Source organism: Harpia harpyja, chromosome 15 (genome assembly GCF_026419915.1).
Source record: "Harpia harpyja isolate bHarHar1 chromosome 15, bHarHar1 primary haplotype, whole genome shotgun sequence".
Taxonomy (NCBI): domain Eukaryota; kingdom Metazoa; phylum Chordata; class Aves; order Accipitriformes; family Accipitridae; genus Harpia; species Harpia harpyja.
In genome coordinates, this window is record NC_068954.1 from 8,094,842 (window position 1) to 8,161,816 (window position 66,975).

The window sequence follows — 66,975 nt, forward strand, 5'->3', positions numbered from 1 at the left end:
ACCATGCTGGATTTATGCTTTTAATTAATAATAATAAATACTGATAATAAAATACCAAAGTGCTAATAATGGTGCCACATGCTGCCAGCCTTGTTTAAAATCATATGCAAATACCGTGTTGCTTCTGTCAATAGCAGAGAGCATGGTGCTTGCACTACAGTGTCTGTTTTGATGAGGATTTGATGCTGTTTGAAAAACATATATAAAAAGCAATTCTTTTGGGTAATAAGATTAATAAAAATTCCTTCAATGAATCCTCAAGATCAGCAGCTTTTGATTTCTCTGAGAGCTCAGCTGCTGCCTTTCATTAAATATTCCATTTCATACTTTTTCTTCTACTGCCTGTTCAGGGCTTTCAATGTCCCTGCACATGTAAAATGAAATAATAATTTGTACCTGCAAGACAGGGGGAATGGAAATCGAATGCCCGGAGGACTGTTTTGATGAGGTCTGCTCAAGATTTTGTTTGAAATGTAATATCAAAGGACAGGGAAATGAGTTCAGTTATATGAATGGCAGAGGGGGCAGCAAATAAGGCAGATGTTACCAGCCTCGTATTCTGCATCTGCGCTGGTTTTTGTGTGTGCTCACTTCCTATTTAATTTTTCAGGAAGTAGGGCATGAAATTAAGCCTGGAAGGTCATTTTTTTCCATCGATGCTGTTTAGAAATTAGTAACAAGAGCATATCTGATTACACAGGCAATGACAGTAAATTTTTTCCAATCCATTATATAGTGGTAATAATTATATGTACTGTGTTGATCGATGATACAATTAAATAAATTAACGCATTTGCAGTCAAATAAAGAGCTGAAGATTACATTTCCTTGAAGACTTAATTTCCCTAAGTATCACAAAGCACAATTAGTTTTCCTTTCAGATTTTTTTTAATGAAATTGGCATGAAAAATGTAATAATCTCTGCTTCCAACAAAGGTCTCTGCAGAGAAAGGGTGATGAGGAGCAAGCTTCATCAACCAGCTGTAATAAGGATTTTACAGACTTGATAATGGCCGGGTTGTACTGCTGAGGGCAAAAGGAAAGTGCACGGCAGCTCTGCAGATAGAGACGATAAGACTGAGAATGATCAGCTCTTAAAGCCCAGCAGGAACACGTTTGTCACTGGTAAGAAACCTAGCAGAAGGGGAAGGGCAGAGCAATGCCCTGCCTATTGCTTTAGACGCAGCAGAAGCTTGCCCACAGCAGGACCAAGAGATGATGGAGGGAACACGCGACCATTCCACGTATGCCGAGCCGATCCTTCACTTCGCTGTTCACTTTCGAGGCATTCAGGAAAGGTCCCAAACCAGATACGTTTATGTTTTTCTCTTTTTTTTTTTTAACGAGCAACTAACTTAAACGGGGCCATCAGTAGGAGCAGCTTTAGACCAGTGTGCTGAATTGACCTGTGTTTGACAGGCACGACAGGGCTACGTTACATTTAACGAAGACATTGACAGGAGCTCACATCTGCAACTGCTGCAACACAACCTGCAATCTGTAACCCAGTGCTGAAATCAAGACCAGTGACAGAGGCCAGGGCAGTGGCAAAGGAGGCTGGGACCTTTATAAAGAACTTGGGAGAGCTAGTGGGCATCATGCTGGCAGGTCTAATTCTCTATTTATTAACAGGAAATTAGCCTGTCCTAAATAAAAGAACTATTAGTGAAATGTGGATGTGTAACCTCGCTGCTGCAGTGATCCTAGATTTCCACCAAAAAAAGGGATCCCGGAAGGCCTTTTGTTTCTTTACAGAGAGGAGAGCAAGAAAAAATTTTCCTCCACCAACCCTTGGTGAATAACAGTCTGTAAGAGATGGGTTTTATGGGCTTATTAATTAACAAACTTAAATGCAGCTTTGTGGGTAAAATGAACATCTAGAGAAAGAAGAGTGTGAGCTGTACTCACCAGCCAGATTGCCAGTCTTGCTTCTCTGTGCTCCTTTTCTCTCTCATCTCCAGGAGGTAGCACCTGGAGGTGCCTACGTAGCTTTGCAGTCTGTCTGCTCATGCTAGCTGTGTTCTCCTTGCACAGACTTACACAAGGAAATAACTTACCACCTGCTCGAAATCCTTCCATCAAAAAATCCAATAGTGCAAACTATGCAAATAGTTTATAGTCAAGTTAAATAAAAATAACACTGTGACCCAACGATGCTCTTTTTTTCTAGAGCAGAGGGGAGAAATCAACTTTAGGCAAAGCAGAATAACAGCAAAGAGGCAGCTTTGCTGATCAGGTCCTGCTCCTAAAACCAGGTAAATGACAGTCTATGCATCTTCCTGTCTCCAGAGGAGGAACCAGCATTTTGTGAATTTATATAACCGTCAAATGAAATAAATATTGGTCAGCCTCGAGTGCCAGGAGCCCAGTGCACAAAGTAAGTTTGCAGGCTACATGAACAGCATCAGAAGATGCAGCCTAAAAAAACCTGGTGTGATCAGTGCCCACATCATCCCACGGTTCAGATTTGTTTTGTAAGGTGGATGCACATAATTCTGCTCTTCTCTAGCCTTTCTCAGCTCCAGTAGAAAATTTTACACTAGTTTTACTGTTGTAAAGGCACAGAACTGGACCAGCACTGCATGTCTTTGAGAAGCATCGCTTCCCATCTCTTCAGCTGCTAAATTTTGGCCAGAGTTGAAGGGCCACCAGCAGAGCAGGGGAGATGGAGAGTCAGGAAACCTCTCTGTCCCGGCAGCCCTTACTCACACGTTCCTGGTACCTCTGGTCCCGCAGAGATCTTCCACTGTGCCATCTGTAACAGAAGCAGTGCGTGGAATTACGTGTATTTCATATAAGAAGGGAAATAATTACAAAAAATGGGTTGATGATTGTTTGAAGAACTTCTTAGACACCAAAAAGAATTCCAGTGGCCAGAGGAAAAAACCAGGAAATAGAAACTGTAAAGTATCAAGATTTTATTGTTTTATATATATACTTTTAATTCTTAAATGAGACAGTATTTTTTAAAACAGCAGCAAGCAGAACGTACAAGTTGAGAAAAGTGGCAGCGCAGGTAACTCTGTTTGGCTAATGCCCGTTCATGTACAAGGTGTACATTGGATTTTTTTTTTTTTGAGCACCTTTTGTATATTTCTTTTCTTGGTTTAAGTGTACAGTAAGGCAGTGGTTTTTCAATAAGGAATATATATATATTTATATTTATATATTTTCAATCATCACTGTGAATTCTTCTCACATGCAAGTTAAATAAAATGTACAACTTGAAAATGTTACAATATGGTAGACATTTTTCCCAAAGCAAAGCTTCTAATAAAAGGCAAATACGGACACCACAAAGTTAAAAAAGAGAAGGAAGGCGTAAGAAACTGAACGGCAGGTGCTATTGACAGAACAGCTTGAGCAGGGAAGATGGGGATTCCAGTGAAGATTTCTCCCACTGCCGGCAAGGCAAGAAAGAATGGATGGTTATTAACAGATGTCTCCAGCCAACTCCCTCGAGAAGATTCACTCTAACCTGAGAAGCTCCACGTCAAAGAGGAGAGTAGCATTGGGAGGGATGACCCCAGGGTGGCCTGTGGCTCCATAGGCCATCTCAGGTGTGCAGGTCAACTTTGCTCTTTGTCCTAAGCTCATCTGGGTTTTGGACATTGGAGAAAGGAAAAGAGAAGACAAAAAAACAGCATTAGGAGGAAAACAAAGAACAAATCACTGTGTGGCAGATTTACAGAATTGAGGAGAGTTGGGACCATCGGATTCATCTTTCAGCTTCAAGCTGAAGCTGCCACAAACAGCGCAGACATCGGTCTCCTAACTCCTCTGACTTCTCACAGTAGTTATTTAAATTGCCAGAACCAGTCTGGGAGTCACACAAAGGCTTTTTAACACAGTTTGGTCCATCCTGCCTACACGGGAGCCAGCTGTAGGAGGTGTGAGTTCCTTCTGTGGCGTGCAGGGTACATGTAACACCATCAGTGGGCGTTAGGAAAAGGCTCTCAGTAACAGATAGGACCGGAGCTTTGTATTCATGAGAGATCAGTGCTGAAATGCAGTTAGGTTCAGCTTCTGAAAAGCATTCAGCAACATTTTTCCTTCTTCAGCCACCCCCAGGGACAACTTCAAAACCATTGCTCAAACGCTAATGCTGTAGGCACCCAACTTTCTGCTGTTGGGCAGGTGCAAAGCAAACACTAATGCAATCCTACTTAATAGAGGTGCTTATTTCCTTAAACTCAGCCCAAGCCAGAGGGCAGACATCTCACCTCAGGTGCTGCTTATTCTGGCAGAACCCTTGCCCCTGGGATGGACAGAAATGCTGATTTCTCTCACTCCAGACTAGCTCTGGAGGTGAGTGCTCACTGAGATTTGGGCTATCAAGATTCAAATCCCTGCTCTTCCAACAGAGTATTTTGGGGTGGAGCACCATGCACTGGTGATTGAATATTCATTGGCCAAGAAACAATCCCTGATTTAAAGCAGTGATTTTAACTCAGACCTCTCTCCCAAGATCAGGCACATCACTGCACTACAGATTACATGGTATCTCCTGTTAAATTTTTTTCAGGTTCTATAAAATATGCCAAAGCTAGAGCTTTGATCACTTAAGGTAGAAGAAAAATGTGCACAAGAACTTTTCCACATTCCGGGAGTATTCATACCATGGGGCTGAGACTATAAGAGCAGATGAGTTCCCCCAGTCCCGGCAGGGATTTGCGTGGGGCAGGCTGTCTGCTGCTCTGATGGGTCCCTGCAAGCCAGACAGCTAGTAAGTCATGCAGGGGTTTTAGGCATGGGGCAACCTTGAATTGTCAGAAGTTGAGCAGAGAAATGCAGATGCTGCTGACATCTGACAGTCCTTAAACCAAGGTTTGAAAAAACTACATGCTAGACACAGTGAACTGCCTTTTTCCAAGTGCCTTGTGTAAATCACACTCCCCAAACCCCTCGAAACCCTGGGGTGGAAGGAGACAGGCACAAGCTCGAGTTCAGACAGCAATCCACTAGGAGGAGCAGGAGGGCAGCGTGTTGCCACACTGATTACTGGAATGGCTTTTGGCCACTTATTAATTAAGGGACAGGAGTCAGGGAGCAAGCGCGGTCAAGGAAGGGATAAACCGATTCACTCAGTGCTTGTTGCCACTGCTTCATCTGCACTGGCTTCTGGTTTCTACAGCACACTGGGGTCCTGAACTCCTCTTAGGCCTTATTGCAAAGCAAATAATAAAGAGTCCAACTCAAATCCTTGAGAGGAAAGTGGGTATTTTTCAGAGAGTCTAGGATTCCTCAGATGGACTTCTACTTCTCTGGCTGGAGAGAAGGGAATGCTTGCATTGCTTTCTCCATAGGGCTGGAAACCATTTTCTTTTCCCTCCCTCCCTCTCTGGAAAAGCATGGTTGCATCATTCCTCAGTGGATTGTTTCTCATTTTGCATTCTTCCCTTCTCTCTATGTAAGCATAAGAAGTTGTCCCTATAATAATATTTCAGCAGTTTCCTCCTACACTGAGCTCTAGGAGCCCGAAACGGGGAGTCACAAGGAATATGCACCCTGATCTCATTCACTCTCGCACTTGAGCAGCCTGATCGCATTCCTCACTTAGTGGGCCCTCACAGCACTGCAGACAAAAAGCAAGAGCTGGCAATGAATTACACTGTGTGGCTCTTCTAGGGTTTTACTGTGTTGGCACTCAATCTGTAATTAATGGAAGGCAGTTTCCTTTTTCTCAACGTAGGGTTGGTCAGTGAACGTTAAGTTTTGTAGCCAGGAGCGTGGAGTCATAAAAATTTAACAGTGCAGTTTGGTACCTTATTCAGTAAGGGTCAAAATCTGCAGCTCAGTCATGGATGTCATCAAAACCAGCAGCTTGGACTTTTATGGAGTAGCTGAAAAGAGGCCACTCCATAAAATGCTGCCATCTGGAACATTTTAGAGGCCACTGTTGCCTATTTGTGGAGCTGCCCATGGGAAAGGGACGGGCTTATGTGGCACACTGGCACCTGGGGAGGGGACTTCACCTCTCCCCTCCCAAACACATACCACGTGGAACACTGCCTTGAGTAGGCGATGTCCCTGGATGGACGGAGGAGAACTACAGGAAATACTGTGCTCGAATGGACCATGCTTTTGGAAAACCACTCTGTATCCTACACTGTGATTTCCACTTGGCCTTGTCACCATTGCACTGGATATTGCTGTGCTCACACACCCCCTTCAGCTGGCTTGAAGTTCAGCCAGAATCATTTCTTTGTACCTGTGTAACACCTTCTTCAAATCCTTTAATGACTTCTTGTCTGCCAATCTTGAACCTGAAAGGCTTGTTTCTGTCTCTGGAGGAATCAAACTTCTTTCCATTCTGTAGCATTCCTGCCAAAACAAGACACAGAGTTTCAATCTGAGCTACATCTAAATTTAAGTGCTGGGGGAGAGGGAAGGAGTGAAAAATTAATGTCTTGGTCACATCAGCTGCTCATTTCCATTTTCACTTTGAAGCCTCATCCAAAACAGATAAGGCAGGGGAGTCAAATGCAGTGGTACCATATTGTTACCTTTGCCTTCTTTAGGCTCTAAAATGGAAATATATTATTCTTATTATTCTTAATGCAATAGGTTATAAGTCATATCATACCAAACGTTGCACAGGCATACAGAAGAGCTGTTGCTCGCACAGTGGAGCTTCCCAGCTAAGTAGATAAAAAGCAGGCAAGGAACAAGTGGGAAGCAGCAGAAGAGAGAATCCCAATGCAGGTGCCTGATTCAGGCCTGCTCCTGAACACAAAAAAGCTCCCTAAAACAAGTCTACAAAGAAACCAAATTTAAGACAAATTTGACTAGGTTTACTTCTCGTTAAATACTTACAATTTATTTTCAGGTATTTTTTTAACAGCGTAACGAACTAAAGGAAATAGTCCTTGACAAATATGTAACAGGGGGCTGTTCCTATGTGTGGCCCAAAGCTCACCACACTCAACAGGAGCTTTCCACCCACTTCAAAGGGTAGGGATGTAGATCCAGGTCTGGGAACTCTTGAGCCAAATTTGCTGCCAGTTGAACATCTGCAAGTACAGAGCAGCTCCTTTGACTTGTTCCTGCAAATTTATACCAGAGTACCTAGAAGGAATATTTGGTACCTTGGACTGTTTACCTTCCCTATCTGATTTACTCAGGAGTACTAGAATAACGTGCATTACACAAACGTGGCCATTCCACACCATGCATGTGCATGTGAAACTTCTACACAACATTACAACTGCATGTGTCTCCTCCTGCATTCAAAAATATGAAAATAGCAAGTACATTTATATGAATACTCTACTACCCTCATTCTTTATATTTTCACTGAGCCACAAGAGACAGTCACAGGAACACCTTACTCATTCCTTTTGATGGGCACAACACAACACTGTTTCAACCTATATATTATGAACACATGCCCAGATTCTACAGCAAATGGATAAATGGTCACAGAGTGGCTACATGATTAGGTGTTGTCGTTCTCTTTTCAATCAGTGGATAATTATGGTAGCTTTCAACTTAAAAGTACCTGGTAATTGCTCTTTCAAAATGCTATACTCTGGATATTGCAAGGTTGGGCTGTTAATAAATCCTTTCTTTGTAATGCTGTAGTGACAGTTTTCTGGGCATATACCATGACTCTCCTGTGCAAGGTGCTGTACAAAGAAAAGTTTATTAATAAGCAAATATCTGAGAAAGTTTCTGGTTGAAAACAACATTATCAAGCACAGCTTTGACAGAAACTGCTGAGAAATACTGCCTTTATGATCCAACATGAAAAACACAGTATTGCTAGTTTCTTTTCATTAAAGCAGTCGTACTAATAGACCAGCTTGATGCACAAGTTTTATTTTTCAGTGAAAACCATCAGTTATTGTCCAAACAACAACAAAAGGCATATTTTGCTTGCTTAAAAAGTCTGTGTTATGAATCAAAGGTAAATATAAAGACACGTGCCAGAATGAAAAACAAAGACTAAAAGGGTAGGATTCGTCTTACCAACCTTTATGCTTCTTAACGTGTAGTCAGCTACTTTTGAGCTAATTACTCTGCTTTCCTCTATAATCAAGTCAGAGAAAAATGCACTTTCAGGGAGCAATTCATCTAACCAAATCTAGAGATCTCCATTAGGACATAATGAATTGCATCCTAGCAGTGCCTATTTCTTTGCAATGAATATAAGGAAAGTCCAAACAACTAGCTCAGACATAGATGTCTCCAAATTCATTAGTAGTTATATCAGTGGTGATGGCATTCTGGACTTGCAGTAATGAGTACACAGTATTTGATTGTTCCAGTGGGGTTCTGTGTCGAGATATTTTACATCAATATTAAAACCAAATGACATATTAAGGCAAATCAGCTGTTGACCAAGTCCAACATTTGTCAAAGTTGGTACTTCAGAGACGTGCACACATGTGTATGTGTGTAAGGCCTTAGGAGGAAAATTATGGAATAACCTGCCCATAAGGTACGTTTCATAACCTTCACCATTAGTACTTGTCATATTCCTTAAGTTTTTCACAGTATAATAGCAAAGTATTTTATGTATGCTCCGATGCAAGTACATACACATATTATGCAATATATCGGCTCAGTGATATCCCTAAACCCCCTCCACGCAGGCTGGGAAGTCGCACCAGCTGCCTGCACAAAGCTTTCTAGTTACAGACAAACATGGGTTCATTTGTAATGTAGAAAACCAGCCTGCATATGGAGGAGGGCAGGCAGAGAGAAGCAGCTTGGGGGGGAACTCTTAGGCATATCATATAATCCTTTTTGAAGTATTTGATCTTAAATTTAAATGGCAGTCCTTCCTCACAGCAATTTTATTTTTAAACACATCATAAAACCTTATGATTCTGTGAAGTGGAAGGAGACTATTGCAGAATCCCAATATTTAATAGTTTTAATATTAAAACTTAGTACTGTCATTACAGTCTGCATGCTCAAAGCAGTATGCAAACATTAATTATTCTTCACAGCAGCCCAAGGAGGTAGAAGAAGATATTTATTATAAAATAGCCTGTCTGGAAGTTCTGATTCAGATGCAAAGTTCCACAACACTTTAGTATGCTTTCACTTCATTTTGTAACTAAATCCTATTAAAACATTTAGCTAAAAGGTCTGATGGTTTACTAAATACCACGCATCTAACTGGCAGCAGAACCAGAATTAACTCTTCAGAGATCCTGACAACAGCTACTGGACAATGTTTCCCATTTAAAATAATGTTTTTACCTGCCCATGAGCTTGCTGGTTTAATATAAGCTCAACATGACCCAGCAATGTGCATTTGCAGCCCAGAAAGCCAACCGTATCCTGGGCTGCGTCAAAAGAAGCGTGACCAGCAGATCAAGGGAGGTGATTCTCCCCCTCTACTCCACTCTTGGGAGACCCCACCTGCAGTCCTGCATTCAGCTCTGGGGCCCCCAACATGAGAAGGACATGGACGTGTTGGAATGAGTCCAGAAGACGGCCATGAAGATGATCAGAGGGCTGGAACACCTCTCCTATGAAGACAGGCTGAGAGACTTGGGGTTGTTCAGCCTGGTGAAGAGAAGGCTCTGGGGAGACCTTACAGCAGCCTTCCAGTACCTAAAGGAGGCCTACAAGAAAGCTGCAGAGGGACTTTATATAAAGACATGTAGTGATAGGACAAGGGGTAATGGCTTTAAAGTGAAAGAGGATAGATTTAGATTAGATGTAAGGAAGAAGTTCTTCATTGTCAGAGTGGTGAGGCACTGGAACAGGTTGCCCAGAGAAGTTGTGGCTGCCCCATCCCTGGCAGTGTTCAAGGCCAGGCTGGACGGGGCTTTGAGCAACCTGGTCTAGTGGAAGGTGTCCCTGCCCATGGCAGAGAGGTTGGAACTAGACAATCTTTAAGGTCCCAAACCATTCTATGATTCTATGATTCTATAATATATCATATAAAAACTGACTCCCATTTCACCATCGAAAGCCTATAGAAGATTTTTGTGTTAGGCCTTGTAGAAGAAAACAGGCTGCTTTTCCTATGTTTACAGCAACAACCTATTTTCAGCAACGGCTGAACATTCGTCAAGTGATGAACTCAGAAATGTAACCTCCTCTGTCATCACCCCACCTTACTGGTTTTGGAGGACAAACTGGGACGCCGAGTCAGATAGATGTGTCCATATTCACCAAAGCTCTGGCGGGAGGGTCAATTTTTATATGACTGCCCTTTAAATGCACATCCAGTTTAGAAATGAGTCAGAGTCCCCATGAGCCCTGCAGAAGTTCCGATCCGGATTTAGATCTGAACTTTAGATCTTTTTTATCCCTCTATTTCTGAAAGTTAGAGTCAACTATTCAGGCTCCTGGGAGCTAAAACAGCATAATGCTTTATTTTCTCTCTTGCTAATGCATCAATTGATTTTCTTTTTGTGAAAAAATTGATTTGGCTAATATTCTTCAACAAGGACGGATGCCCATCTTTGGCCTGCTAGCACCTTTATTTATCTAGCTAACAACAAGGAGAAAAAACCCCACAATCTGGGACTGAACAATGACATTGTTTTGCAAAGTCAGAACAATCAATAAGAGTTTTGACTGAGCAAGGACATCTAGATGCCTATATGCTTACTTGTTATAATAACCTTACATTTGATTCTGAAAGGTAAGAATCATTGTATTAAAATCATTAATTGTACAAACTCAGTTGTCAGAATATTGTGCGGATTTGAAACCATTCTGATCTACAAGGTGTCGTAATTAATAACTAGGTTTTAAAAATTAGGTGGCTGTAGAAAAGGAGATGTTTCAGATTGTGGGTCCTGCTGAATCACTGAAGTTCAGCTCATTGAAACTGAAGATCAAAGAGTAGATAAATCATATTGTTAAGGAACATGACTAGGGATCCATCTAAACTGCCAAAAATACAACGGCATTTGGGCTGAAACAGCAGTGAAAACAAACCTTCAGTCTAGGTTTAACACAACCTATTACTTCTTATTAAAACAGGTGTGTCTGCACTACTCTTTTAACATGAATTATCTAACTGAGGTCAGACAACCTCAGCTAAGATCACATCATTTAAGTCTGCTTCCAAAGGGTAGAGGGCTAATGACACTGTCTGTACTTGCCCAATAACTTTTGAATCTTTTAGCCAATTTCAACCAAGTTTGATGGAGGAGTAGGGTTCCTACTGACATAAAGATCCTATGCATATAATGAAAAGATATCAGTGTAGGAAGAAGATCCTGTAAGTGCTTCTACCAAGAGAAAGGCTCAATCTTTATTCATTACCAGAGAACCTGTATTACTGAGGAGAAGTCAGGAATGGAAAGACATGAATGCTGCAGCTGGACCACAGTCTTAAGTTTCTTTTTACCAGAGGGTTCCTTCATCTGAGAATGATTCAGCTGAGAATTCAACAAACCACATAACACAAAGCCACAGAGCCAGCCCACCTATTTAGACACCTAACTTACACCTATGGTCCCAACAAACCATGCCCCAAACCACGCCCAAGCCATTATCTATACAAAAGATGGATGGAGAGAGAGAACACCAAAGGCCCTCCATAGATAGCCTAAGTTTATGTCCCTGAATCTGGAAAATTCATGTGTAAAATTCCACTGCTAACATTAGCCATCCCAAAGGTAGAAACTGCATCTCAGCCTGTCATCTAGGCTACTTCTACAGTTGATGGAGAAAGAAAGGTATCTCCAAGAATTATTCATACCACCTAGATTTAGATGTTAGGACTGCAATAACCTCCCAAAATTGTTTATCATTCTCAGTCAACTAACTCACAAAAGTTAAAAAAGTTAACAACATTAACTTTAAACGCTAGACTGCCAGCTTTTTATAGGGCCCTAGTGAGGAGGTATTAACTCATCCATCCGTACCTAAATGAAGTAGACCAAATTGCATCCCAGGCTTCACTGGCTCCAGTGTTTACTGAATTATTTGCCTTTGCAGTGTTGACAAATTCTGGGAATCAGAAGACAGAGATCCTAATCCAGGACAAATCCCTTGATTTCAGTAGCTGCTCTCCTTTTATCCTATACAATGGGATTCATTTACCTCACAAGTATTAAGGGGATAAATTGAATAGGTGACCTTCAAAAAACAGTAACATTCATCTGCAAAGTACTCCATTACCTTATTTTTTCAAACTGTAGTTACCTACAGAATGTAAAGGCAATACATACACTTGAAGACAGCTACTTTCTGAACCTATGTTGGCAGCAGAAAGAGGGGCAGATATTCAGAAGGTGTTTCTAGGACACTGTCCTGTTTGATTTTATGTAGACCAGAGGTTCTTCAGGACAGGGACTATATTTTGATGCCCTTTAATGCAATCACCTTTCCAATTATGCCTTGTAATAAATCTGTGCTGTTAAAAACTTGTCGTTTGGTTTGGTTCCTAGGACTCCCAGAGGCAGCATTTGCTGCAGTTAGTGTTCCTGTGGGTTAAGAATTTTTGATCTCAAGTGTTTCTTTTTTTCCTTAAAATATATTGTTTCTATGTCAAAATATGTCAATGTTCTGTCGAGAGAATGTCACAAAGGCTGGAAATTCTGATTTCCCCCCCATTTACAACCTGTAACTATTACTAATATACACTTTTAGTCTGGAAAATATGTAATTGGCAAGTTTTTAGAAACTGTACAAAAGTCTTTGTGTCAAGATTGACACCTTCACAGTGTATAGAGGAAGACACAGCTCAGCAGAGCACAGGAGTTCAGCATAATCGCATAGGCGTGGTGGGAGAAAAACATCCATAAAGTCACAAATCACATCCCAGGTTGGTTTACACCAGGAGAACTCCACTGATTTCAGTGGTGTTATTCACATTTTACATTAAAATAGATCAGTTCTCTTCAGGACTCAGTCCTGACATGCTGTGGTAAAGCAGGACAACTCCTCCACGTTCAGTGGCATTCCCCCCTAGCTCATAGCTGAGTCTCATGCTAACACACCTGAAAATCTTGCGGTTTCCCATCAGGAACAAGAACAGTTCCCACGTGTCTTAGTGTTAAATGGAGAGATCTGGGCAACACTTTTCTAGGCAAATACAGTCGGTGCCTTGTGTTTCTGCTTTCCAGAGAAATGCCTTGAGGACCTAACATGCCTCAGCTCTCCAGCTCATTCCATCAGAACCCAGATCTGCATAAGCTGGATATCTCACACCTCTTACATCTTAATTTGCTGGTTCATTATTACCTCAAAAGGCAGTTCACAGTTTTACACCTTTTCATCATAACAACAGCTCCCAGTAATCTGTAGTTATACCTGGTCATAAGCCTCCTTCCAAACAACCACACAGTAAGTAGTGTATACTTCTGATTTCCTTGATATGACTTCCAAAGCAAACTCTTTTCTGGACAAATTTGGCATCTCATCAATTTTACTGATGAAAATGATTGTTGTAATGGAAATAAAGAAAGAGTGTTGAATGTGAGCTGGAGGATGCTTTCATTTCCTACACTATGTTTGAATAGTGGGCCATCTTACTATGTCCTGCACAGGGACTTTGGCAACTGAACTGAGAAGGGAAGCATGGCTTTTCAAGGGAACAGTTCAACAACAGAGGTTTAGTACCACTGTAAACACAAACTTAGTTTTTCCCTGCTAATATTTCCTCTGCTTAATATAAACAAAGCCTTATGAGGAAAAAAGGATTTGCTGGCTTAGACTGTATTTTTCTGACAGTTTACAGCCACTTAAGAAAAAATGATTAATCTTTTTAAGGGAATTTTCAGTCTAGAAGGATAACAGTTGAAGAGACTGGGGGGTGCATCTCTGCAGCATATTAGCTCTTCACCACAATTTTTTTGTCGTTGTTTAAAAAGGCAACAGCAATGATTTGAATGTGCCATTTGTTGCCATGACAAACAATCACTGACTCAAAGTATAGAAATGGGAAATGGATAGCGGTGGTGGTCACTTCTTAGTTCCTGTTACTGCAGCACACTTCAGTAACGGTTGATCTTTTCAATGCAGGCAGCCTTGCTGCTTCATTTTCTTCATGTATTATATACTCATATATCTTTAATGTGGAGTAAGAGCAACACAATCAATTATTTATTATGCAGCTGACAGCATGCAATGAAGACACAACAGACAACTATTCAATAATGCATTACCATGCACTATATATCAGTGTTGCGTACAACTACAAGACAATATGAAAGAGCCTTGCACTTAGCTTGACTTCACAGCCAAGAAAATTACATGCAATTGTCTAGTTCACTCTACTGAAAAGCATTATTCTGTCCTAACGGCTTTATAGATTTGCATATTTTTAAAGGAGAAGAAAAAGTAGATTTACCCTCAAGGCAGATATGAGGCTGAATAAGCATATTCTACATGAATTGAAGGAGACCAAAACAATTCCTCTGGTATCCTGTTGCCTTAAAGCAGTCATTTTATTTTAGGGTTTGATTCTGTTACCATTACAAAGTTCAGCTGTAAAATATACATGCTCTGCAGCATAAGGCAAATTTCATTTGAATAAGCATGGCAGAATCAGGTCAATCTGGGTATGCTAATGAGTAGGACAATAGATGTCTAAAGCAACATTTTAGAGATAATATATTACTACAGAAATACTTTGCATCTCTTGCACCTCTACTCCTAAATACCACTTCCTGTAACACAGGTTCTGGAGGGAGAGGGAACATTCCTGACTGGGCTAGGTCTTTCTGTCCCTGCCCTTGGGTACGAGCCAAGAAGCACAAAGAGCAGTTCAAGAGCACGACTGTAATACAAAGAAGACATTTTGCAAGATTTCCCACCTGAACACATGCAGCAGAGCTTGGCCAAAGAATTCTAGCCATCTAGTGCACCAAGATAATAGGACAATACAATTAATCTCTTTTTTTCTTCTTGGTTTCATTCTCAGTCTTATCCTATGCCACAATGCACACATGTATTTCCTTCCCCCCCATTTTTGTTTTATGATTGCTTACATGATGGTGGTATGGATTTGATATTTTAGCCTGCAGCACATATATGAGTGTGCAGATGACCTTCCACTGGGAAGTTATGCAGGGGGTTAAACCTCACTGAAACAGATGAACAAGACAGCCACTTGTCTTTCAGTGTATGGCACAAGAAGGGCCCAAGCTAGGTCGCCAAAGCTTCCGAATACAGATCTGAGTGCAGGGATCATGGAAAAACACTACAGAAAGCAGAAAAGGATCTTCAGACTTTTCTTGGTAAAGCTCTGAGCGTGGCTCTGAGATCACATGAGAGGGGTGTTGGGAGAGAAGAACCAGCTTCCCTACTAGTTAATTCCTCCTCTGCTCAGAGAAAGGGGATATTGAATGATCTGCCAGAAGAAACACCTTCCCAACCCAATATAACAATACTGCATCAGCAGTTAGGTGTGCTTTAATGATGAGCTGTTCCCAGATTGGGCATCCTTTGATTTTCAACTGTCCACCCTTCCAGCATGTGCCTCCATTTCCTTCTGAATAAAATCTATGCTGAAATCTTAATTTATCAGTGCAACACTTCTGATTCCCTTGGCTTAAGCTAGCAACAGCCTAGTGACAAATCTGTCCATCTTTAGCAGGGCATTGGATTAAGAGGCTATGCATACCCAGAGACAGTAAATTTGAGCATGAAAAAGTATATTCTTAATGTGTTACCACTTAACACCAAGATGTTAAAAAGGTATGTTGGCCTTTGGGGCATTTGGAACTGAAAAATAACGTTTCTCCCCACATCCCTTGTGAACGAATGCTCTTTCTCTCTCACAGGCACCTCTTTACCTGGTTCTTTATCACATCCAACTTTCTTAACGCATAGCATGGCTATACCTCCTTCACAGAGGGGTGTTTATAAAAATGGGTGTTGACTGAGCCATGTAAGAAGACACAGTCAATATGCCAAGATTACATATACTCTAAATAAGTCAGAGGCAGACACTGCCGTTCCATCATGATCTCATATGTACATAAAACATACATAATGCAGAAGTTAAGTGCTTTTTATCCAGGGTATCCAACTTTTTGATCCAGATTGGTCAGACATCCCTGTAATATGTTTTATTTTAGAGATGTGGTATGACCTTCCTGGCTGGCATTATGCAATATCCCCTCCCTTCACAAGTGTTCAGAGAATTCCTGGGGAATCGTCTCCTCCTGCCTGCAATTCCACACCGGAAAATGAGACATGACTTCATTGGCACCAATTTGGGGCCACCATGGGGCCTCACTTCAGCACAACACACACAGTTTCCATGGTAATCAGGTGAAACACACTGCTGTTTCACTCAAGGAATGAATCCCTTGCTGAAGAATGGAGAAGGATGGGTATCTAGATGCTGCACTCTCTGCATTGACATGGACAGACCACACACTTCTAGGTAGCTAAAGACAGTTGAGATTAATTCCACCCAAAACGACTTGATCACAGTCAAGATTAGTGAAAAAATGCAGTTTAAAACCAAGTTGCTTTTGATTTGCGTACCAAACGCCTTCCTGTGGATTATGTTGCCTAAGGTCCTTTAGACTCAGTGACCACAGATCTACCTAGATCTACTTAGTCACTTACTGTATAGTAATATATACAGTAAACATGCTGTAGAAATAACAGAAAGTAAAAGCCACTTCTAGTCTTTGAATGAACTCTGAGAAGGGTTTATTAACAAGTTATGTACTGGGCAGCCCTCATTATGTTGTCAGAAGTTCAGCCTACCATTAAGATCAGATAAAACCAGCATTTTGCTAAGCAGCCTTTATCATTTGCAACACTCCAGTGGAAAAATGTCTTATTCAGATACCATTATTTTTCTAGGCTGTCTTTTTAAAAGATACATGAGATACACTCATCAAAGGAACAAATCTTTCTATAGATGTATAGTTTGTTCTTCTCACCTACTAGGAATGCACCTGCTTTCACAAAAAAGAGCATTTTTGCAGTATTGTTTTCAATGTAAACAGTGTTTTACATGCTCCAAGGCAGACCCTAGCAGTGTCATAAATATCACTCTGCCTGCAAACTCTGAGAGTGTGTTCTGAAATAATACTAGCTACAAAATTCTTCTTTTGCCACATTTGTTTCCTACTTTTGTTCATTGTTCCTGGTGTTGCAGATTCTCATTGGTGTAAACTGGCACAGTTCCCCTGATACTAATGAAAGTACAAAAATATATGTAGCAGTTTAAGACCTGGATCATCGTAATTTAAAACTAAGTTGAATGATGCACTCGGGACTATTCTCCAGAGCAGAATCCTGCAAGAATATGGAAGAGTGTAGATTTGTGATCAGAACAAAAAGCTGGATGTCAAAAAGAACAGGTTCTGTCACCAGACAGCTGTGTAAGTGTAACTCACCTTCATTTTATTCCCTGTGAAACAATGACTGTAGTTTCACCAAGGTCAGAAAGACAGTCACTAGCATATCCAGCAATAATATTATTAATTAATATACTTTGCCTTAGGTATCTTGAAAGGCTTCATTCAGTAAGCCTTTAAAGTATCTTCAGAGCCACAGTGGAAAGGAGCTATTAACAGCGCAGTTTGTTATTATAAATAGGTGTTTTCCATCTCTAAGTTTTGATCTTGGTGATCTTATAAACGAACTATGGAAAAAGTGGCAGCTGTTATCTTGACAGATGGGTCTCAAGCATTGCTCTGCTGGGCATTAGACAGTCGTCTCTCTGGAGAACAATAGGAATTTCCAAGTGCCTGTATCTATTTTCATCTACTTAACAAGCCACTCATGTCTTGGACTAGTGAAGGGAAGAAGCAAGGAGAATGCAAAATAAATGTTTTAGGGGAAACATCTCAGAGCAAGGGGTGAGAATAAGATGAGTATCACCTATTAGTGACTTCCTCCTTGAGTTTTATTGAAGTGACAGACAGAAAAAGAATCAGAAGTTTCTTATAGAAGCAATGGAGATGATAAACAGGCACTACCAGAAAGCCTGTGCACTGAATGAAGTGCAGCCTGTAGTCAGCTAGCAGGACACGCTAAGTACAAGGATGCATCTCCATTTTCAGCTCTTCCTAGAATTTAGCATCATCATCCATTTTGGATGTAGAGCTTTAAATCTGATTTTAAGGACAGACACAAGCCTTAGAAAGGTTCATCCTTTTTAAAGCGTTGTTGGTAGAGAGGGTGCTGCTGCCCACCTTTTCTATCATAAACACTTGCCTAAAGCACCACAAGTTCAACACCACCTCAAGCCTGAATTTAAACCCATGTCCTTCACCTTTTCTGATAGTATTCTCATCATTGGACAACCAAACACTCAATGGGATCAGCCTCTATGCTACCCGCCTTGAGTCTGTATGGTAGCTGGAAATGGAGAATGATGAAGTTAGGAGAAAACTAAGCAAGTAGTAATTAGGGAGGTCAGTGGGATGGCCAGAGACCTGGATCCCAGTCCTTGCTCCCAGGACTTGTTAGATCAGCTGTGCCTGATGTTGTGTAGGATTTGTCCCTGCATTGTTCTCATTGACTTTAGCAGGAATTTGAGGATAGACTGCACAGACCGTAATGTTTTTTCCAAAAGCAAAAGTATTTTCACACTCAAGACTGCTGCAAACAAAACACATCATTGTAAATTAAGCCAGTTCAGATACTACGAACAGAAATAGTAGTCAGTCCATAGACACAAACAACAAAGATAAACATTGCCAAAAATACAATAGCACAACAGAGTGGAAAACAACACAAGTTGAGAGCAGACCAAACAGTGAAGCGTTACATAAACAAATGTATTATTACTCCAGCAATGAAAAGCCAGAAGATTTCAGACTCTACAGCGATATGGGTAATATTATCATCTGTAAAAGCAAAGACAGAGACAGTGAATACATTGCATAACTCACAGGAATTGCTGTAGACCAGACAGCTCTCTATCACAGGTCACACTATCTTTTATTATCCCAGTAAGTGTAACTGAAAAAGTAGCATCCCATATGAGTAACTTACTATAGGAAGTCAGTAACAATCTGTTCCTAACAATCAAATGGCAAAACCATACAAATCACAGTAACAAAGGATGTTTTTCTGCAGAAAAATAATGAATGTCCTGTTCAATTTTATCCAAAACTCCAAACAAAATACGATTCAGGGTTGAATGGAAAGAAACATTTTGCTTTAGAAAATTAAAAAAAAAAAAAAAGGCTTATGTTCATCTGAAAAATACATTGCTTTGTTTTCAGATGACTAATATGAACTATTTAAATTCAGCTTTGATGAGGTCTAGGGAGTTCTTGAACACCACCACCTTTCCAATTATTTAACACCAAGTATTGTTTAGCTACATCCAGGCTAAAAGACACCAGAGCTATTAAGGAGAAAACATAAAAGGAAAAGAGAAAAGTTAAAATTCATAAGGAGCATGCTGAAGGGGAGGCATATCAGATAAAACTAAAGTATCCAGACAGCCAAACCAGACAAAAGAAAGGCAGAACTGACCTAAAATTTGGATCAAAGAAGCTGAGATTTATGTGAGACAGATACATCTGGTCTAAAATAATCATTCACCCAGACACTCAGAGGTATTCTACCTCACTTTTAAAAATAATTGAATGGATCTTCCCTGATCAGGTAACATGGCTTACTCTGCAATCCATAATATGTAATGTTACGGAATATGAAAAAGCTCAATTCATTTAGGCTGCTGCTTCCATTTTCCCATTTTGCACAGCAAAGAAAAAGGTTTGAAGGAGTTAATTTATCTCAGTTTTGTGTACCATTTTAATGCTTAAACACCTATCTGCAGATTTACTGGCTGCCTGCATAGGGAGTTTCAGTGATCCCGCTCACAAGGGCAGCAATCACCCAGGCTACTGAGTCTTTGGAAATAATTCATTAGAATTGTAAGTATTCTGGCTGTTAATGTTATCAAACAGTTGCCAGGAAAAAAGAAATAAAATGGAAAATTACACAAAACTAATGAATTTAAGTAATCTAAGTTTCAAATATATTAAAAAACCCTTGCTGATTTGACTCAAAACTGACATGGGTACAAATCTCTCTCCTGGGAAAACAAGTTGGGGTTTTTTTTTTTCAAGAAAAAGGATGCAGAGAATTTAAATTTCTTGGTATATCTAATCTGTGTTCCCTAACACAACCGAATATCTGCGAGCTTCTGCCTGCTCACGTGACCAAAGATCACTAAGGACACAGCCAGGCACGCTTAAGCCATAACTCTATTTTAACAGGAATGAACCACATGAAAGCATGTTCTGCATCTCATTTCACATCTCACGTGTTCTGCACAGTCTGTGGGCTCAGGCAGTATCCTAGAGACACCGAGCACCATATATTGCATTCCTATTTTGTTTGTTATAAGCATCCACCTAGTACAATAAATATCACTGTGTAGTAAAAACACTGTTTTCACCAAATCGACCCACCAATTTTGCATCTTTTTATGGCTTTCAACTTATTAATCTGCCCTGAAGACAGGACACTTTTTGATTCCTGAGAACCGCCTCATCATCAGTACTTGGTCTTTATCCACACGTAATTCGGATGAAGACTTCTCCTGTATGTCCACAACCTTGGCTAATTCTCCAAATAAACCTGTGCTTTATAGCTTACGATGTGCTTGCAAATGATGGCTTTCAGATTTTTTGAGTCTTTCTTTGATACCAGAGTCTCTGCCGAGATCATTCATCAGCTGCATTTTCTTGTTCATAAGCTGAAAGCTGAGTTTTGGTTTTGTCTTTTTTCACATCAGTGGTTCCTCTCTCTTGTAGACATCATGGCGTGATGAGGGTGCTCAGGCAGTACCTGTGGCTTTTCCTGACTGCGGGCTTTGCAACAATACCACCGTGCAAGCTATCTTGCTGCTGCCTTGTGCAGCTACTTCACTCTTCCATCACACCCCGTATGTTTGGGAAAGCTCCATTTCTGCTACGAGCAAGGTTTTCAATTCTGAAAATGCTCAGTGGAGAAATTCATGTCAGGCACATTGCGGCATGTAATCATGTCTTCTGTTTCTGAGCTCCTTCTGCCCTACCATACAGGTTTCATGGATGGAGCGCAAGACCGCTAATCTCTGCAGGCTTGCAATATTAGCCTCTTCTCTGCCTTCAGTAAGGTCTGGTAAGTCACTAATGGACAGATACCTGATCTTATATATAGGGCACTGCTGCTTGTACCACATCCTGAATGTCAGCCTGAATACCTGGCAAAGGAGAGATATCTAAAGCTATCATATTATTTGCTGGATGAAAAGTCTAAGCCAGCCATAACAATTCTGGTAATTCAGTTCTTGATCTATGCATATTTCTTTAATTTTCGTGTGCTTTGCCTTTTTAAGTCAAAACATCATTTGCCTTCCTCATGCACTGTGTGCCCTAGTGTTTACCTTCTAGCAAGAGGATTATATACTGCCTTCTGTCATACCGAACTTCAAATTTTTTACTTGCTGTTCATGGCCTTCTTACAGAGGTGGTCACATGTTTCAAAGCCCAGTATGGTTGGTATTTAGCAGGCAATTCTCAAGGCAAAACCACTGCATATAAATTTTTGCACAGCTTGCGAATGAACCAGCAAGCCCTTCAGTGATCTGCCCTTAGTACTAAGGTGGCTTCCATAACGTAAACAGCCTTTTCTGCAAAGATCTGAACACCTGACTGTGGGGAATATGACACCAGACTCCTAGACAGCAAATATCAAATTAACATTTTGCTAAATAGTTTCAGAAATATGTCTTTCATCAGTGCTTTCTGAAGGGTTTAAAAGAAAGTGGTGTGATTTAAAAAAAAAGTGATTTATAAACCAGCTGCATTTGCATCGCAACATTGCATTAAGCAGAGAAGTAATTTTTGGAGCAAATATAACAGCTTGCTTCTGTTTAGGTGTAATATTTTTTCTACTTCTGTTACACCAAATTATGTGGATAATAAAGGCGCAGTGCACCTTGCAAGGAGCCGGAACTCAAACAGTGTTTAGTTGCATGTCTTTGAATGGAATTGCTTTATAGGACCGTGAAACCTAAATATTGGTGCATTGCAGATTGTCATTTTTAGCCGCTGCAATACAACGTCTTGTTTTGGTGCCTACTGCCAGATGACATCATCTTGTAGCAACTTTTTCAGTGGAGCAGCCAAAGCTGCTTCTCCCAGGATATTGTTGACTAGAAATCCAACAATACTGTATTTTCTTTTTTTTTTTAGTCTTCCTGCTGCAAGTAAGACTGGAAGGATGGGAAAAAAGAAGAAATTATAGAATCATATTGGCAAGGAAGATCACAGTGGCCCTGGGAAAGGCAGTGATGCAGATACTGTTGTAGTACAGCCTAAAGGTGGACCGTATCTACACCCAATAAACACATAAGCAGTATCAATTCTTCAGAACTGGTGCATGCATGGATAGATACAACTCTATTTTCTCACATTAGCTTGAGCTCTATCAGCTTCTCTATCCAGTAATCTAATAATGGCTAGAGGTGAAGCCCCAGCAGTGAAAAAAAAAACCAGAAAATCCTTGTTTGCCATGCTGCAAGGATGATTTCTGCTGCAAGAATGATTTCTGCTACAAGGATGATTTCTGCTACAAGGATGATTTCTGCTACAAATGCTTTACAGGCTAAGAGTATGACATCAGGCTGTCATGTAACATAGACTGCAGGTCCAGGCTGCATGTCTGAATATATTTGTCTTGGCCTCCATGTCAAGTTTGAATTTTAGAGATGCACTGTGCATGTTCAAATCAAATACCAAACTTCCTCTGGGTGTGCTCCAAGACTTGTGTTGACTCTTGGTATTGCTTAATAAAGAGGGGAGGCCAATTTAAACTACAGATTTTTGCCAATTTTTTGAGATGATATAATGTTTTGCACAGTCATAAAAATGATACCAATTTTCACACATGACATGAAGTTGACAGTGAGCATTTCTAGCTATGGCACAATGTATGTTTTTACTCTAAGAAGGCAGACAGACTTTCTCCCAGTGAGCAGGAGGACATGTTATCTGATCCCTAATTTGTTTAACAGTCCATAGAACCTTTTTAGGCTGGTGCCCAGATACGATCTTTATTTCTGTCTTTGTCGTGACAGTGCTACCAGACTAAGTGCATTGGACCATGTCTCAGTTTGGTTGCTTATATTTCAATTGTTTAAGCTCTCAGAAGAGAACACAAATCAGCGTCACCTGTATTTTTAAGGTTACAAGAACTTCTAAACCTTGTTCCAATCTCATTCAGAGCAGCTTCAACATCCTGCTTGCTCTGCTAAAGTGTTAAAGAATGCAAAGCAGGAGCGCTACCTTTTTATCTGCTTCAGAAGCCTCTATGGAGATTAGGAAGTGTTGCTCTGATCTCTCCCAGTTCTATGCCACCTTTCTATCTGGACACGAAAGGTCAGATTTTAAGCTGGGGTAAATCAGTTGAACCTCAAAAAGGTCAACAGAGCAATGCTAGCTTTTTCCAGCCGAGCAGAAATTGTCACTGAGCCACTTCAGAGATATGAGACTTGGGATACAGAGTTTTTCCCACCACACGCTTCCCTATAACCATCTTCTACTCGCCTATGCACAGTTTCTCTAGCTCCCTAGATATTCTGTTCAATTTCTTGCCTTTTTTTTTCTCACTCTCTGTATTTAAAGACAATTTGCCTTCCTGGAAGCCAGAAAATTAATATGTTCTAATCCTTGCACCAGTCACTTTTTCTAACATGGATTTATTCTGTTGGACCCAGGACTAATAAAGCTTGGTAGGATTGCAAAAGATACAGTGAGAATATTTACTCACAACTTCTTATTCTTAACAGTAATAAACAGCACACCTAGATCCAAACTCTTTCTTCATTTGTCCTTGCATCAAGAGCTTTCTGAGAGGGTATGAAGGACAAATGATACAGCCTCTCTCAGTTTCCTTGCATATAGACTTTGAAAGGACCAGAATTCAAGACAGGTCTTCGTGGTTTAAATTGTGTGAATAAAAAAAAAAAAGACCTGTGTATGAGACATGAAAATAGTTAGGTTTCAACACTTTTCACTGCAAAAGCAGAACATCTGATGCTAGATGGTCATATCAGTGGGGAACTGCAAGAATAAAGGAGGACCTTGTACAAAATTTCCCACCACAGACATAAAGACAAGTGTGTTGGCTGAGCACAGAATGAAATGAGTAAGTTTCATTATCTTAAGATAATGATTGTTTTGGGCTTGGGGTTTGTTGTTTTTTGGGGTTTTTTTTTCACACAAATTCAAAGCAAACTGAGCCAGGTTTAGTTTGGCTGGTTTTGCTGCATTGGTGTGACTTTGCTAAAAATAGGCAAATCAAACCAGAGCTCCCTACTCAAGTTTGACCCTATATTAATAGAAATATGCATGACCCTGAGACAGTCCTACATTAAACACTCTGAGTCAGGGCGTCTGCCCTGACTCATCCAAATTGCTTTTCTCATTTTGGGTAACTTGGAAATAACAGTGGCATAGATGTCGCAGGAGGGGCAGTAAGTGATACTTCTATTAACACCTTCATTTTTGGAAATTGGTGTGCCTGCTATAGACAGCTAGAGGAAGGAAGGAAAAAAATAAATAAATCAAACTCTGGCTTGTACACAGAGACAGCCATCCTTCCCTATGAGTGGGGAAAGTGCCAAGGAACAAATTGGATAGTGAGTACAAAAGGAAGAAAAAAACGTCTGTCCTGCTGTTTACTTGCACTGGTGCATGCTATTAAATGCATATGCCTTGGGGGAGTGCCAACCTACCCCCAGGAAATTCCGGCCCATCTTGAAGAGAGTCATCGTTTACTACTGAAAAAAAAGAATTAGCAGGGGCAGTAAGAGGCTAAGATGATTGGGTTTAACTTTCACTGGCCCAAAGCCAAATATGCAAGCAAAGGCTTAAGAGAACTTTCTTCTGATGCCTCTGTGCCAACAATAGATGTGGACAGGACAAATATTTACAGACCTAAAGTGGAGGGAGACTAAAAGGGGGGAACCAGACTCTGCCTGAAGTGCTTATTATAATGATTAGCCCATGGCAGCTTTATGGCCCTGAAGTGACTGCTCCCCACAGCCGGAGACAGGATGGAATGACTCGATGATGCCACCAGCACAAGATGTCTTTTCACACATACTGTACCATGCCGTCCTCCCTTTCCCTGGGGGTGTATTAATAGCAGCGTAGTCATACTGTACATACTACAGTATAACCACCTCTCTCTGAAGTGAGCACAGGCAAAGCTGCCAGTGGGCTAAAACACATACAAACCAAACAAAATTATCTTGGAGACCTGCTGGAGGTGTTGACTCTTGTGCTCCATGCCCTGAATGCTCTCTTTCTCTCTGAGCATCTCTCTGAGGCCACCTCCCTCTATAAGCGTCTCTCCTCAATACCCAAACGTGTCCTAACATTACAGAAAAATGAGTTATTAAATGATTTGGCTAAGAGATGTCTCTTACTTTATTTACCTTTGAAAATAGAAGGTAAATAGTAATATATATGTATATAGTAATATATATGTGTGTATCTGACTGCGTCCCGTCCTCCTCTGTTCTTTGTTGTTCACCTTCCTTAGCTGTCTGAGAATGAGAGTTTCTCTTAATCTGTTTTTTGCACAGTTAAGCACAATGGAGCTCTTGAATGATGCTATGATACAAACATAATCAAATTCTCTTTTCTCTGTTCCCGGAAACAATGACAATGCTATAAAAAAAATAATGGCGGGAACATCTATAGTAGGGGGGAGTGTTTGAGAGCAGAACTTTGTCCAAAAGCACCTGCACTGAAAGCAACCAAAGGATCATTAAAATAGTTGTTTAGTTGTGATAACTAGCTAGCTCATTCCTTATTTTTCCAGAGCTGAACTTGTCACTCCACCCTTAAAATTGCTGTAGATAAATTTGATCTGAAGATCTCCCCAGCTTTGCCTTCCTGAATATTTATGTCTGAAGCCCCAGAACTGCTGCTGGTTGATCACTGCAGGATAGATCTTCAGCAAAAAGGACCTTGAAATGAATAGCCACATCCTGTAGCATCTGCTTACAGGAATTTAATTGCATTATTTTCAACCATTTAAAAAGCAATTATTCCCCTTCTTCCTACACACCCTTGTTTACTAGAAAAACTGCAAACAGTCAGAGATGTGTGGGAAAATAGAGAAATTTTCTGAAAAAGCAGTTATGTAATAAAGAATTAAACACATCTCTTCAGTGGGAGGTTAATTAATGGAGTATCTTCTGTTTCTCAGCCACCTTGAGCTTTAATACAGGAGTCCTGACATCCAGTGCATGCCAGGGTGTGCAAATGAATAATTTTCTATTTACCTTTTCTCCTAAGGAAATAAAATCAATAATGTAACCCCACAAACCTCACAAACTGTAGCAACATGCAGCCTTCAAGAGGTAGAGAAACAGTCTTCCTATGTAGCCCTAAGGAGACCCATAAAGCAAACACAACCCTATGTCCTCATAGATAAAACACTGTTTACCTTGTGTGACTCTCACATTACATTGCAGAGTACCAGGAGGGTGTTCTTTGCTACTACTCTACAGTGCCCATTAAATGCCTGGCTTTCTCTCCTTCTGGCCACTACATGCAAGAAATTAGACGGGCATGTCCTGACCATCTGCAGAAGCTAAATCATGCATTGGAGGTTCTTGTCATCAGGCTCTTGGTCTGTCCAAAGTAAGAGTAAATAAAAGAAGTGATAAACTGCCCAGTGAGGCCAGCAGCAAGCTCTGTGGTTGGCTCCAGAGCCACGCTTAGATTTGCAAGTCGAGCGAATGCTCTGATACGCAGCCTGGATGCTGCTCCATGAGTGTTTTAGGCGGTGTGGTCAGAAAGCAGCTCCCAAACGCTGAATGCGTGTGTGGCATTGCTACTGCCAAGACAAACGTAATCATTCTCAGTCTAATCCTAAAACCTTTCATTCTTTTCCTTCTGTTTTGAGCTCTGTTTCTGTTCCCCAGTCAGAAATCTCTAAGCAGGAGCTGACCTGTCTGATCCCAGCTGGGGTCTGAGCCAACATGGATTATCACCAGTGGAGAGCTACAAAATCATGGCCAGGGCATGTTGAGGTCATGGATGTTTCCTCAGCTGAAATTGCTCTCTCTCTCTCTCCTTCATAGCTGTGTATCTTCGACCTAACTTTCCAGCTTAGAGAGCTGGCTATGCTCTGAGACTATGGGTATTTCCACATTGCGTGCTGGGGTCATCCAAAGGCTGCCCTCTGGATCAGACTTACTCTATATTCAGACAGCGAAACTACAAGTGCAACCCCAGGCACAGCCCAAGGGACTCTATGTCTAAGCCTGTCTGGCAGTTTAATATTCTGCCAGGCACCTTAGCAGACCCAAACAGGCAGTCTGCAGAGTGCCTGCAGGGCAAGCCTGTGATCAGAAGTGGTGGCTCACACAATCGTCCTGCTCCCAGCCCTTGTCAGCTATAATGTAGACATGGCCTGGGGTGGTGTTCAAGAACGAGAACGTGTTTGTCTCCAACACAGCAGATCCTCTGGAGCTAGAGGCTGAACGTGCGACATCTCCTAAGCCTGTGAATCGCACACATATATGTAATAAAAGGCAGTCAAAATCTTTATTAAATAAACTAATAAGTACTTAAAATTGCAAGCCAAATGGGACCAATCTTCATTTAGTGTGGCCAGAAATGTTTTATACTCCCGTCTCTATGACTCATAACATCAAAAGCCCAGTAAAAGCTGAGAAACACTCAGTGCCTGCTATAGAGCAGCACACGATCTTCTTTTAACTGCAAATGCATAGAAAATGCAGTATGTATTAATCAGATTAAAAATGTCATGCCTACCAGGATAGAAGAATGTAATGTCTGCTCTCACACACACTTCCTATCATAGAAAAATGTTGGTTGAAGATAGAAGTTTCTCTCAATACCTCTGCAATTCTCACATCATATATATCAACACATTCATGCCAGAAAACACAACACTAGCTACAAATGGCACAGTTTTTGCATGTAAACGCAGCATAAAGGGCAGATATTTGAAGATAATTAGGTGTCTAAAGATGCAGTAGTCATACTGTGGCCACTTCAAATGCATCTGGTTACCTAACTCCTTTGATTTCAACTAAATTATTTTAAAACCTTTTCAACTCTAAATATTTTCTTAAGTTTTCCCCAGACATAAAGTGTAACTATTGCAAAGCTACAGTAATTACCATCACTCCAAGGCCTAAACATCTCATTTAAAAAGTTCAACTTCCTAAGCTGCAATGCTGTATGAAAACATGCATGACATTTATCACTTAAACCCCCCCAACTCTTAAAAGTGAGGAAATGGACAGGCAAGAACATTGCAAAGTTTATCATGTCCACATAGTACAAAACATGTATTTTTATTATCTGGTATGAAGAACACATACTGCATCACAGCACACAGCCACAATTCTGATGTGATGATATTTGAAGCATTGTTCGTCTCAACTTCAGTGCACAGATATTTTAAGAAATACTGGGTAGTGGAAAAATATCAGTTAATATGTGTATTAATAAATCATTTATCATTATTCATGCTTACATTTTGATACAGTATTCATAAATACTAATTCTGAGTCAGCTTTGACCTGGCAATTCCCATGGAACAGACTGAGGTCCTACTTGGCTGAACTTGCTCACAAGGCACATCCGTCATTTTAAACCTAAATTTATTTCTGCCCTTGTCAACCTGCTATCTCATTATCTCACTATCCACTGACAAAAGAAATGATGAATCATGAACACTGGGGTACAGGGAACCAAGTACACTCAGTAAAATTAACCTCATTATGTCAGTTGTGTGTAGCATGATGAAACCCTCCGGTGGGACCTCTAGGGGTTACTGTAACACAAGTAAAGAATAGTTGCGTTGTAATGAAAACAATGATGAATATATACTTCAAGAATAAAATTCACATCATGACTGGTGCACGGCAAAATCAGAGCTACATGTGGATTTGCATTTGAGAGTTATTGCTGTGTGACATTCACAGAGAAGAGAATTTTAATATCTATCTCTCACAAAGGTTTTGTTGTGTATTTGGTTTGATCACTAGGCAACTCCCTCCAGAAAATACACGAAGTAGGTATCATTTTCTACTTAGAACAAAACTATAACAAAATCAAGTGAAAAGTCTTACACCCAAACCATCTGTGGGATACGGCTGTATTTTATCAAAACATAGGCTGCAAGGCTATCCCTGCATCTATTTTTCCATGTAATATCTATGACACAGGCCTACGTTGGGAAAGACATCAAGGTGCTCAGTATCGTCATGCACAGACTGCACCACTTGCCACTTGCACTGCCCGAGGAGGCTGTGCAGGTGATCCCAGGCTCCTGGTGCGTCCGCACAGCCTCCAGCCACGTTGTGGCTCCATCTACCTCTGCCTGCACCTTTCAGTGTAGTCATACCACAGGTCCTCCGGTGGCCCCAGGATTTGTCCCCAAACCACCTCCAGTGTTAGCAAGATTTAAAATCAAGGTGAACTTCTGTGCTAGGTACACATCATATTTTTAGATGGGATCATTTTATTTTACAGTCACTCTCTAGAGAATTTTTCCATGTGCTTTCCAGTGTGGCTATTCTTATTTTTACCATACGCAGATGCCCTTTATGCTTAAAGCACAAACTATGAACGCTGTTTGCCAACGTAGGGTTTTCTTGTAACACGATACAGTTCTGATGCGCGTGCAACATACAGAACCGTACAACCGCGCGCCCTGCAAGTGGGAGCACGCAGCAGAACGAGAGTCAAGCAGTCCTGCTGTAAAACAGGGCAGAGCTGAAGGTGGGACAGGGCTTCAAATGGCCAGCCTTAGCTCCTGAAAATAGCTGCTGCAGAAACTTGCTTTGCTTGTACTAAATGGATAATGCAGGGTTTTCCAGAATACTCAGTCAAATAAAGTTTTTAGAGAAAAGCAAACTAGTGGGATGTCAGTTAAATGAGACGCGATGACTGCAAGGGGATTTATGCAAACAGCTTTTGTTACCCTGAACAGCATGCTGGCTTGTCAATCTTTCTGAGCTGCAAATATTTCTGTGTATTGCAGATCACGACAGAAAGCCTCCCTTCTCATAGTTACCGCTGTCTTCTGCTAGGGATTTCTAATACTCACCTATTTTTATAGGAAGAGCTATTACAGCTATCTGGTCAGATTCACAGCACAGATCAAAGGTTTCTGCCCAGTAATCCCCACATAAAAGACATACCTTGACGTCAAATAGCCATCCGTTTTAATGTAACTAACTACTTTGTTTTTCATATACAAGAAGCACTATCGAATAAAAATCATATCAACCAAAGTGGTGTAAAAACATAATTAAGGCCTCTGGCTAAGCATGGAAAATGACTTTGAGTGAGACGTGATATTACGTTCCATAATTGATTAGTCATTTTGCTAATCGCCTTTTAATATGTTCCAATTACTTTTTAGAGAAGTGACCAATTCTAAGGATGCCCAATGCAAGCTTGTAATCAGAATGCAAGTGGAGATAAATGGTTCCAGAGGTCTGTACCAGCTCATTTTTCACGATACGGAGCATCTCCTACAAAATGCTGACTGTCCTCTGATGTCATGGCAGAGCATTTATTTGACCATCATAAATCCCAAAAGCTGAAAAAGCAGATAACATTTTGATCAACTCCATTTTGTAGTTTTCATCCATATCTATACAGGAAAACATATCAAAGATATGGACACACAAAAAATGAAATGCAAAAGAAAAAGAATAATTGACATGATTAAACCTAGGGAAGCAAATGAGTTGAAGTTCAAACGCTAGTATTCAGGGAGTCAGACTAATTGCCATCCCAGCCCTAAAAGCTATGAATCTAGGAAAGACCTGAAGCCTCCAGGACTAATCTACAAGAGGAAAAGACCACTGAACGAGAACAGAACCAAAGCTTCCAAAATACATGACAAAACTATTAATTAATGCACTTATATGCCAGAAGTGATCCTTGCAATCTCTTCATCTGACTTCCTACTTTAATGCAGGCTGTAGGATTTGCACTAAATAATTCCTGTTTGAATTAGAGCTGATTTAAAGATTTCTTAGGGTGATGAACTGACTGCAATTATTGATTGGTGTTCAATTATAAATCAGTATTTCCAGTTCAAATGTATTCCTTATTTTAAGGTGAACTTGTAAAATTTCACTTTCCAGCTATGATATCTTAATGTATCTTGGTGAACTAATAGAACAATTCAGTTGTCCTATCAATTTTTTGTTCCCCATGTAAGTGCCAAACCATCCCTCAACCTCTTCTGAATAAATACAGCATTTCATGTTCAGTAAAGTTTCCCAGCATTTCTACCACCCTCATGTCTCTTTCCAGCATTGTAGACTACAAAACTGAGCACACTATTTTTGAAACAGCCATAGCAGTGTGAGGCCCCTGGACCTCCTCCCTTTTCCTCAGTGCTCCTGTTTATATATTCACGGATTGCAGTCAGCTTTTTGGCTAAAGAATGGCTCCGGAACTTGTGTTCAGTTGATAATCAACCACCACTCCCTAAGTCTCTTTCAAAGTCACTGCTTGGCATGACAAAGTCCTCTTATCTGTAAGCACAGGCTTCTTTCTTTGTTCTTCCACCTACGACTTTGTAAAGGGTTTTATAGAAATTGGAAAGTATTATTGACTTGTGACCATTTTACATATTGATCCCTATTACTCTGTATCAATGACCTACGGGATGAGACCCTTTGTTTAGGATATATTTGTTAATTTTTATCACCTTGGTATCTTTCTCCATTGATAAAAATGTCACTTACAGTGGGGCTAACACCAGTCCATTTTAAGGCCTACTGGAAAGTCCTCTACTCAAAAAGCCAATTTTATATCTACTGGCATGTTTATCTTGTATCTTTTTTAGTTTCTCATTGAAAGTATCATGAATTCCTTGCAGATCATTATGGAAAACCTTATGACAGTCTGGAAACATTGTCCAGTCATCCATATACCTACTCCTGGAGAGCCTGCTTCACAACATTTGCTATCCATAACACCAAAATTGCCTGTCAGTATTTAAGAGGCATTTGCACAATGCCCTTAATAACATGCTTTAACTTTTGGTCAGCCCTGAAGTAGTCAGGAAGTTGGAATAGATGATTGTTGTAGGTCCCTTCCAACTGAAATAGTAATTTCTATTTCTATTTCTATTTCTGTTTCTGTTCTATTCTATTCTATTCCATTCCATTCCATCCTATCCTATCCCATCCTATCCTAAATCAGAATTTTGCCACTATTACTGACCAAAAACACAGATGAGAAAAACTGGATGAACAAGGTACAATATAACATAATAAATTTCAGAACTCCAATACTGAGTAAAAACAAGAATCAGAATTGATTTTAGAATGTTTTGAATATAAAAAAACCCCCACTCGCTTTGACCTGAAGTTTTTAACATTATGATCTAAGATCTTTATACTTCAAGAGTACACGCGCGCAACACACACCTGTATTAGAGATGTGTTACTCAAGAAATCCAAGAGCAGGAAAACAAATTGTAAAAATCCACACTAATCTACCTTAAGTATATAAATGCTGATCCCATATTTAAGCTAATACAATATTCTGTTGTATAGGATACACATCACAGTTTAAAAATACTTGGTATGCTGATTTCATTTTATAAAAAGTTGTCTCCCCAGCTCTTTGGCAAACAGCGGATAGAAGACCGTGCAGGAGTTGTGGCTTCTCGCTATAAAAAAGTCCTAAGAATTATCTTCCTCGTGCAGGAGCAGTCATCGACTCCATCCTCACTCAGCTCAGCCAAAAGAAGCATTTCTAAATTAGCAAATACTGCTTCATGAGGAGCAGAAAAAGAAAGGTTCAGCAAAACAGAGTTTCTTGACTTTTAAATCCAAGAGCCGTGAATCTTTTTTTTTGGGGGGGGAGAAGTAGGCAAATCATCTTGTGCAGCATTGCCACTATTTTGTGGTAAGTTGGAGTCTTTAAATACTTCACCCTGGTAGGGCTTGTCACATCCAAGTTGTTACCATTCCTTGATCAGGAACAAATGCAGTTCCAATGAATCCTGCTCAGTGATACGTTTATGCAAGTCATGTTCAGAAGTTACCTTGGCTAGTGACATTGATTTATTTTCTGATAAGAAGCTAATTATAAAGGCTTGAAATTTGCAATTGCTCAGTAGAAAGGCAACAATACTTCCTTTAAACAATGTACACTGTATTAATAAACATATTAATAACAATAATTCTTTCCCCATGTATAAATACCTTGTCTGCCTATTCAAGGTAAAATGCCGTCATTGTGAACCATAACCTCAGCCCCGAAATCATTGTCCACCCACCCACTAAACAACTGTGCACCAAAAATGTGCTTTAGTCCAGAGATTCAAGTAGGAAATTTTTTGTCTTCTTTTTTTGGGGAAAAAAGAAGTCAAACAAATTTATTCTCAGATCACTTATATAAACAAACAACAGCACCACTAAATAGCCCCCACGACAGCAGCATTAAATATATGAAGCATGCTAAAGAGAGAAATTTCTCCCAGTACATTATTGCAATAGAGAGATGGAGTGTGCTATGGGATGGTCCCCAAACTGTACACTACTGGGAAGTTTGACAGGTCAGAAATGTGAGAAGGAAACAGAAATAAGTATTTCCCCGTGTTCCCACAGGCAAGTTGTCTTCTCTCTTCTCTACAACCACTCTAGCGCCTTGGTTCCCCACACCACTGTAAAACTCTGGACCTGCAGCAGTGCTGGACTACAAGCGTTGCTGTTGCTCTTTCCATCACGCTGCGTTTCCATCCTGTTGTCCTGCTGTCCTTCACAACCACTTCTTCCCTCCTTCCCCAACTTGTTTTTCATTCATGCCAGATTTTCAGTCCAGTGCACAGTGCTGGCATTGCAACATTTCTATGCGCAGGATGGAGTGGTGCAAAGGTAGGAGAAAATAGCTGGGGACATTCCTGCACCCCGTTTCAGCCCTACCTATTCACATCATAGCACCTTTGGTGCCTATGACGAGCAAGTTATGCTGCAGAACAAGAAACATTTTCAAATGCAGGCTCCGCTCATGTGTTCTTTTGGATGTGTTAAAACTCTTCACTGCTTTATCCTCTGAGGATGCAATCAGAAAACAAGGCCCATCGTTTAATGTACTGCTAGAACATGATTAGAAGCTGCATGATGAATAACACTGAAAACTGTAATAAAACTTGCATGTGACTAAACAGACTAGAAAATTTTTCTAAGAGTCTATTACAACTTGTTGAAGTATTGAAGAAAAACTAGAAGAAGAAGGGTGGTCCTACACAGAGTAAGAGAGTAACAGGAGTGTGCAGTGGAAGGGGCACATTGAGGATATTCATTCATTCATTCATTCATGCTGCTGCCGGACAATGTCCGGTTTCTCTCGGATGGCAGGCTCCTTGACATCAAATCCAGAGAACACTTCACATTTGTCTGGCTTTTATCAGCTGACACCCTCTTGGCCTGTATTGTACATCAGTTTCTCAAGGGAAAAAGAAGAGCTAAGATAACTATTGCCCTAGTACCCCCTGCTTTTTCAACACAGCTACTTGTCCACAAAACGTACAGAGGTGTCCAAAATCTAAAGTAAATGTGGCAAGCACTGAAGACTGGGAGCTATTCTTATCTCGCTGCCCTCTATAAACACAATGGCTAACTATGTCCCTTACTGCCTAATACAGCTGTCATCATTTAAATGCTTTGCAGTCTACAAATGGGCCAGTCCTACGGTGACAGACTGAATAATAGAATGATTACAGGTTGTATAACTCCATTACAGTATGGAGGAATTTTGCAGTCAGTCAACGTTTCTTCCCACACTCATGCAGGGAAAAATCCCAGCCCAAGATTTCATTGCTCTTTTTCTACAAGGCAAGTAATTTCTCAGCTCTCCATCACCTCTGGCGCCTGTGTTTATAGCTACAAGCTCTCTTAGGTCCAGCCTACTTTGTTTGATACCATTTTCCCAAATGCTTTAGAAACTTTTGCATCTGAATAGGAGCTTTGAATGTGCTATGATAGCAAGTCTTAGGAAAGCACTTAAAAAATGGCTCTGCAGTTTTAGTGAATCAATGTATTGCAAGCTTTAGTTACTTTATTGAAATAAAGTGAATCGTTACAATCAAATCCCCTATTCTTTACAGCAACGAAGGATTGAGCCCTTAATCTGTTTACAATGCTTATATAACCAATCAAATCAGGATTGGTTAGAGAAAGACAGAAAACCTAATAAAAACTAAGGTACTTTGTGATTTTCCACCATTCATCTTAATTTAAATAGTTTGTTCTCAAAAGTTAAACACTTCCGAGGCCTGGAAAAAAAGAAACAGCTCTTCCACAGAGTTGGTACAGCCTATGTATATACAATATATAGACTGGTAATGTAATAGATAAATAGATAGGTAAATATAATAGATAAGGATTTTAAAAGCACATGAATTTCTACCCCCAGCTTTATCAGAAGCTTGCTGTGTTCCCTGGATGAATCATTTCCCCTCTGAATTTCCCTATCTTGTAAAGGGGAGTAAACAATGCTTTTCCCTTTCCAAAGGGGTTTATGAATGAAGGGTGTAGCACTTTAATCAGATTCAACTTTTAAAGTTTTCCACAGGGGATTAATGATGGCAGTTCCTCATGACTGTATCAAACCTGAATTGCATTTGACTCATAAGTGCTCAAAACTCCTACACTCCTAGCCAGGAATTTGAATAAATGTTGAAAAGGAGATGAGCTATATAAATGGTTTCACAAAGAACAAGTCTTAATGGCACAGGTAAGGATCATTTTTTAATGAGGCATTTTGATCCTGTTCCAATGTCTTTTCAACACCTCTTCTTATAGTTACAGGCTCTGGAAGTCCCTAGCATTCAGATATAAAAGGTCATGACTTTTGAGTTCCAGCCAGGAAAAGGTAGGACATGACAAAAAGGGCTCAACCCACGTTAGATGATAGCCCTCAGCTGTGCTGTGCAGAAGCACTGCTGACTGACCTAAGGAAGAGCTGTGAACCTGTCCCTGCTATTTATTTGATTGAAGACAAGGTGCAAATGACAGCAGAAGAAAATTCAAAGGAAAGCATAAAGCAAAAGCTATCGATGGGGCTGTCTGCACACTCCAGAAACTCCCCTGGCAGGGTGGCACAGACACAGCCATAGCTTTTCCAGAGTTGTTGCGAGCTGGCCACTGTGGGACACAGAGGGTGCAGGGAGCTAGTCACACAGGCAGCGTGACAGAGGAGCATCTCCTGCTCTCGTCAGTGGAGAGAGACCCTTCCAGAGAGTGATCTCAAGCCCAAGCCAAGGTCAGATGTTTCAGCATGACACTGCAGAAAAGATTGTTCCTCTCCATGAATGACAGATGTCATTGAAGAAGACTCCTCCCCCATGGTTAAAGTTAGTCTTTGTGATTACCGTTCCAACTTCTTCCAGAAAAAAGGAGAACAGTTTCAGAATGAGAGAAGATTACATGTAATTCTGCTTTTACTCTGTAATTTAAGTGTGTGTGGGCAGCGGTCAGGGACAGAGGTACTGCAAACTGTGGTTGGATGCTCCTAATGTGGCTGCACGTGTGTAGTAGGGTGATCGTCATGTAGTATAACTTTCAAGCAAAAAAGACAAGAAAGGGTTACAGCAGGGTCAGACAGAACAACCTCCTAACAAGAAAAAATAATTTTACCTTACAATGAAAATGGGCAGAAACCATGTAAGACTAATTCAGATTACAACTGAAGATAAGCCTGAGCTGTAAAATTCAGATTCACAACTTTAAATACTGCCACAAATTTTGGTTAGTATATAGTACTTTAGGTCAGACCAATATGACTAACCTGATGGCCTTCTACAATGGAATGACTGCATTGGTGGATAAAGGAAGAGCAACTGATGTCATCTATCTTGACTTCTGTAAGGCCTTTGACACAGTCCCACACAACATCCTTGTCGCTAAATTGGAGAGGTATGGATTTGATGGATGGACTATTCGATGGATGAGGAATTGGCTGAATCCAGATGGTCACATCCAAAGAGACGCAGTCAATGGCTTGAAGTCCAAATGGAGATCAGTAACAAGCGGTGTCCCTCAAGAGTCCATATTGGGACCAGCACTGTTCAATATCTTTATTAATGACATAGACAGAGGGATTGAGTGCACCACGAGCAAGTTTGCAGATGACACCAAGCTGTGTGGTGCGGTCGACATGCTGGAGGGAAGGGATGCCATCCAGAGGGACCTTGACAGGCTTGAGGAGTGGGCCCATGTGAACCCCATGAAGTTCAACAAGGCCAAGTGCAAGGTCCTTCACATGGGTCAGGGCAATCCCCAGTATCAATAGACTGGGAAATGAATGGATTGAGAGGTGCCCGACAGAGAAGGACTTGGAGATGCTGGTGGATGAAAAATTGTACATGAGCCAACGATGTGTGCTTGCAGCCCAGAAAGCCAATTGAACTCTGGGCTGCATCAAAAGAAGCAGGTTGAGGGAGGTGATTCTCCCTCTCTACTCTGCTCTCATGAGGTCCCCACCTGGATGGAGTACTGCATCCAGTTCTGGGGTCCCCAGTATAGGAAAGACATGGACCTGTTAGAGCGGGTCCAGAGGAGGGCCATGAAAATGGTCAGAGGGCTGGAACACCTCTCCTATGAGGAAAGTGAGAGAGCTGGGGTTGTTCAGCCTGGAGAAGGCTCCAAGGAGACCTTATTGCAGAGTTTCAATACTTAAAGGGGGCTTATAAGAAAGATGGAGAGAGACTTTTTACCAAGGCTGTAGTGACAAGACAAGGGGCAACAGTTTTAAACTGAAAGAGGGTAGGTTTATAAGGAAGGATATAAGGTAGGATATAAGGAAGAAATTCTTTACGATGAGCATAGTGAGATACTGGAACAGGTTGCCCAGAGAAGTTGGATGCCCCATCACTGGAAGTGTACAGGGCCAGGTTGGATGGGGCTTTTAGCAACCTGATCTAGTGAAAGATGTCCCTGTCCATGGCAGGGGGGTGGACTAGCTGATCTTTAAAGGTACCTTCCAACCCAAAGCATTCTGTGATTCTATGATACAGAGTTGGCAGTTAGCCTATAAATTTCAGTCTCAGATCCTCAACCTTCAAAATAAAATTTGTGGGAAAGGCTTTTCCACCAAAATTACAGCTTTCACAACAACAAAAATTTACTTCAATTCTTCAGGCTGAAAATTGTACATTCCAGTCTGGAAATGGCAACACTTCATGGCAATGCCTCAGGAACTTGTCCACTGTGTGACTCATCTTTTATTTTCTTTTATGTGTCCTAGATAAGGCTAGATTTCACCTTCCCAAGTACAAGGCCCTCCTCTCTTCCTGGAAATCCCTGCTTATAGTATAAACAGAAATTTATCCACAGAGGAGAATGAAAATATATGTTCCCATAACTACAATCCCTATATAGTATTATAGTGTAATTTCTAAACAACCACTTGTTTGTTTTGTGGTTTGGTTTTGGTTTTTTTTTCCTAATGCAGGGTAAAGAATTTCAACAGAAAGCTGCTAGTTTTAATGTTGCAACACCAGCAACTTCAATGGGTTGGGAAGTAGCAAAATAGCATTATCACTTTGGTCATTTAAAACTAGACAGAACCAATGCATCAGGGAGTGTATTGTTTGTAGCAATTACAGATTGGAAAATGAACTAATTAAGTGTAATGTCTTTTCCTCTGTCCAGGAGGAAACCACCCTTACAAAACAAAAAGTCTTCAATTTCTCACTGAGAACAGAATAAAAGAAGACAATCTCACTAAATCAAGGTAGTTTCATCATTAAGTGTGCACAGGGAAGTGATTTAGAGCAGCAAGAGACAACTAAGAACCAATGACTATGCAGGATTAAATGGAAAAGATCTGAAAGGGGAAACCAGACTTGGGATACCATAAGCAGAGACAGAGGGAGAGCTACAAATCAAATGTGCCTCACAACCACTCTTTTAACACTGAGTTTTAGAAGACCCAGTATGTTGGATGGGAGATAAAGGACGATGCTGCCTGGCTGCATGGATCTGCTGCTGTCTCAACTACAAAGATCCACTGGCTCTGCCTGATGACACCATGGCTACAACATTTAAGATCCCTCGCACTGAGTGATGTGCAAGGGAGTACAAACTTCTGCAGCCAGCAGTCCTGTGAAAAAAAATTAAGTAAGATTTACGATGCCCTTGAGTAACTAAAGCTACATAATATATCTCAATTGAGAGATGTTGCTTTCAATATAAAGCCCCCTAGCAGCCCCCTGGCGCTGGTTCAGCAAGACTCAGCAGAACTCATGCCAACGCCAAATCGCTGCTTCCCGCAGCAGTATGCGTTTCCTCCAAGGCTGCCCATTCAATTGCTTACCAGTGCCAAAAGACGGGCACTGTACGGCTCCTTGGCAATGGTCCTCCCTGGGGATCTCCCACACGCATCACTGCAGTACTAGGACCAACCCACTGAGCCCTGAAGATCGCAAGCCTGCAGAGATCTCTGGCCACACAGCAACGGCTCAGGTTATACACCTGAAATGTGGCTGCGATGTATCCACTGCAGAGCGATGACACCGCATGTTGTCTAATTAAGAAAATATTACCCCTTCCACAAACTCTCCCTAGCTGAGTTGCCTGACTTAGGAACCATTTTAAGCTCTTTATCTAATCAAGAGAGAGAGGTGTATCCAAAGGCTAACTACTTAGGTAGCCTAAGGTAACTAAGCTCTCAATTTAGACTTCTTAATTAGGTAAATACGGTGATGTCAGTTCTATTTTGTCAATAAAGGGAGACAAGCCTATCACTGGTGAGTAGTATCCGTTTGTACATTTTACACTAACAAATACTTTGTACATTTTACATTAACAAAAACTATCCACTGCACAGTTGTTTCAGCAATTCTTTGATTTGGGGGGGCATAAATTATTAGAAAACGATGTCATTCTTGTGAGCACCTGGAATTCTAATGATCAAGAATTGCAGGTCCTAGTCCTTACATATACATATGAGCTGTAAGTAGGCAGAGTGGCACACTGGGATCATTGAAAATAAGCGCAAAGAGGACCCAGCAAAAATATTTTGTTTGAAAACAGCAATCTAATTTTCTAAAAGATGGCACTCTTTTGGATCAGTTGTGAGCTTTTAAAAACTTGATGAACAGAGGCTATTAGTTCTCTGGTACTTTACATAATCTGCTTTGTGAACTTTTTAAAAATACCTTGAAATCCTCTTCTTCAAGTCTTTTGTGAGATAGGAGTAGGAGGTTTAATTATTTGCTAGCGGTTTCATTTCCATGCACAATAGGAAGGGAGCACGATGATACAATCCCTCTGTGAAAGGAAATCCTGTAGAGGTTAGTAGGTGCTCCAAAATTGAAGTTAGCAGTCACCGAATCATTCAGCATGTTTCATGCTGACAGAGAAGTCTCTGTCAGGGGAGAAAGTGCCTATGTATGTTATCTTGAAGAAATCTCTTTATAATCTTCTTTACTCTGCAAGAAAGAAACTCGTCCTGTCTTTTTCGTAAATGAACATAAGACAGTGTTTAGAGGCAATCCTGAAGTCTTCCATTTCTTTGCACAAAGCATATTAGCAGCTGTCCAAATAACACCTCAATGCTACGGGGACCACCTTTAAGGGGAGAGACTTCCAATTCTTAGTCAAACCATCGCTTCTCAGCTGCGGTTGCCAATAAGAATGCTGTTGGATAATTTCAAGCTCCTTTTTTGTTTCACTTTTACCCACATTAAATAGCATCTAATACCACAAGTAATTTCAGTGAAACCGATGGGCACGGTACACAGCAATGCAGTGTTCAGTGCAAAGGAGGAGCAACTGGGAAACTTGAGGCTACAGTTTATTACACTGATCCTTTTCCATCAGGCAACAATCTGGTATGTTCAATTTAAACTCACTAATTCAGCCACTGAAGCTGCTACATTTTTTCTTACAAATCCCTGAACCTTTTTTATTCATCAAATCATTTTTTCACGTTAATAGCCGCTTCTTACAGCAAGTGTCACAGTACTTGCAAACATTAATTTCATGACAATTTTGAGAGGTACAGCCCCCTTTTCTGTCAAATTTAAAAAATGAAAGAGCAAGTAATATACCTGAAATCAGTCACTAAGCTGGCAGCAAAATGCGTAGGAGAAATCTCTTTTCCTCAAACTTTTGCTTCTGGACTCTGATCACTATCAGGCTGAAGTCACCGCTAAAATATTTCCAAAGGTAACCAATCTACATTAAATAAGCAAAGATGAGAATTTTACTCCCTTTAGTGAGAGAGTTTTAAGACTTGCAAATCATTTCTGAGAGGCAGCAAAAGACCACGTTCTTCACTGAGGACTAAAACGACTTTTTGCAGTTATGATTCACCAAACAAAAAGGATGCCTGTAAGTGCTTAGCTGCCACCAAGATCTCTGCAGAAGTAAAAGGCTTTCATCCTTTCAAACCAGGGCAATTTGAAGAGATTATTTTAAGTAAAAAAATACAGAAAATTGGCAGGCCCCAAAAGACGGACAGACATCACACTCTCCTGGTATAATATATCTTGGGAACATGCTCGATAAAACAATTAAGTTCCTTCTAGGTAAGCAAGATTTAGCTGGCTATAATTCAAGGCTCAATTATAATGTCTTTTACAATACAATTCTTATTAATGATAACTCTAATTGCAGTGTTCACTATCGTCTTCCAAACCCAGCTAGACAGCTTCCTGGAGACAAGGAATTTTGATTAAATTCTTTCCTTAGTTCAATTTTCCTCTCAGATACACATGCACAGCTCCCACTGAAGTGGTATAGATGTTTCTGAAAGCGGGACCAGAGAAATAACATACTCCTGTACTCACCTGGCACAAAGTGCTTTCACATGAAGCTAATGTACATCCAGTCATGCAGATACTGAGGCTCATCGACAAATATATGACACTCTGCAAAGTTATTCTGAATTTATGTTAGTCCTTTTGAGAGTATGTCAGTACAGACAAATCTCTGGCTATTACTACATACGCTTAAGACTGGGTTGATTTTGATCCAAGAAAAATAGGCAGATCTGTTCTCTTTTTGGCAAGAGTTATTTCAAGGGAATTGCATTATATTTGTATTGTGTTAAATGGAAAATGCTTTCTTAAATCATGATAAATCAAGCTTATTCTATAAATTACTGTTAATCTGCATCTATGCAGTATGCTTTTGTTATTAAAAAAAGGTAAAAAAAAGAAAGGCTTTCAACTTCACAGACACAACCATAACTCTCAACACTACACCACTGCCAGAGCTAAAGAAACAATATAAAGTAATTTTGGTAATATATGGGAAAAGAAGATGATACGAGTTTGTCCTCAGATCACTAGGAAAAGAACAATTAATCATTTGTTCCGCTTTAAATAAAGGCCTGCTTCCTAAAAAAGAATGAATTTCTACAGCTCAGCTGAAATAGAGTAGTATTCATTTATTTCACTAGGGAATTTCACTTCAAGCATTTAAAAAAAAATTAAAAATCAACTTCTCAGTATTGAAATATTGAAGTGGAGAGGGAGGTGCTGATCTCTTCTCCCTGGGATCCAGTGACAGGATGCATGGGAATGGTTCAAAGCTGCGCCAGTGGGGGTTCGGATTGGACATTAGGAAGCATTTCTTTACCGAGAGGGTGGTCAAACACTGGAACAGGCTTCCTAGAGAGGTGGTCGATGCCCCAAGCCTGTCACTGTTTAAGAGGCATTTGGAAAATACTCTTAACAACATGCTTTAACTTTTGGTCAGCCCTGACGTGGTCAGGCAGTTGGACTCGATGATCATTGTAGGACCCTTCCAACTGAAATATTCTATTCTATTCTATTCTACACTATTCTACTCTACTCTACTCTATTCAAAATGTATTTGGTGCAATTTTATGGCCCTTGCCCTAGCCTAAAAAGTCTATGGAAAATCTTCTCTGATAGAAGTCCAGTTTAATAAGTAATTAATGATTTGATGTGCCTTTATAGTCTCACTCAAACAAGTCTGTTCCAGCACACTACGAATACTAAATATCATCAGTTCCTTAAAAAGGGTAATAATTGCATTATTATCACAGATTTACAGGTGGTCAAGGAGAAAGATGAAGAGGTCAAGAATTCAGCTCTGCCACAAGCTATATGGGACAACACAAGAGGATGTCAGCTCCAAACAACTTGGAAAAAAAGCTGCCCTCTCACTATTAAGAGCAGATTTGGGACCAGTATACACAAAGCTTGTTTGAGGGCACACCATCATCCAGCGGGAGGGCCATGAATGGGATTCAGCTTCCCAGAGTGCAGGTTTTACCCCAGTCTCTAGACAGAGCATTCACAACCTCAGCAAAGGTTTTGTTTAGGGCCATTTCTAACTGAAAGTCACATTTTGTATTATGACCTTCTAAATCTTTGAAAATTCTGCACTGCTAATTCCTGTTGCCAGAGTTAACAAATTTAAATCACGAGAAACAAAACTGCAGAAAATGCCTCATTTCTGTTAATACACTCCAGGACTAATGACACTGTAATTTGTTTACTTGTATTACTATCAGTACTACAATGTAACCTGAAGACCCAATCAAGACTTGGACGCCATTATGTTAGGCATGAAGAAGGAGGCAGTTCGTATCTCAAATTGCTTGCAATTTATCTACATGAGGCAGACAAAGTACAACTATCATTTTGCAGATGGAAAACAGAAGGAGTAAGCAGATTGCCAAAGGCTTCCAGAAGCTTGCTCAATGAAATCTCTGACAAAAACATGACATAAACCGTTGCTGCTGGAAATGCATTTTGGTGCCAACGTGCTACCTTATCTATTAATCCCATTACTTTAATATTGTGTCAGGTAACTTTTGAGACACAACATAGATGCTGGATGATACAAAGAAATTATTATATTTGTTATATTTCTTAACAAAGATAAAACATACGGGAATTTGACCACATTCTTCCACCATATACTAAGACCGGGACTCGGTTTCATGTTCTATCGCAGTCCTCCTATCTAATCTTCTGCAATGATCTGGAGCATCTATTTGTGTACCTAACTCAGGCTGTGCAAAGCTGAAAAATTAGCAGGTGATTTACAGTACCAAAGTTAGGCACTAAGGCGTCTTATGTAGTCAGAAAGGGCAACTAGGTACTTCTGAAGGGTAATCCAAAAATCCTGCTCTAATTGTAAAGCAGCCAAGAACTATTCCTTAGGGGAGAAAAAAAAAAAAGAAAAAGATTTGCTTAAACTAAGAAGTTCCTTCTAAACTGTTCCCTAGTGAAGTTGCACCTTAACTCCTGCTGCCACTGGAACTTAGGTCTGTCCATTAAGGCATCACAATGCATTCGGGAATGCACAAAGTCTGCTCCTGAGATTATGCATCTAGTTGCACAAGGAGAGAATAAGGCAAAGCTGCCACATATAACAGCCTAATAGCTGGAGCGCTGACAGCAGAAGTGTAAAACTCAATCACAGTTCTCCTTCATCTTGAGGAGATTCCAGTTCACACTTCCCACTTCTCCAGAACATGTAGGGTCGTCAGACTAGAAACTACCCTGCTGAATTCCTACCTTGGCAATGCATGAATCATAAGACCCTGGAGGATGAGCAGACAGGATTCTATAGTTCTGCCAAATAGGGTACCAGCCTTTGGTCCTCTCTGGACTTTTTCTGCATGGACTGCCAAGACAACTCATGCAGACAACTTCCTCCTAAAAACTTTTTTCCCAAAGATGCTTCAGAAGCAAGCTACAGGCCTTTTACTCCTGTAGTGCCAGCAGTCCCCTCCTGTCCATGCTCTCTGCCTTCACCCCCCATCACATGGCAAATGCACATCTATGAGACTCCTGGAGAGAGAAGGGAAGACTAGGAAGTAAGACAAAATAGAGTCCACAGCCCAATCCTCGTTTGACTCTCCTTAAAAATTTGTAACTTGCTCTGGCAGAAGCAAGCCCCTTCTAGTCTCCTCCTCCTTGCTGGAAACTCTCAAGACATGAATAATTAGTGGACAGGCAATGATTTTCTATGCATGCACAAAAAACCTAGCCATTCAGGGAATCATGGAGCCAACCATGTTTGTGCTAAGGAGCTGTACTGCCACATAGTGTGTGCGTTGGTATGAGAGCAGAAGGGCCACTGCAAGAAGTTACATAGCATACCAAGCTGTCAAAACTAGGCACCACTGTATGGGAAAATCACTGGATTAAAAAACCAAAAAAATACAAAATTAATCCCTGAAGACAGGGACTGGAATACAACTCCTTCAATACTCCTGCATGAGTGCCTGAACCAATTACTCACCCTCTTGCCTGCTTCTTTTCTTGCCCATGGCTCTTGCATTCCTCACTGCTGAACGTCCCAAGCTAAACTGGAGGGAGCAGGAAATTTCAGCTTTCTCCTCCCCAAGAATGTAATGGTTGCAGTTAAGGATGTGGCAAATAGAGCTATGACCCTCTTCTGTTAGAAAAGGCAACTGAGCATAGGTGTGCCATGTCTGAAACAACTGTTCGATTACTGTATATAAAGTGGGCTCCCACAGGCCATGTTTTTGACTGAAACTGGCTGTCTCAGCTGTGCTTGATGCTGGATTCAGAGCTGTGCTCGGAGCACTCCAGGGAGGTTTGGCTTTTCTGGGGATCCAAATGATCTCTAGATCTTGGTGGAGTCCAGTCAGTGCATGGTTCCCTCACCTCCCAGACTACAATGCATCCCTACAGGTATCTGTGCCTAGTTCCACAGCAACATGTAGGCTGAACATGGAGACAACTTGTGAGCTTGACATGCTCCCAATACTAAGCAGCTCTGGAAAGCAGGAATTCTGGATCATTCCCTTGCACCTAGGTGTCTTATTTTTTCCTAACTCCGATTTTAGGTGACAAGACAGATGTTCTGGATATCTCTGCAGACATCTCTGTAACTTAGCTACCCACTTCCTAAAGCAGTACTTACCAGAGTGTGGCGAGGATAAGCATTAAGTACAGTGAGGCGTAATAAGATCATATAAATAAGACAGAGATCATTTCAAGATGAATCCCGGACATATCCAGAATTGCATCAGTATAAAAAGAAGTTATATTGTATTCAGATAAAATAGTTTTAAATTAAAACTTGACATTCATATGTCAGCTTTCCCAGATGCTTTACAGACCACTGGAAGAAAACACTTTATCCACTAACCATGGGCTCCCTTTAAAAATATTACCACCAAAGACTGCTTAGACATTGCAACAGCACTGGAACTGAGATGATGAGCTTTTTCTGGTACCTGTTCTAATCTGGAAGTTAGAGAGGTTGCATAGCACCAACAGCCAGATATATGGAGGAAGCACAGTTTACACTGGAGATTGATTTAATGAGTTTTCATAAAGTCTTTTATGTCAAAGCTAGCTTATGATAGCCTCATCTAAGATGGTATCTAATATCAGTAAGAGTATGCAGCATCTTTTTATCTTTCTGCATTTACCATTCACACTTTCTCTGAAGTTATCCAGCAAAGTTGTGCTTTGTGGGAGCCACCGGCCTCAAATTTTTTTGCCTATTCCAGCTCTGACATTTAAATTTATCTTGAACTAACTGGTGGTGGGAGGTGACAATTTTATTTCATAAAAACTTTTTAAGTTTGGACCGGAACAGAAACATATCTTTCAGCATCTTCACAAAACAGTTTCTAAACATCTATTTTCAGATCTAAGTTCAGAGGAACGTCTGTAAGAGCTGAGGCTGACATGGGAGACCCATGTGTTTAACTTCTTCTAATTCAAACTAGAAATCCTCATCACATCAAAATACACTCAATGTACAAATGCATAGGAGCTTAAATCCAGACATCCTATATCCCAAGTCAGTGCGCTAATTCGCATATAACCTTCCAAAGAGCGATATTACTGAAACTATACCAAAAAGCTTCTTGAAAATACAAATAGGTTTGCTTCATTAGTTGCATTTACCAGAAAAAGTTCCCACCTTGCTCCAGCTGCAAGCTACAGAAGCAAGTACAAAACTGAAAGAAAGCAACAGTTACCAGTGAGAACTTTCTTATAATACTGAACACTAGAGGAAAACATTACCTCACAGATCTAGGCCCAGATCAGTAGCTGTCAATCCCCACCTCAACTGCATTTTGCCTTCTTAAGGAAAAGACTACATAAGATGGCAGCTCTTGCTGTGAACTTCCCAGCTGGGGACTCTGACCACAGAGGTCTTTGCACTCTTCTGACAATTTACATAACTATATACAAAACATAACATTACAAGCTGATTTAAAGGACATTTTCCCTCTGCGTAAAGGTGCAGCATAAACAGCTCCATTAACCAACTCGCCACTTAAGATTCATACAAGTCCATAAAGCAGATGTTAAATAGACCTTGTATTGATCTCTTCAATCTGGAATGAATTTTACTGCCAATACGTAGACACATGCTCTTAAGATATATACAATCATTAATTATCTGTATTGAGATCAGAGGCTGGAAAAATATGAACCCAGCATTTTCACTGTTTCATGCTTGATTTCATTAGCTAGTGTAATGGCTTAAAGAATCAGGTCCACAGCTTCATCTGTTAACTTCTCACCATTGAATGCTACACTTGGCAAATCTACTAGCATGCACATCTGGATACTGTAGCCTGAGCTGCTCAGCTAGAAGTGAAGTATTCAGGAACCCCCTCAGAATATAATAAATGGATTATGAATGACAGAACAAAGCAAAAAATACAACAAACACATCTGAAATGGCAAATCACTCTTGAATGCAAGGCAGTTGGTATTGAGAGAATATTCAGAACATGCCTTACCTGTGTAGTGCACCACACACGTCTGACCCTTCTTTGGAAATGTCCGTCCTGTTAAAATTATAAAAGGTTATTCTTTTATTTTCTCTGATTAATCTGTGTGGCTAGGCAGGTTTATCTTTTAAGAGGAAAATGCCAGACTGAGATTTGAGTTAACTATGCTTTACCAAATCACTAATATGCAAGACAGGAATGGATAAGGTTTGGGGTAGAAGGTCCCAGCTTGGCTCCTATTTAGTTGTTAGACCAAATAATATTTTCCTTATGTAATTTCCCTATATAGGTGGGCAATATATATGCATTTACACTCTGTAAGTGCAAATGGACTGTCAAAACTTCACGGATTATAACCTTAAAATTCTCAGAATGTCTTTATTATAATTTTTCAGATAAAGTCTTAGTTTGACATTGTGAAAAAATTCCATTTGTATTCACATTTCTAATGCCTTTCACTCAAGACAGCTCTAACAAGGGCATCTTTAATTAGCTGGGAAGGGTTTTAAAAAAATGTTCACATACAAAGGCAGTTTAATTTTGTAGCATCGGGCAACGGTAAAGCAGTGACACACTGAGTTCTTGTAAGAGCCTCCTAATATTTTCATACTGAAAGGAAAGGAAGGCTTAAACAATTTTCTTGCCACTGGAAAATGAAATTACCATTTCCATTTTACCTGTTCTAGGTACTGCCAAAGGCAATTCCAGGCTCAATTAGGTGCCAATCGCATATTAAAACAGCTAACCTTGGTTTCTCAAGTTATGTTGGCCAGGGGAGGGCCCAGGCTCAGAAGAACTTAAAAGTATGAACGAGACCAATTATTAAGGAACATCCTTGCCACAAAGCTAGAAACTGGGGATTTGGATAGAAACTGAGGCTCATATCTTAGTTGCCTTTCTGGTCTCTTTAGTCTGAATTAACATGATAACGTACGCATCACAGGGTATAAAACATCAAGTAACACATAAGCTATGTAATTAGGGCTTATATGCCAACACCACCACAAGCAGTAAATGGCAGGAGGGCAGGCTAGTATGATGAACCGAGATTTACAACATGAAATTGAGAAGATGGTGCTTCCAAGCGTCATCTGAACAGCCCTGTTCATCAGCTTGTATTTGGCTGCAGTATCTCTAGCTGCGGGTTGCACAAAGCGCAGTACAATAGGTATTTGGTCAGGGCACCACTGTAACTCTAAAGTGGGATTCATCTAATTTAACTTTAGCCATCTAAAACACCAGCAACTATCATATGCCAGTCGCCTGGGCTTCCCCTATTGACAGTGGAGAATTAGCAGTGCTTTGAGAGAAACCCAGCCTATCCAGAGAGAGGCAAGATGAATTATTCTCTGGAGATGACTACAGAAAAAACCTAGAAGACTGCTTTAGGCTAGCTACCTAACCTGAGAAAAGTTATGCGAGATGAATCCTAGCCTTGGTAAAATGGGTATTATTCAAATGATGTGCTATTATACAGAGATCTGAGAAAAGGAGTATCAGACCTTACTGACACATATTCTGCTGTGTTAGTATAACACCAGCAAAGTCAGTGAAGCTACATAAATTCACATCAAAGCTGAATTAAAAGCAGAGATTCTCAAGACCACTGACTAGCTGTGGTTTTAAGACAGTGTTTAAAGTCAGCTGATTTTGATTAAGACTTGCAACCGAGCGAACTAATCCATATAACCTTATTTGGAATAGCATATTGCTTACAAAGACAGCCTTGATATATTTAATAGCTAGAAAGTACTAGTACGAGGTTAAGTTCCACCCTTCCTTCTACTCTCCACCCAGCAACGTTACTTATACCCACGTAAGTATTCTGCTTTTACATCTGTGCAACCAAGAGAAGAATTTGACCCCCAGAGCTAAACAGCACAGAGGGAGAAGCCAATTTAAAAGCATACACAAAGAAAGAAAAGATACCGGGCCAAGAAAGTTAAGCCGAGATCGACTTGAACAAATTATTTACGGTTGGGTATCAGCCAAGGATGAATCTGGCCTATGATATAGATACATATGGCTGTACGTTAGAAATGACGTCCTCTTAAAAAAAACCAACCCCGAACCCTTATGAAATGATGTTGTAACGCCACAGAAGCGCAGAACAGCGCGAACTGGCTCTGGCAAGGAGAGCCTGCGCCAAGCAGAGGTGATTGCCACCCGGGCTGCACCTCAGCGCTCACCCGCATCGCACGTTTGACCGGGAGGAGGCAGGCGGCCCGCCCGGAGCGCCGCCGCCACGCCGGGAGGGATGCTGACACAAATGGCCGGTGCCCGCCGGCGAGGCTGGGCGAGGAACCGGGGAAAGTTTGCGGCGGGGCGCGCTCCCCGCCGAGCGCCGCGGCCCGGGGACGCGCCCGGCCCCGCCGCTGCCCCCCGCGCCCGGCCGGCCGCACCGCGCTCGGGTTTGTGCAGCTGTCAGCGGATGCCAGAGAAAAATCCCCAGCCCCCTCGCCGCCCCTGCTGCTGCCGCTGCCGCCGGGAGCCGCGGCGCTGCCGCCCGGGGAGCCGCCGGCTTTCCCCCCGCCGCCGCCGCCGGGACCCCGGGCGGCCGCCTCGCCCCGCTCCCCCTCTCCCGCACCAAGGGGTGCGTGCCCGCGGGGGGGTGCGGGGTGCGGGGGCGGCCGTGCCTTCCCTCCTGCGCCCCGCCGCCTCCCCGCAGCGGGGCCCCGCGCTCCCTCCTCTGCCCGGCGGCGGGGACGGCGGCTGCACCCCGGTCTCGGAGCCCCGCGCGGACACCCGCCGGGTCGGGTCGCGGGTCGGACCCGGGCTCCCCCGCCCCCATGCCGCAGGGCTGCTTCCCCCCCCCACCCCGGTCCCGTACCGTCTCCCGGAGAGATGGTCTCGATCTCTACGCCCATGGCGGCACTGGCGCGGCTGGGCTCGGTTCAGCACCCCTTGGCACGGCACGGCACGGCTCGGCTCGGCTCGACTCGGCCCCGCTCCCCAGCGCGGCCGGACCCCCAGTGCAGGCATGCCCCTCCGCGGCCGGCTGACAGGGGCCTCCCCAGCTGCCCGTCAGCCGCCCGCAGCCAATGCGGGGCAGGGGCGGGGAGGCCGGGGAGGGGAGGGGAGGGGGCTGCCCGCCCCCGCCCGGAGCGCCCGGGGGCCGCCGCGGCTGAGGGGCACCCACCGGCGGCGGCGGCGGCGGCGGGTCCGCCCGGCGGCATCCCCGCCCCGGGCCGTGCGGGGGATGCTGCTGCTGCTGCCGCCGCCGCCGCTGCTGCCCTCCGCCGGGCAGGGCTCGCTTTAGCGGGGGGCCCCCGCCGGCTCCCCGCGCGGTGGTGCCCGGTGGAGCGCTTCCCCGGGGGTCTTGCCACCGTTTCCCCTCCCCGCGTCCCACCATACCCGCCGCGGAGTCTGAGCGGCGGGAGGGCTTAGGGCGTGTGCGGGAGTTGGGGGTACCGGCGGGGCGCTCCCGAGCCCGCTGCCGAGCGCAGGCACGCCGGGCAGGCGGGGGAGCCGGGCAGCGCGCTCCAAAAACCGGCCAGGCACCGGGACGGGTCTGAACGCGGGTGCGAGGGTCAGCATCTTCCCAGTTACAAACAGCCGTGGAGGAAAGCATCCATACTTGCACATTATGTGCGCATGCTGAAGTGAATGTATACCCGTTCCTGCTGGGGGGCAGCAGTAGGGGCGGTGGTACCCATCGCTGGTCCCCCCACCCCCGACATGAGCAGCAGTGGCAGGTTTCCAGCAGGCCACTCTGAGGTACCTTGAGTCTCAATGCGCAACACAATTTATAACTTCCTGTCCTAATACGTGTTTTAAGTAAGAAAATCTATGTATGTATGTATTGCTCAGGTGCTCCCGTGAGGTGAGATTAGGAATTCAAAAGACTGTGCAAGAGCTATAACTACTTCTGACGAGTGTACCCAAAATAGATGAAAAATACTATTTCCTCATAAACTTAACTGGGTACATGAATCTCACAGTTTCCACTGACTCTAAAGGAATAGTTCTGTTTACAGTTCTGCGTGTTCTGGGTTAAAAATTAAAAATGGAACCTTAACATCATCAGTTTTCCAACTGAAAGTGCTGCCTGTACCCATCTAATTCTAACCTGCACTTCTCTGACATTGCTTTTTCAGGATCTTTATCTGTTACAAACTGGATTCCATTCAGGAAAAAAGATCTTCATCTACACACAGCAGTTGTCAGGATGATCGAACTGGGGAATTACTGTGTTGTTTTGTAACTGTGATAATGTGGCCCTTGCATCTATGCTCTGAACTATACTGACCATCTCCACGCTGCTTTTCACGCTATTCTGATCAGGCTGTCTGTTCACTCACATGCTTTATTGTATGTAAGTTTTATTGTGAGTCAGACACTCCAAAATTGATGAGGCTGGCTGGCCAATGCTCCCCCAAAAGTGGGCAAGTGAGGAAAAAGCATGAGTTCACACGAGTTCAGAAGCAGTAATGAGCACCGGACAGGGATTCCTTTAGCCTGCCTCCCATCCCAGTTAATACTGCATCTGTATGTAGCATATATAAAATAAACAGGCACTTACTTCAGTTCATCAGAACAGGCCTGTAACAGTGCAAATTCTGAAAAGGGATTTTTTTCAGTGCCAATCTCAGAATGTCATTTGATTTCTGATCAGTAAGAAGGTACTAAAAACGCATTTGAGAAATAGGAAAATGCCAGGTAAGAGATAACTGGCACAGAAGTATTAAGAAGAGATAAACATTGCTAATTCCAGATACGTCTCAGAGTCATTACAGAGCAACAAGGATGGCACAGCAAATGCTGAGCATATAAGGGGAGTTACAAAGTGAAATTCTAGGTACACAGTGTCCTAGTAGGGCCCTTGACTTTACAAGAAAGGGCTGCTTTCATCCAGGCTCCAAGTAGATGTCTATGTCCTCTCAGACAATCAGAACATCAGAAGGCATAACTCTGATGAATAAAAGCAATTTATACTTTGCTGGGTTCCCTTTAGCCTTTATAAGTACATGCTTCCTTTGATCAGAGCTACACATCTCTCCATGATGGTGGAAGAATAGCTGTTCCCGAGTCGCATCTTGTGACAGGAGGAGATTGGACTCAATCACATAATAGATATAGTTCAGAAGGGACCACAGAATACCTACTCCAAGTGTCACCACAAATAACAGGCCCTAAACACAGATCCCAGCATCCTCAGGCAGACTTACAATCATAATAAAAAAGCAAAATCCACCAACAGCAAAATGCACAAGCCACAGTAATGGATTAGGAGGGACCAAGCAGTGATCTGGGTCTAAACCTACTGCATTTATAAGCATCCTATGCCATGGCCTCTTGCCCCATGCTGGGTCCCTAAACACAGACATAGAGCTTCTTCTGGGCATGAGCTAATTAGATCCCCTACACTCATATTACCAAGCACAGGGAAAGAAAGGTGAGACCAAATTCAAAGACAGAAAAAAGGATCTGTAGAGGGTATCTCAAAATTGTTGGGTGACAATTTTTTAAAATCTGTGTTACCACAGATATTGAACAACAAATAATGTTATTTTTCGTCTTACCGTACTCACTGGAGGCATCAAGGTCCTCAAAGACACTGTTGTTAACAAGTACACAGCATATGAAGATCTTGGAAGAGACGACTGAAGCAGGGAATGTCCCATATCTTCAGGAAAGCCCCTGAAATACAAGGGAAAGTGGTTTAGGACTGGCAGAGAACTGGAGGAGAGGCAAACAGGACAAAGGGGCTAAGAGGGAAAGCCCATGACCAAGGAAAAGGCTAAAACCAAATTATTGAAGCAGGCCAGGAGATCAGTGTTTTAAAGAATGCTCTTTGAGAGCTATTGCACGACATCCACCTCCTCCCCCTTTGGGATCCAGCATATCTGTATCAAGGATAAAGTCCATTAGTCTCAGCTTTCAAGGCCCTGTAGAGCTCACCTTCCTCAACAGCAGTTTACCATAAGACCTTCCCACAGCACTTCTTTCTGTCCTGGCAACAAAAACAGCGGCCTGGAAAAGCGGGAGGTTCTCTGAACCCTCCTTCCCAAATGTTATGATGAAACCACATGACTCCAACGTCTAAGATTCTTCAGTGGTCACAAAGAGGACAAGTTGATCACAGTCATTATGAGGTTTTGCAGAAACCCAAACCCTCAAAGTTTAGCAGCTGAGTATCTCATTTTCTTTAGTTAAAACCCATACAGCCTGCACTGTTTACACACTATTTATGCATTTCCACTTTTAGGAAGACAAACAGTTTTCAAATTTTTAGGATTTTTAGTTTAGTGCATAGTTCCTATACTGTGAAATCCCATTCTTCACTGTTTTTAAAATCTACAGACGATCTACAAATCATGTGTAATAGATTCCATATGCACACAAAGAACACCCCTGGAAGGCCAAAGCACTAAATTGCCCATAAATGGAAAGCACAAATTCTGCAAACATATAAATTCATGGAGGGCACAAAAAACCCAGACAATACACATTTCCCTCACCAGCATCCATTGAGAAGGACTCAGCATTACTCTGAAACCCAACCACTGTTCTATGAACAAATAATGAAAGCAAACTAAAAACGTTTTACAAATACTGACCTTTCCACTCACTGAACCAACATGCACCATCAAGTAATTTTAATCCAAAAGTGTACAGGACATGCAAAACCAGCACCACACCAGAAAAAACCCGAGCAAAATAAACACCAGCCTGCACAGCTCAGCAGGTCATGTCACTGCGAATGTTCCTGTGCATCACTAGCCTTGATTAAAAAAAACAGAGAGTCAGGCCAGAATCAGTGATTTCCCTCAAAGCAGATGCCCAGGGCAATTCTGATAGCATACCCGCAGTGACAGCCATTTGATGAACGGATCAAAATATACCAAAAATCTCAATGTGCCTGTCACAGGAGGGCTGTCTTGCTTCTTACCACTGCTGGTTACTACAGGTCTGCAGCACAGTCACCTCCTCCCAACTGATACTTGTTCCAAATGCCCCCAAACAGAATAAAGCTTCCTCCTGAAGCAATTATTCTGAATCTTCACCTTCCTCTTGGAACTCCTCATCCACATCTGTATCCGTAGTTTCTTCTTGCAGCTGCAGCTATGAGCGTAAAACTGCAGCTGGAATTTTTCAGTAGCACTAAAACTGACTTGAAAGCTGCCACTTCTCTCTAGCATTCTCTTCTGCCTCACCAGGCTCTTCCCAACTCAGATATTCACTTATTCTCCATCACAGCACTTACATGTGAGTCATTATGAAGGTCTTTGTCCTGAGGTTCAAAGCCTTTTACAGGACTAGGTGAGGTCACCTCAGGTAAGCACAGGGAAGAGCTCCAGCTCATCACAATATACACCACCAGCTGCTAGAGCCATGAAATTGGTAGCTTATGCTCCGGAATGGAGACAAAAATTCCACAAGACCAGGACCTAACTAATGGAGCTCACTTCCAGAAGAGATTAATGCAATTAAGAGGACTTTACACTAAAGTTGCTGGAGGAGGGGAACCTCAATCCATCCCACTCCTACCAGTTTGATGCCAGTGCCAGCAATAGATGCCCAGAGGTGGAGAGGGATCACAGGTCAGCAGGAGAGCACCTGAAGAGCAGCACAGAGGAATTCCAGCCACTCCAGCCAGTAAGTCAGCTTCATCGGGGGCCCAACTTAAATGCCTCTATGCAAACGCACGTAGCATGGGGAATAAACGAGAGGAGTTAGAGACGTGTGCACGCCTGCAGGGCTATGATCTTATCGGCATCACGGAGACGTGGTGGGATGTCTCCTATGACTGGCATGTTGGAATGGAAGGATACAGGCTCTTTAGGAAGGACAGGCAGGGGAGACAAGGAGGGGGTGTCACCCTCTATGTCAATGGCCAGGTGGAGCGCATAGAGCTCTGCCTGGGGATGGATGAGGAGCTGACGGAGAGGTTATGGGTCAGGATTAAAGGGAGGGCAGGGACAGGTGACATTATAGTGGGGGTCTGCTACAGGCCACCTGGCCAGGAAGACCGAGTGGGTGAGGCCCTCTATAGACAGAGAGGAGCAGCCTCATGTTCACAAGCCCTGGGTCTCATGGGGGACTTCAGCCACCCCAATATCTGTTGGAGGGACAACACGGCAGGGCATAAGCAATCCAGGACGTTCCTGGAATGTGTTGATGATAACTTCCTTCTCCAAAAGATGGATGAGCCAACAAGGAGAGGTGCTGTGCTGGACCTTGTTGTCACCAACAAGGAGGGGCTGGAGGGGAATGTGAAGCTCAAGGGCAGCCTTGGCTGCAGTGACCATGAAACGGTGGAGTTCAAGATCCTTAGGGCAGCGAGGACGGCATACAGCAAGCTCGCTACCCTGGACTTGAGGAGAGCAGACTTTGGCCTCTTCAGGGATCTGCTTGGTGGAGTACCATGAGATAAAGCCCTGGAGGGAAGAAGGGTCCAAGAAAGCTGGTTAACATTCAAGGATCACCTCCTCCAAGCTCAGGAGCGATGCATCCCAGCAAAGAGGAAGTCAGGCAAAAGCACCAGGAGGCCTGCATGGATGAACAAGGAGCTCCTGGACAAACTCAAACACAGAAAGGAAGCCTACAGAGGGTGGAAGCAAGGACGAGTAGTGTGGGAGGAATACAGAGAAATTGTTCGAGCAGCCAGGGATCAGGTTAGGAAAGCTGATCGAATAAATCTGGCCAGGGACGTCAAGGGCAACAAGAAAAGCTTCTATAGGTACATCAGTGATGAAAGGAAGACTAGAGAAAATGTGGGCCCTCTTTGGAAGGAAACGGGAGACCTGGTTACCAGGGATATGGAGAAGGCTGAGATATTCAATGACGTTTTGCCTCAGCCTTCACTGGAAAGTGCTCCAGCCACACCGCCCAAGTCGCAGAAGGCAAAGGCAGGGACTGGGAGAATGAAGAACTGCCCACTGTAGGAGAATGAAGAACTGCCCACTGTAGGAGAAGATCAGGTTTGAGACCATCTAAGGAACCTGAAGGTGCACAAGTCCATGGGACCTGATGAAATGCATCCACGGGTCCTGAGGGAACTGGTGGATGAAGTGGTTAAGCCACTATCCATCATATCTGGGAAGTCGTGGCAGTCCAGGAAAGTTCCCACTGACTGGAAAAGGGGAAACAAAGCCCCCATTTTTAAAAAGGGAAAAAAGGAAGACCCAGGAACTACAGGCCAGTCAGTCTCACCTCTGTGCCCAGCAAGATCATGGAGCAGATCCCTCTGGAAACTATGCTAAGGCACATGGAAAATAAGGAGGTGATCAGTGACAGCCAACACGGCTTCACTAAGGGCAAATCGTGCCTGACAAATTTGGTGGCCTCCTACAATGGGGTTACAGCGTTGGTGGATAAGGGAAGAACAACTGATGTCACCTACCTGGACTTGTGCAAAGCATTTGACACTGTCTCACACAATATCCTTGTCTCTAAATTGGAGAGACATGGATTTGACGGATGGACCGCTAAGTGGATAAGGAATTGGCTGGATCGTCGCACTGAAAAAGTTGCAGTCAACAGCTCAATGTCCAAGTGGAGACCAGTGATGAGTGGCATTTCTCAAGGGTCGGTATTGGGACCGGCGCTGTTTAACATCTTTGTCGGTGACATGGACAGTGGGATTGAGTGCACCCTCAACAAGTTTGCTGATGACATCAAGCTGTGTGGTGTGGTCGACACGCTGGAGGCAAGAGATGCCATCCAGAGGGACCTTGACAGGCTTGAGAGGTGGGCCTGTGCGAGCCTCACGAAGTTCAACAAGGCCAAGTGCAAGGTCCTGCACATGGGTTGGGGCAATCCCAAGCACAAATACAGACTAAGTGGAGAATGGATTGAGAGCAGCCCTGTGGAGAAGGACTTGAGGGTGTTGGTTGACAAGAAGCTCAACATGACGTGGCAATGTGCACTTGCAGCCCAGAAAGCCAACCGTATCCTGGGCTGCATCAAAAGAAGCGTGACCAGCAGATCAAGGGAGGTGATTCTCCCCCTCTACTCCACTCTTGGGAGACCCCACCTGCAGTCCTGCATTCAGCTCTGCGGCCCCCAACATGAGAAGGACATGGACGTGTTGGAATGAGTCCAGAAGACGGCCATGAAGATGATCAGAGGGCTGCAACACCTCTCCTATGAAGGCTCCAGGCTGAGAGAATTGAGGTTGTTCAGCCTGGAGAAGAGAAGGCTCTGGGGAGACCTTACAGCAGCCTTCCAGTACCTGAAGGGGGCCAACAAGAAAGCTGGAGAGGGACTTTTTACAAGGGCATGTAATGATAGGACAAGGGATAATGGCTTTAAAGTGAAAGAGGGTAGATTTAGATTAGATGTAAGGAAGAAGTTCTTCACTGTGAGGGTGGTGAGGCACTGGAACACGTTGCCCAGAGAGGCTGTGGATGCCCCATCCTGGAAGTGTTCAAGGCCAGGTTGGATGGGGCTTTGAGCAACCTGGTCTAGTGGAAGGTGTCCCTGCCCATGGCAGGGGGGTTGGAACTAGATGACCTTTAAGGTCCCTTCCAACCCAAACCATTGTATAATTCTATGAATTTACCACTTCCAAAAAACCATGGGTTTAGATTAATGTCTTCAGATGGACTCACCTCTCACAAGCTTCTGTCGGCCCAGTACAAGAAAAGACATGGACATACTGGAGCAAGTTCAACCAGTTCAGTGTGGTTAGTGGCTGGAGAGTGTGGAGGGGGTTGGAGACCTGGGTTTGTTCAGCCTGCAGAAGACAAAGCTAAGGAAGGATCTCAGCTGCTGTCTACAACTACCTTATGGGTGGTAGAAAGGATGATGCCACACTCTTCTCAGAGATGCCCAACAGAAGGACAAGAAGCAATGGACACAAGTCACAGCAAGGGAAATTCTGACTAAATATAGGGAAAAAAGTCTTCACAAGATGAGTTATCAAACAAAGCCTTGAGGAACCTGATCAAACTTTGAAATCAGCCCTGTTTCAAGCAAACAGTTGGACCATATGGCCTCCAAAGATTCTTTCCCCTAAATTTCTTTATGAGTCTGTAATATTCTTCCTACACAATGAAGAAGAGAAGGAAATAAAGAAGTGGTAGTGAGGTTAACCACAGTTCTGAAATTGACTGCATGACCCTAAATCACTTTGGTTCTGTTCGCAATGCATAATGCTCCAAAGTGGCTAATACATCTACTGGGCACTGCACAATAGTATGTGTAAAAACTAGCTAGCATCGCAGATGCAATATAAATATGAAATTGCAGCATCCATCCAGGCTAATTAGCATGCATGCAGATTGCTGCACTGATATTGGTTCACTGCCTACCGTTTTGAAGCCAGCTTGCTGAACTGAAGATACGCTCTGAATTGCTCTGTGCCTCAGTATTTCATTTATGTAATGAGAATGATCATTCTGCCTTGTCTATTTAGATTGCAAACAATTCAGGGGCAGAGGTCCTCTTTTATTATAAATAAATGTAACACCTTGGGACCCAGAGCCTAAACTCAGGGTCATGCAGTGTGGTCTCACAAATAAAATTTCCAATAATAACAATATCATAAGCAGACAGCCCAAGAGGATTAGATTTTCTCTTCCATCCAATCTTTCATAGCAAAAAATGGATTAAAAAATGTAAGTAAGACTATCTTTCAAACTGAACAGAACAGTACTGGAATCACATCTATAAACAGTAAACTAATTATTCTAGCTCTGTCATTTCCTTGCCATGGAAGTTATAGAAGGAAGTCAGTGACTTTGAGAAACTTTGTATTTAGAGTGCAACACATTTGCTGCTTTCTCCAGTAAAACTCTTTTCTCTATAGTTTTGGTATTTATTCTGCTTGGTGAAGAAATGTCACTGGCAAGACATATTGGAAGCAGTTCAAACAACAGGAGAAAACCAAACAAACTGCAAATATTAGCTACAAGCTTCTGATTAGTCTTTTGATGATTTTGGAAAATGTAACTGTGGAAAAGAAATTAACTGGCATTCTCAATCCTCCAGATAAATGAATCAAGGGAGCTGGGTAATGGATTCAGAAAATGAAGGCTGTATTTGTTTTCCTTCATTCTGCATGTGCAATTATAACACTATTTAATGAGTTTCTAGAACATCCCGACCAAAATGATCTGAAGTTACAACTAAAAGATCAGCAGGCAGACAGGCAGGTTGTACACATACCAGGACACCTACGAGTAGGACAGCACAGAAAGATTGTAAAAAGTTGGGGTTTTTTTTGCATGACACTCCAGGGACAGCTTTAACTCTAGGTAAGTGTCAACAGATCGACAACAGCCACTAAAAATCTCAGGCTTTTTACATTCATCTCTAGGACAAAGACAAACACTAATCTTTCTGGTATTCTGCTCTTCATCAGGGTTGACCCAGCATTTGGCCTTTAGCTCTCTTACAGAAAGGCAAGGCTGAGTCAGCTGTTCTGGGTTTTGCATCTATGGAGTCAAGGTGGCTGAATCCTGGAGAACAGGTATTTAGGCTTAAACGGACCCTCAAGTGGAAAAATTTCTAATCCTTCCTGCTAGTGAAGTAGGACAGTATTTTTATTTTTTTTCATCCCCAAAGTAGAACAGCTCTACCAGTGACAGCAACAGCAAAACTCTTCATGTAACGTGGCCGTCAGAAGTGTTATCATCATACACGCTCCATACATCAAGCAAAATTAGATTCAGAGAGAGACCCAACGATCTTTCTCAATCAATATTCTCAGCCATGGTTTAACTGCTGGAATAGATACTAGAATCCACGTGATTCAGAAGCAGCTGATTTTGATATACTTTATGAAATTTGCTTTCTACTGCACTTTCCAAAACAGGTGTTGTTAAGAGTTTGACTGTCTACACTGTTAACCAACCAGTTTCAATACAGGGTTATATCCAGCTCATACTGTCCTGAGTTCCTTTACAATAATAAATTATTTTCCCAGTGCAGACAGAGCTTAAGTGACCTTTACAAATTATTAAGCTGGGATAAATATATATCTGCTAAAAATATTACTATCCTTTGTTCCTCAAGTCACAACGGGCTTTCAAATGAGAGTGATCTAACTAAGCATGCACACTGTAGCAAAGAGTGTTTAGCCATGCAAGAAGTTCCTAAGTTATCTGATATGTTTGGTGCAAATGATCAAAATACCACTTCAAAAGTATAAATTTACCTCATCATGTAAAAAAGAAGGTACTAATAAGAGATGTCTTCAAAAACAAATACATTTACTATGAAAGAAAAAGGCTGGCATAATTTGGAAGCTGAATGTTGACTTACAGATGGAAAGACCTATTAGATCATTCACTCCCTCTCTGCCAAGACAAGAATGTTTCCTAAAGAACATTTCATACTCTTCTGCCTAGTCTAATTTTCATAACGTAAGTACTGGAGTTTCTATCACTTTCCTTAAGATTCTATTCCACGCAAACCCAGCTCAGGCTCAGGAAATACTCCTTTTTAAGAACACCATTGAAAACTTGATTGCTTTATAAAGCAAGCACAAGAGACTGGCATATACATATGGGAGTATTAAGTCACAAAATAGTGGTTTGAGACAGAGAGGGCATTCAGCAGTGGGAAGGATGTAGGTAGGAAGCATGTAGCTCTAGAAAGGGCTATCAGTGGGCTGATCATTGATAAATGTACTAGTTATAACAGATGTGCCTGTAATGACTACGCAACCATTCCTTGGCATTCATCTGTCCATAACGATGTCCTATCTGAGCACTTCAGCGAGACTCATAAAGCAAGAGTCATTTATCTATTTTAGGTACTTTAGGATGGAATGAATCATGCCCTAAAAGTATCTATTTCTCACCACTGACTTTTAAGCAAATCAGTAAGCAGGGTCTGACTTAGACAACTATAGTGTGTATGTCTAGAGATACATTAGAGAGCTGAGGTTCAACTCTGTTGCCGAATGGGAGCTTGGGTACTACTTTCATGTAGGCAGCCATATGTATATACCTCAACATAAAAATGTTAATTTGTGAGATGAATCCCACCCCTACAACTAAATGAGAAATGAGTCTCAGTCTGTGTGACCATGCTTGCATAACCACCCTTTTGTGCTTTCCTTCCTAATTCCTCACCTATTTTGCTTTAGCATTGTGAAAGCCAGAGAAACATTGAGCCCAGTCTTGCTTGGGCCTTCTGAAAAGATCTGGTTCTCTTCCCCCCACCCCAATGAACCACAAGAGTCTCACTCTAAACCACAAAAGGGAAGGCTTGGGAGACTAACAGATGCTCCGCCAACTCTAATCCCCCAAACTTGCTGGACTGCTATGTTAGAATTGCATTATATTTGCCTTTCTATTACAAAAGAGAGTGAATTCCAAGAACCACAGAGGACTGTTGACAACACTCCTGCAAGACTGATGGATTGCTCAGGTTAGAACAATATGATGGAGCACCTCTGAAGGCTTCCCTGAGATCCAGGGGGATTTCAGAGAATTGGAGGTCACATGTCAGAGGACTCGCTGCAGTCAGTCATATACTTACTACATTTGGAAAGCTGCCGTCTAGCAGCATATCAGTGAGTGTGGAAGTGAGTTTACTGAATTCAAGAACTTTTACAAGAAGCTGCAAAACTTTTGTCTGTACTCTAGCAGTGTCTCCTCCATCATTTGTGTCCCCATTCTAGATGCCTCTATTTAGCAGATGACAGATCAAGCTAGCCTGTTACATTTGGCCCAGGCAGTCACTCCAGAAGTGTAAGACCATGGCACTGCAAGTATAAAAGAAATAGTTTTAGAAAGAAGCTGTGACTTTCCTGCCTGAAGTCTCTTTAGTTTGAATATAGCCTGCATAGAAAAGATCAGGGCCCTTCCTTTACACATTTGCATATAATTTGCATAAGATTTTTTTAATTAAACAAACTTGTTAACAGTTTTCTTAGATATATTTATGTAAAAAATACAATTTTCCATTAGGTCTTTCCCACTTTATGTGACATACATATAAAAACATGCTAGCTAGCAGGTTAAATCCCATTCTGAGAGCAGTAACAGCAGAGAGACATATCACTGTCAAAAGAATACTGATTTACATAGTGTGATCACTAGATCTGCTCTGACAGATTACGTATTTTGTATCTTTATTAACTATGCATCATTTTTACATTCTGTTCCAGTTAGCTTGTGACAGATAACTATTTTTTAAAATCAGATCTTGAGGCAAAGAAATGTCAATGTGGAAAAATAAATACATTACTCAAGCTTCTTGAAAGTATTGAACTAAATGACACATCAACTTAAAGTGGTGAAATCATGGTGAGTAGCTTTAAATAGAAATATTTTTGAAGTAAAAATACCACAAAGCATTAGACAGTTTATAAAGTTGAGTTAAATTAGTATTAGAAAAATTATTACTCTTATGTTTTTATTACATATTGAGCTGGATCTGTCTTCCTCTGATGTCACCAGGAATATTAACATCAATTTAATTAACTTGAAGCAAGATTTAGCCCGGAAAGAGTTATTTTACCATGAATAAAGGAGAAAATAAGTCTGAATCTCAGCTTTTCCAGCAAGGCACTGAAATCAGATCCACAGAGATATTTAGATACCTATCTCCCACTGGACAAGAAATAGACAGGTAAACATATTTAAAACCTGGAACTCATTAGCTCTGATCCATATTGAACACAAAATGTATTCACCATTTCCCAAGACAGGTGAAAAGTAAGTATAGCAATGTGGGAAAACAGCAATATAAAATCAGTATTATAAAAAAGGGTAGCTCAACCTCTGCAATGATGAGGGCTGGATTAATTTTCCAACATTCATTATGAACCATGGGAACTCATGGCGACTAACAGCTATGTGCAGCTCGGTGGGTGGTGTTCAGTTTTGGACTTTGTATGCTACTTCTAACAATCATCTCCTCCAAAGCAACAGAGACTGGCTGGCTGGAATCACTCTGCAGGACAGAGCCAGCCAAGGTTCCACCAGCTGAAACACCTTGTTTAAACCACAGGTGACATTCTGATCTGAGTTATACCAAAGTTAATCAGAGGCACACAGATGCTAATAGGATCAGAATCTAGCTCAGTATCAGTGTAAAGACTGTAGTCACTCACTGGAGTGTCTCAGATTATTAACAGATTACTCTCTGCATTACTTTCTTGAGTCTCAAAGGAAAACTGTAGTATTGCCAGGACAGTTTTCAATTACCAGCCTTTATTTTGAGTGCGCGCTATATAGATCTATGCATGCCAAGGTGACACAGAAAAATTATTTAGATTTTTTTTTCTGGAAAAATACACTAACTGAATGAGGGGAACTTGTTTTTTCCCCTCTATTTTTATCCTGTTTTTAAAAAATAAGGCTGTGCCAAACGAAAGTTTATTGTCTCTTTCATTCACCTTGTGCCTGCATCTGGAATTTGCTTTGATCCCGAGTATAACGTGTTTACATTCTGGAATCGTGGCATAACTTATGGGTTTTTTTTCCCCTTTGTATATTTTAAAAGTCTTCCATTATTTACATAGGTTTTTAAAGATACACTCTGAAAAGTAATCTTATCTCAAATCAGTTTTGTTGTATATGGTGTTTATGGAAGTACTAGATGATTCTGTTCTCACAGAAGTTTCTTGCCCACATTATTCTCTCCCACTGAAAAAAATGCCACAGAATGAACCATGGAAGGAAATTTTCCTTGAGATCCTCAAATGTTATCCCAAATGGAGCCTGAGTTTCAAACTCAATTGCTACAGAATAGGCCTTGTGGTGTGTCCAAACCCTGCAGATTTCAAGGAACACTGAGCCCTAGAGATTTTTAAAAAGGCCACAGCAAACTCGTCAAAGGTTTTGTGTCTGTCCATGAGTCTGGTTTCTTGGTGGGCCTGATCTCACATTCACTGAAGTTGTATCACAAACATTCCTTGTAGTCAGAGACCTCTGAACATCCTTTGCTTTAAATGAACTACGTAACTCCTTATCTGCTACCACCTTTATTGATTGGCTTCAGACTTTCTGGAAAAATTCTACCACAGGATGTAAAGATGTTATGTGATAGGAAACAGGAGGTGAATTATCCTGGTGAACTAAAGGTGCTAGAGTTTGGAGGAAAAAAGATCCTAACACTGGACAAAGCAGTAATCAGCTGTGAATATATCATGCCTCACTACCTTACCACCTCATCACCATGCCTGTAGAACTTTGTGGATGTTGTAATTTTTATAACTGAGTATCTTAGTGAATTAACTAGAAATAAACATAAGTACATCAGATGAAGTCCTATTTCCCAATGCTTTCAGAGATAGATGAAAACCTCACTGTGGCTCTGCTACAAAAATTTTTCAAGACCCCAGTGTTTGTGAGACATCCTTAATTCCAAAATTGAGGATGATTCTGTTACTGGCAAATCTCATAGATTCAGCCTTGTACCGCCCTCTGATAATGTCACAGACACTGCTGAAGAGCAGATGCATGCTATGAGAGCTGATGAAATGAAAAAAAACCAGCAAAGAAAGTCCAGTCTTCCACACGAGTAGTCCATGATCTCAAGATGTCTGCATAGCTGGTAGAACACACATCATCCTTAGTGAAACATCTTCTGAGCATTTCAGTCATACTGAGGCAGAAGTTTCTGCATCCAAAACACATTTTAGGTTGCTAGAATCCAGCTGCAACATAGTTTTGTTATGATATTTAAAGCACCATTCAGAACGTAGATGAGATGGCTGTGCTAAAGAATAGCTTTATCAGTTTCAGTAAAATACATCCAGAAGATAGCAAAGCAGCAAAGAAGCATTATTTTAAAGCAAACCAAAAATATCTTATACAGACTCTGCACATTTGTGGAGCTGCTGGGACTGTGTTCTAATGTAATCTATTCATTATAACTACTATGGGTAAAAAGCTACCACTAATATATGACACAATAATCCTGCCACCACTTTGGGGAAGTACAGAATAGTCAGAGCTCCTAGTGAAACAGGTATGGCAGTGTGGCATCTTAAGCATGGCCTGGGCATCTGTGTCAGCAATGGGTAAGGTAAAGTCATTAAAAGTCATGGTTTCACTGCAAGCACAGACAGGGAGCAAAACTGTAGGAGTCTTGCATAAAAATGGATCTTCTAACCTGTGCATCTAACTTTTAAATTTTTACCTATTCCAGTCATCACTGCTGGCTTGTCCTTGATGAATATAAAAAAGTCTTGATTTTGAATGTAATCTTCATGAAATAATCTACAAAACCCAAGTAGCTGTGAATGAGAATATGATATGATTACTTTACATAAATTTGGGAGTTCTTTAGTGGTACTCACCATCCTCAGTAAATACACCTGGAAAAAGGATACTAAAAAAATTCTTAGAACAGAGGTCTAACTGCCTTCAGCAAGAAGTGTGTTTTTCTCAGGTAGCACTATAAAAATATATAAAGTATAAATCAGCCCAAGATGCAGAACATGCATAGTTAAGTCTTACATCTTTAACCATAGTGATTATATTGATAATTTGTAAACCTCTGCCCGGGTCTAATTTATTCACATTATTTTTTTTTATGCAAACAGCAAGCGACACAAATTACATCAAAGCAGAAAGGAGCTGCTGGCAAAACAAGAACTACAAAAAGATGCTGAGGATGGGATTCAGTTACCTGTACATAAGCTTCTAATGCCATCTTAGACAGTCTAGGGACTATCTAGGGATCATCTCTTTGTTGCCAGCTGCCACTCCAGAATGGCACTACTCTTCTGTAAGTCCTATGCTGTGTCTGCCAGTCCAGTGTGGCTGTCTCAGATATCCTAGGGTGTTGAAAATAGTAATGATTGCTTATATTTAAGTAATGAATCCCACCCTAACAATTTATGTTCAGCGATATGCAAGCTCTGTCCAAGCTAACCCCAGAAAAGGATGCGCTGAGGAGGGAAGAATGGAGACAGCCAAGGTAGTCCATCTGAACCAGCTCTCGTCCTGAAACAATACAGCTGAACCAAACTGGCGTATCCTCACACAGCCCCACTGTGTTACATGAGTTTATTGGTTGGGTCTTTGTCAACTCAAGGATCTTTGCATGATGTTATGTTACATATTGTAGAAACTGCAGAGTTTAGGGAAGCGGGAAAACTTTGGCTTCCTCTTCGCATTTTGGCTATATGATGAGGGAACAGTACTTAGATACAGGTGGCTGGGAAGACAAAGAAAGAAATCAATATATATTTGTAGCTAGGAAATCTGTCCCAGTAAAATGAACACTAATCAGCTGTCTTTGTTTCTGAAATATTTTGCTTTTTTTAAAATCTAGCATATCTTCATTCTCTTGTAACTACTAACAGAACAGAGCATGATTTCCCTTTTCTACTTTCCTTTCATAGACACTTAGGATCTTGTATCTTTGAAAGATGCTGTCCATCAGAGATTGCAATCTGCCTTGT

The 66,975-nt window shown here is 41.7% G+C and overlaps 1 protein-coding gene across 1 annotated transcript; it reads right to left on the reverse strand.

The window, feature by feature from the left end:
* Positions 1-2,903: 2,903 nt before the first annotated feature.
* Positions 2,904-50,788, reverse strand: FKBP1B (FKBP prolyl isomerase 1B). The gene is made up of 4 exons (XM_052809619.1): positions 50,488-50,788; positions 47,667-47,714; positions 6,212-6,324; positions 2,904-3,597 (listed from the first exon to the last, which is right to left on the reverse strand). The coding sequence occupies exons 1-4, from the start codon at positions 50,522-50,524 to the stop codon at positions 3,469-3,471; spliced, it is 327 nt and encodes a 108-aa protein (XP_052665579.1). The 5' UTR covers positions 50,525-50,788; the 3' UTR covers positions 2,904-3,468.
* Between the last annotated feature and the right edge of the window lie 16,187 nt (positions 50,789-66,975).

Coding starts and splice junctions, on each gene's coding strand:
- FKBP1B (XM_052809619.1), bottom strand. CDS start 50,524: ATGGGCGTAGAGATCGAGACCATCTCTCCGGGAGACG. Junction 6,325..47,666: donor GTGTGTGGTGCACTACACAG/GTAAGGCATGTT, acceptor TTGTTTTGGCAG/GAATGCTACAGAATGGAAAG. Junction 3,598..6,211: donor TTGAAGAAGGTGTTACACAG/GTACAAAGAAAT, acceptor TCCAAAACCCAG/ATGAGCTTAGGACAAAGAGC.